Below are 50,768 nucleotides of genomic sequence, written 5' to 3'. Positions count from 1 at the left end.
GTTTAGGGCATAGAAAAAATATATTAATGAAAAATATTTTATTATTTTTAAAGGAAAACAATTTTTTTTAAAAAAATACTTTTTGAATTTTAATAATTTTATTAAAATATAAAAATATATACACATACTCACAAACACATAATATTAACTTAATAAATAATCAAACAAAAATATTTGCATAAAAAATATTTTTAAATTATTTTCTATAAAATAAATGAAATAATAAAAATTATTAACTCTAAAAAGGTGAAAAAGTTAATTTAATATTTTTTAAACATTTAAATAATATTAATAAAAATTAAAAATAATTAAAATATTTTTATTTAAACTAAGCTTACATAAATTTAAAATATAAAATATATAATAAAATTTTAAATTTAATAAATAAATTTTACATATTTATACGTTAAATGCGGTCTAAGTAAGAGAAGAATTCCCCAAATTAGTTAACCAAAGTAACAAACAAACCCCCTAAAAAATTCACCTCTCCAACACTTTCTCTGTAGCGCGTGCAAACACGTTAATTTGTCTCTAAATTTCCCAACCTCGCAGAATTAACCCCTTACCTCCCCTCTCGTATTCCTGCTCCTCTATATAACATTCCCTTCTCATTTGCCGCCCTTTGTATCCCTCTATATCTGATTTTTGAGATCTAACGCGGAGAGACACAGATCTGTGTTCTTAACCCAGAGAGCTTCAGCTTCCATGCCGTGTTTTTCTTCATTCTAATTAGCTTATACTTTGAGTTTATCTCTCCTTTTTTGGCTTCCCCAATCAATCAGATTCTAAAAGGTACTTTATTTTTTTTTTCGCGGTTTTGAATTTTATTTTTATTTTTTTTTTGGGTTTTGGGGAGTGTAGGAAGAGCTTAGGATGTTTGGTTAGTGGTGGGATTATGAATTAGATCTTGTTGGAGTAATGGGTTGTTCTGGGATTTTTGAGAATTGAATAATGGATATTGAATTAGGAGACTTAGATCTGAATTTAATGTTAGCTCTTTGAGATGGGATTGAAGACTTTAGCTTATTGTTTTGTTTAGGACTATGTTTATATGAATGTCGTGTCTGCCTGCGTGTTTGTTTTACTTTTTAATAGCTAAATGCTTTGAATTCTGTAAGAAGGGCGTTATTGAAATTAATGGGATGGTGATAACTTTGAATGAAACTGTATCGCCTTATGTGCTTATTTTGTTTACTCAACTGAAGAATTATACTAAAACTAGCTCAATGGGGTTGGCTTTACGGAAGTAAGTGCGTAAGTGTGTGTGTGCGGAAGTGAGTGTGTGCAAGTGCAAGTATCTATGGATCACGCGCATAAGATCCTACAAAAGTTTTGTGTCTCTGCCCATCTGCATATTCTCATTTCTCTTGTTTTAGTTGATCTAGTCAAGAATGACACTTGGTTCATAAGACGAATGGAGTTTGATTGATCTGAATTAAGATTTAAGCATAAATATGGAATTAGATTCTCTCGTACTTAATTTGCCTTATTGCCTTTTTTCCTTCACATGCTGTGAATATCAATTTTATTCCCTTCCAATGTATATGCAGTGCTTTTCTTGTCTTCTTTATACCAACTATGTGGAGGTTCAAACCCTTTGCACAAAAAGAATCAGCAGGGCTTGAAGGCCGTTATATTGATGTTGGCAATATTAAGATTCAGGTCCGTAATGCTATTGCTGAGGGAGGTTTTTCCTGTGTTTACTTAGCTCGGGATGCAGTGCATGCATCAAAGCAATATGCTTTAAAGCATATGATATGCAATGATGAGGAATCACTGGATTTGGCATTGAAGGAGGTCAATGTGATGAAATCACTCAAAGGGCATCCCAATATTGTCACGCTATATTCACATGCCATCTTGGATATGGGAAGGACCAAGGAAGCACTCCTTGTGATGGAATTTTGTGAGAAGTCTCTGGTTAGTGTGTTGGAGAGCCGAGGATCAGGATATTTTGAGGAGAAACATGTCCTTTCCATATTCAGAGATGCATGCAATGCAGTTTTTGCAATGCATTCTCAGTCTCCACCTATCGCTCACAGGTAAGAGATGCTACATGCTTGACTTTAATCTTTGTTAGTGTGAATTCACTAATTCCTTAAATATTTTTCCCTCTCTTATTAATTCACTCTCAAGGAAACTCCAGTTTCATTGTAAAATGTCTTGTGGCTTATTGTTGTCTTCTGTCTCTTTGTGGTTTGATTTTATCTGTGTCGTTGGTGCTTTCTACATGTGGTTGTACCTCAAATGTGAGGGTGACATAGCTGTGGTTTATCATAATTTGTTACTTATCTTATTTGCATAATTTCCTATTGTCTTCCATTGATACTCCTCTATGGTTAGAATAGATATTTCAATTGTATCCCTTTGTAAGTTGTAACAGTTGCTTATTTCTGACAGTAAAATGGGGGTACAATCAACTTGCAATCGCTTTTATAGAATTCTACAAAAATCAACAAGTGTTGTTCCAACATGTTTGGATGAATCTTTTTTTTTTCTTTTTCACACTGGCTTATTTGATAAAGGAGGTTTAATATTTCTTCATGGATATCTTTTTGTGATCAATTTCTATCTTCTTCTTTGCAATCTCCAGGGACCTGAAAGCCGAAAATCTTCTATTGGGACCTGATGGACTCTGGAAGCTGTGTGATTTTGGGAGTACCTCTACCAATCACAAGCGTTTTGAGAAGCCTGAAGAAATGGGAATTGAAGAAGATAACATCCGAAAGTATACAACACCTGCCTATAGAGCCCCTGAGGTTGAATGAAAAAAATATGCTTTTGAAAATAATCTTTCTAAACTCATTGTGGTATTAATGTTTGATTGCAGTCTTTCCTCTTTTTCTTGATTTAGATGTGGGATCTGTTGCGAAGAGATCTTATAAGCGAGAAGGTAGACATATGGGTAAGTCAATTGATGTACGTCTAAATTTGCAATTTAGGAACATTTGAATATTTTTACCTTGTTGAAAACTGAAGTTGATCTATCACTTTTCAGGCCCTTGGCTGTTTGCTCTTTCGTATATGCTACTTCAAAAATGCATTTGATGGGGAGTCAAAGTTACAAATATTGAATGGAAATTATCGCATTCCAGACTTACCCAAGTACAGCACACCAGTAAAAGATTTAATCAGGGACATGCTTCAAGCTTCACCAGATGACAGACCAGACATCACGCAGGCAAGCGCTTTGCTTGATTGGCAATTCATCTCCATGAACTTAGGTTAGTTTTAGATCATCCATATCCATGGGAAAATAAGGTGCAGAAATTCTAACATTCTGTTTACTGATTCTGGGATTTTTCCCATGGCGCAGGCGTGGTTTCGTGTTAACGAGCAGTTACCAGTTAATCTGCAGAAGTCATTGCCTGATGGATCACCTGAAATGCAGCCTACTGGTGTACATGAAGGTGACAGCATTTCCTTGAATAAAAAGCTTGGTTTATCTGGAGAATTATTTCTCTTTTTCAGAATGAGTTGTTTGAATTTATTTTGGGGGTCATGCATGGTTCTATGGCCAAATTATTAGGGTCCTTTTTTTTTTCCTTTATTTTTTCCCTATCCTTTGTGGGATAGACAAAAATCACATGTTACAATTACAATGTGAAGTCTTTTGCAATTTAAACCTTGTATATTACAGAACTGACCATTCTTTTTAAATTATTTTGAACATTAACAGGTTCAAAACTTGCAAATAGGTCACATCCAATGCCTCGTAGAAGTCCACCACCTCCACCTTCATCTGGGGGAGGGGGAGGTGGGGGACAACTTGGTGCCTTCTGGTCCTCTCAACATGCAAAGGACTCATTCTCTGTTGAAGACAATAGCAGACCTAAATTTGATGAAGAACCTAGCCATAACACATCTAGACAGGATACGTGTGGAATGGAGAATCAGACCTTATCCAAAAATTCCAGCCCTGCAAAAGATGAAAATGCACAAACTTATGCCACTCGGAGGAGTGTGCATGGTAAGTCGCAGATTTCCGAGGATGGCACTTCCAAGGACTTTGAAATAAAATTCTTCCAGAAAGAATTAGACCATGGCATGGAGAGGCTGAAAGCATCAAAGAATGATAGCACGTCTTTATTTCAAGATGAGGCTTTTAATAATTTTGTTGCTGAATTTGATAGCAATAAGCTGAACTCCAAAGACAGTAATAGCAAATCAGTAAAAGAAGAAGAATTAGAGGCTGAAATAGAGAGGCTTAGAGAGCAACTGAAGCAAGCAAATTTCGAGAAGGTGGAAATGACTTCAAAGTATGAAAAGCTATCTTCCATTTGCCGATCTCAGAGGCAAGAGATACAGGAGCTCAAGCAAGCAATGGCTACTAGAACTCCATCACCAAATAAGCATCATGCTTCCCCTAAAGTTCAATCATCAACAACTCCCAAGGTACAGAAAGTAGAATCTGATTTTTTAACATTTTATTTTTGCTTACATCCAGTTGTGCATGTTACTGATAGGGTTTATTCCTGGTGCAGCGAGGAGAATCTGACTGGAGTACCCCAAATTCAGAGCCCAAGCCATGGCAAGCATTTGCAAAGGATCCCAAGTCACATCAGCAGCCTCTTTCAAAGGCCAACAGTCCTCAATCTGTTAGGACACGAAATGCAAACCAGAAAATTCAGGTTTCTCAGGCATCTTCTGAATTTGAGTCATGGGGTTTTGGAGCGGATAGTTTTACAGCTTCTGTTGCTGCCAGCACTCAGATTTCAGGACCCAGTAATGAAGGAAATAGTTCTCAGCACTTTGGTGGGGAGAAGACCGTGGGGAGTCGGCCAGCTACTCAACCCGCTGGATGGGCTGGTTTCTAGCTCATGCTATCTGAGAAGTTACAGTGGAACGCTTTTGTCAGAACCATGGTATCTTTACTTTGCAGTCATGCTTCAAAGAGATAAGGTATACAGAGAAATAAACAATATATGGCTTCAGGGCTTGTCTTGATGTATTGAGTGCTTTTGATTTATAGATTTACTTTTGCAAATAGGACATGTGCCCATTATTCTATAGACTAAACAGCAGAGTACTTGTGTATACTTTCCTGCATGCCTCAATTATTAAGTATTCAATTTGTCTTTTAATATTTTCGTTTTCTGGAGCTCTACTGTTGGCTGTAGAGACAAGTAGAGCGGGTCCATTTTGGTGCCCTAAGTGTAATTACTACTTTGAGGAGACTGAAACGTGCATTTTTCTGGAAACAAAGGCAAGTGTGTGGTGTTGAATTTGGTATATAGTTTGGGAGCATGAATCATTTTATCCAGTACATGAAGTTGTATGGTGCACTAGCTAATGGGCAGCACTGGCCAATGGTAACATGAATCATTTTAATTTTGGGCATTGATTTGTGAGTCAATTGTTAGGCTTCCAAGCGCTGATTTGAGGGTTTTAGTAAACGTTTAACTCTTGTATTAGATTTTAAAGTTTACATCGGATCGTTGATGGCTAAAAATGGATCATCACTAAATAACTGCAATCGACGAACCAAACATGCCTCTAGGTGCAGTCATTGCCCACATTGATGCCTTTTCTACCCGTCTTTGATTCATCTGTGTTCTCACCATGTACATTGAGATTGAGATCTTTTCACTTCTGGGATCATAGCAAGTCAATTTTACGTTTAAATGCCGGTTGGAGTTGAACACTCCAAATTTTTCAATAAACATTCTCGTGAATACATTGATTTTTTTTTTTTTTTTTTATAAGCTGGTGTGTACATTGATTAAACTCATGCACAAATGTGGTTTCTCGTATTAACTTATCTCCAATAAAAGGGAGAAAAACAAAAGAAAAATCCGAAATTTCATGCGGAATGCAGGTTTTCCGAATCCATCTATTAAGTTAATTAAGCTTGACTTTTCTAGGCATTTCCTGGTTCAACTGTGGAGGTCACAAAGTAGAGAATTTGTTGAACTCTGATGGTTGATTATGGTGAAATTTACTATGATTGTTGGTCAATGGTTGTATTCTGATATCTACCTTTTTTTTTCTTATATGAAAGGCTAAACAATTAGGCATTGACATGTTCTCAAGCAAGTCAAGGCATTGTTATTACGTTAGAAGGTTTTTGTTTTGTCTTGCTTTTATCTCATTCAAAATATTCCAGCAGTCTTCAGAATAATCTATTTAGAAAAAGAATTGGGGGTTTACCATCCAAATGTAGACTAGGATGATCAGAAGAGAAAATGTTTAGGCTGTTTCGATAATTTTATAATAACCAACTGAATTTAAACAGCACTAGCACATTGTCTTGACTAGAAAATGAGGGGGAAAAATGCAGAAAGGCTTGGAATTCTGGCCTATATAGTCTGAACCTTGAACTTCCCTCTTGCAAGACGTGTAATTCGAAATTTTCTGTGCCAGTGGCATATCCAACTTTTTATAATCCCTGCCTCTTGCTTCCTTTTCTTTTACCATTTCTTGTAGCTGCTCAAACTACCAAGAACATTACTTTGGGATCATCTTTGCTTGCTTCTTATGATGACTCTTCTTCATGGAAATCACCTTCTGGTGATTTTGCCTTTGGGTTTCGACGCCTTGAAAATCAATCATCCTTCCTGCTTGCAATATGGTATGACAAAATTCCTGAGAAAACTGTAGTTTGGACTGCAAATGGCCAAAATCCAGTGCTGAAAGGATCAATAGTTGAGCTCACGAAAGATGGCCAATTCAAACTTAATAATCCACAGGGCCATGTAATTTGGAAAGCTGACATGAACTCAACTGAAGTTGCTTATGCTGGGATGCTTGATACAGGTAATTTGGTGCTTGGAAATAGAAATTGCCTAGGAGAGCTTCGGAAATTCCACAGACATCATCCTACCAACTCAAGTACTAGGAATTGGAGCAGTTCTATATTCTCGTCAAATGCCAAGTAACTATTCGAAAGGGAGATTGCAACTTCGCTTCTTACCAGAAGGCAATGTTGTGCTTAATACCTTAGCCCTGCCTACAGAATTTGCATATGATGCTTACTATCATAGTGACACTTCTGACAGTGTTAATAGCACAAATCCTGGTCATCTTTTGGTCTTTAACGAGACTTGTTACCTCTATATTGTTTGAATAAATGGAAAATTTGCCGACTTGACCTTGGGAATTATGGTTCCAAGCAGCAATTTTTATCACAGGGTGACTTTGGATTATGATGGAGTTCTTGTACAATATGCTCACCCCAAGGCTTCAGTTAATGGAACCTGGGATCAGTCATGGTTTCCTGTCTGTGCTGTTCCAGACAACATCTGCACGGACATTTTAGGGAGATTAGGCAGCGGAGCTTGTGGGTTTAACGGCATCTGCATTCTTGGCCTGAATCGCAGGCCAACATGTGAATGTCCACCTGGATATAGCATCTTTGATGCAGATAATAAATTTGGTGGCTGCAAGTTAGACAGAGTTCCAAAATGTGAGGAAATAGGTCCTAACCCATAAGCTATATATGATATGCATATGTTATCTAGCACTTTTTGGCCTACTTCTGATTACGAATGACAGCTTCCATATAATGAAGGTGAATGTAGAGACTCCTGCTGACCGGATTGTCAATGTGTAGTTGCTGTTCTTAGAGATGGAAGTTGCTGGAAGAAGAAATTACCACTCTCAAGTGGCAGAATGGATCCAAGTACTCCTGGTACGGCCTTTATCAAGGTGATGAAACCTGACATTGTTGGGGGTGATGTTATTAGCAGCACAAAGGAAGATCAAGAATCTCTTGTTCTTGTGGGATCAGTTCTTTTAGGTAGCTCTGTGTTCCTCAACCTCCTATTTGCAGTGGCAATTATAGTTCTTGTATATTTTGTATCCCATAATCGACATGCCCTTCCTAGGGTACCAGGTATGCTGGAAAGAAGTGTTCGATCTTATACTTATGAAGAGCTACCGGAAGCCACAGATGAGTTCAGAGAAGAACTTGGAAGAGTTTCTTTTGGCATTGTATATAAAGGAGTCTTACCAACAAATACAAGGAATTTTTTGCAGTGAAAAAGTTAGACAAGCTGGTTCAACATGGGGAGGAGGAATTCAAGACTGAAGTGAATGTGATAGGCCAAACCCAGCACAAGAATTTGGTTAGATTGCTTGGATTCTGCGATGAAGGCCTGCACAAGCTTCTGGTTTATGGGTTCATGGGCAATGGTTCATTGGCTAGCTTGCTCTTTGGATTTTCAAGGCCTGATTGGAAAACAAGAATGCAAATGGCAATTGGGATGGCGAGGGGGCTTGTGTACCTGCATGAAGAGTGTAATAGGCAAATTATCCACTGCGATATTAATCCCCAAGACATATTTCTTGATGATTCATTAACAGCAAAAATTTCTGATTTTGGATTGGCAAAGATATTGATGAGCGACCAAACTAGAATTCACACAGCCATTAGGGGGACTAGAGGGTATGTAGCACCTGAATGGTTCAGGAATTCACCAATTTCAGTCAAAGTGGATGTTTATAGTTATGGGGTGATGCTTTTAGAGATCATTTGCTGCAGGAAGAGCATTAAATGGAAACTGAGAATGAAAGAGGAAGTGATACTGGTTCATTGGGCCTATGATTGCTATAGAAAAGGCAGATTAGATAAGCTGGCGGAGGATGATGAGGAGGCAATGCAAGACATGAAGAGGTTGGAAAGTTACTTATGGTATCATTTTGGTGCATTCAGGAGGATCCATCTTTAAGGCCTGCCATGAAAAAAGTTATTCAGATGCTTGAAGGTGTTGCTGAAGTTTCTATGCCCCTATGTCCTTTTCCTTCAAACTCAATCTATTGAATATTACCAAGAAAAATTGGAAAAGTTCTATTTCACATTTCCATTTTCTTCAGTATTACCAAGAATTGAATTTTATTTGTATAATTTGATTATGTGGGTGTAAAAGTTGCTGAGAGAATGCAATCCTTTTCTAATCCTTGATACCAGAAAACAAATATATACATATATATATATATATATAGAGAGAGAGAGAGAGAGAGAGAGAGAGAACTTTTTCTTGCACAAAGGAATTAGAATGGCGTAATTCCTGACAAATTGATTAGCAAAACAAATAAGAGAACTTTTTACCTCAACCAAATAAGAGTGTTGAAGATGATGTACGTCCTCAAGTCAAAAGTCTTTTCAGGACTCTCTTGTTAAGATATTTCAAATACTAGAAGATATAGAAATTGCTCTTGCAAAACATGTTTAATAAGCACGTAATGAAGGTCTTGTCAACTCAAAAAGTAAAATGAAACTTAAACATTGACCATTTTGCTTCTGAAAAATCTAAAAGCACTTTCATGATAAGGTTGAAACTTAACTATTAGAAATTGGAGAATATGGTTAACGAAGCAAGGATTGTTTTGCTTTCCAGGTGTCCCTGAGAAATTTTGTAAGCTTCCCTAGTGACCTCAACATGATATCAATGCTAAACCTATCATCCAACCATTTTTGAACAAGTATTGTTCAAGTTTATCACGGCCCAAAAGTAAATTGAACTATGCTTTCTTAAGCCAGTAAACCTCTTAAAAAAAAGTCAAGCTTGGGTGCTGTTTTTTAAATTAATTTTGATTAATTTAAGTTTGATTTTAATCAATTTATATTTAATTTGTTTTAATTTCAAATTGAATCAATTAATTCTGATTTCAAACTAACCATAGCCACCACTACTTTGAAGTAAAACCAATATAAGCAAAATACGTGTCAAAAATAGCAAAGAACTTTTGACATTTTAAACCACATTTACTGGAGCTGAAAAGAAACTTAATTTCTTTAGAGTTGCTAAATATTTTAAGCACTAGCTCTGCAACCACTTTTGTGCATGCTAATCTAAATTAGCTATGGGTTTTCTGATTCTTCACCACCTTGTCCTGTGCAGTATTCTCTCTTTACTATTTCTTTTAGAAGCACAAAATGCAAACATTAGTTTAGGATCATCTCTTGTTGCTTCTGAGGATGCTTCTTGGAAATCACCTTCTGGGGATTTCGCCTTTGGGTTTAGCCGTATCAACAATCAAGATCTCTTCTTGCTGGCCATCTGGTATGACAAAATACCAGAGAGGACATTAGTTTGGTATGCAAATGGAGACGATCCAGCACCAAAAGGATCAAAGCTTCAGCTTAGTAATAATGGCAACTTCACACTCACAGGTCCGCAAGGTCAAGAAATCTGGAATCCCAAGTCTAGCACTGATGGAGTTGCATACGCTGCCATGCTAGATGATGGTAATTTTGTTCTTGCAGGAAGAGATTCTAATTATCTATGGGAGAGTTTCAAGAACCCCACAGACACAATCTTGCCAACTCAAGTACTGGAACTTGGAGGGAAGCTATCTTCTCGGCAAACAGAAACAAACTACTCGAAGGGAAGGTTCCAGTTGTTCATGAAAACAGATGGCAATCTGGTGCTCCGTCCTATTGGCTTGCCCACTGATTTTCCTTATCCAGCTTATTACAAGAGCAATACAGATGGTGCTGATGAAATGAATTCTGGCTACAGAATGGTCTTTAATGAGTCAGGTGATCTCAATGTTTTCGTTAGGAATGGAAGTGTTGTCAACCTCACAAAAAGCAGAACAAAATCCACAGGAGATTATTTTTACAGGGCAACGCTTGAAGCTGATGGAATTTTTGCACTATATGCTCATCCAAGAACTCAAGCAGATGGAATTTTTGCACTATATGCTCATCCAAGAACTCAAACTAATGGAAGCTGGGGGCAGACTTGGTATGCCATCTGGTCAGTCCCAAATGACATTTGCTCTGATATGGACACTGGTATCGCCACTGATTTGGGTGGTGGCCCCTGTGGATATAACAGCTACTGCAAACTTGATGAAAAACGAAGGCCATTTTGTGAATGCCTTCCAGGGTTTTCCCTCTCCGATCCAAACAATAAATTGAATGGCTGCAAGCAAAATAGAATTCCAAATTGTCAGCAAGACAATACAAAACCTGAGGATTTGTATGTAATGCAGGAGCTACCAAATGCATATTGGCCAGTTTCTGCAAACTATGAACAATTACAAGGGCTAAATGAAGATGATTGCAGGAGATTATGCCTTTCTGATTGCAACTGCATGGTTGCTGTCATCAAGGAGGGGACCTGTTGGAACAAAAAACTGCCACTTTCAAAAGGAAGGCTGGATTATAACACCTATGGCAAGGCTCTGATCAAGGTAAGTAAATCTGATGCTTCTTCTGATGAACCTTCTGTTGGGAATTCAAACGTAGAGAAGAAAGATAGAACAACTTTGATTCTGGTGGGAGCGGTATTCTTGGGTAGCTCAGTATTCCTTAATTTCCTACTTGTAGCAGCAATAACTCTGTTCGTTTTCTACTCGTACAAAAACAGACTGAATAGAACTAAAACATCCAACATTTTAGAAACAAATCAACGCACTTTCACATATAGAGACCTAGAAGAAGCCACAGATGGATTCAAGGAAGAGCTCGGAAGAGGTGCTTTTGGCACTGTATACAAAGGAGTGTTAATATCCTCAAGTTCAAAAACCTATGTTGCAGTCAAGAAGCTAGACAGGATGGTGCAAGAAGGCGAGAAGGAATTCAAAACAGAAGTAAGCGCAATAGCCAAAACCCATCACAAGAATTTGGTTAGGTTGGTTGGATTTTGCGATGAGGGCTCAAACAAGCTTTTGGTGTATGAATTCATGAGCAATGGTACCTTGGCTAGCTTCCTTTTTGGAATATCAAGACCTGACTGGAACAAACGATTGCAAATGGCATTTGGGATTGCAAGAGGACTCACATACTTGCATGAAGAGTGCAGCACACAGATAATCCACTGTGACATTAAACCCCAAAACATTCTTCTAGATGATTCATTTACTGCAAGGATCTCAGACTTTGGATTGGCTAAGCTTCTGATGAGTGATCAAACTCGTACACATACGGCCATTAGAGGGACTAGAGGATATGTTGCCCCAGAATGGTTCAGGAACATGCCAATCACAGCAAAAGTAGATGTTTATAGTTATGGAGTGATGCTATTAGAGATCATATGTTGTAGAAGGGGCCTTGAAATGGAAAGCGAGAATGAAGAAGAGGTCATACTAGCTGATTGGGCCTATGACTGCTACAAAGTAAAAAGATTGGATAAACTAGTGGAAAATGATGAGGAGGCAAGAAATGACATAAAAAGGGTAGAAAAGCTAGTGATGGTGGCAATATGGTGCATCCAAGAGGATCCATCTCTAAGACCGTCCGTGAGGACCGTGACACAGATGCTTGAAGGTGTTGTTCAAGTTTCTGTGCCACCATGTCCTTCCCCATTTAGTTCAATCTGCTGAAACTATCCTTTTGTCATTTCTTTAGTTGTATAACTCCTAGCATCATTAGATATTGAATTCAATATTGTCGATTATTCCTGTATCCATTCACAGGGTCCATGCCTCCAAGTCTCCGACAAATGAGGCTTATCAATGTTGGCAATGCCTCACAATTAGAGAATAGTCCCTTAGCTAAGGAATCTTTGAGGATTTGAGTTAGCTTGCTATTTCTGCAACCAAATATGCGAAATTTGGAATCCATCAAAAGAAAGTATGAGATGAGAAATTCTGAAACTCTTATATTGCTGCAAGTAAAACTTAAAACTTTTGTAAATAGGGATCTATACCCAGCTACCCTCCAAAAAGAAAGAGATCATTAAAGATGAAGAGTAATGTCTATGTGCTTGCACAAAGAAGATATATATATATATTTAACGCAAATTTAAGGAACAGACATAATTGCACAATATTCAACCGTAAGATTTACGTCTACTGCCAAGGCAAGAAAAAAAGTTTTAATATAATTAAAAGAGTAAAATATAATCAGTCAAAATTTTTAAATCCTAATGTGTATTTCCTAATAAGTAGAATATTACCATCACATATCTTACTTTTTACACAATTTTCAGGTTGAGTCACATATAGCTACATAAAAATAGCATACATATAATTTAACAGAAAAATGGGAATGAGATCGTATGTTTGGCAAAAAACACCAAAACATTCAGACTTGTGCTTGGGCTTTTAGGTGTGGGCTGAAACTGGGGCTTGAACTTGACCGTAAAACAGAGAATAATAATAATAATAATAATAATAAAAGTTAATTTGCTTATATATTAGTCAAGAATAGAATTCGATTACAAAAAGGCTAAAAAAAACCTACTTTACAGAGCAAGTGATTGTAGTGTTTCGAGGTCGAAAGAAACTGTGAAAGCGAAAAGAAAGATGGATGGAAGAGAGTGAAAGCTGGGAAGAAGAGTGGAGAGGGACAACCTAGAGAGGTGAGCATGTTGTCTTCACTGGGCAGGAGAGTTCATGCTGAAAATCAAAGAAAAAGCAAACATATCAATCAAGGAAATCTTGAGCTTACTCACTTGCTCAATCATCAGTTTGAATCCATCTCCTAAAATAGATGTAGAAGTTTTTAGCTGGTTGCTGTCATCGCAAAGATTCTAAATTATTGTGAAATTTACAGAGTAGCGGTTCACTTGATCAAGTCATAGTTCAATAGTAGCATTAGCAAATGGAAGGATCAAGGAAAACTACACTATAATGATGAATAAAGAAAGAAATGGCAATCCATTTTGCTAGTTGCCCTTGCATTTATATGTCTGCAACAAAGTTCACCTTTTTCGTGAAGCATGTGCCATTAGGGGGACTAGAGGGTATGTAGCACCCGAATGGTTCAGGAATTCACCAATTTCAGCTAAAGTGGATGTTTATAGTTATGGGGTGATGCTTTTAGAGATCACTTGCAGGAGGTAGAGCATTAAAATGGAAACTGAGAATGAAGAGGCAGTGATACTGGTTCATTGGGCCTATAATTGCTATAGACAAGGCAGATTAGATAAGCTGGAAGAGAATGATGAGGCAATGCAAGACATGAAGAGGTTGGAAAGGTTACTAATGGTATCATTTTGGTGCATTCAGGAGGATCCATCTTTAAGGCCTGCCATGAAAAAGGTTATTCAGATGCCTAAAGGTGTTGCTGATGTTTCTATATCCCCATGTCCTTTTCCTTCAAACTCAATCTATTGAATATTACCAAGAAAAGTTTCAGATTTCCATTTTCTTCGATTTACCAAGAATTGAATTTCATGTGTATAATTTGATTATGTGGGTGTAGAAGTTGTAGGGAATACTATTATTTTTGTTGCTTGAATTTTGGATAAATTTTTCATGGACTGGACTCGAATTGGGATCCGACTTAAAATTTTACACTGCAACCCGATTGGAATAAAAAATGAGACGTGTGGTAGTAGCGGAGGGTAGGGGCAGATAAATACTGTAATATTCTACACTTTGTGGTTGTCACGACCCAACCTATGGGCCGGACCGGCACTAGGACCTGGGCCAGCCTAAAGCCCCCGAGGCCCGTAGTAAGCCTAACTGTTCATTTACCCAATTCTAAGGCCCATTTGGGCCCAATTTCAAGAAAACAAACGGACAGAGTCCGGCCATAAAATGGACTTTCCAACGGGAGTTTTGACTCAAAACACAATATATAGTCATTTGGGAGCTCACCCTCCACATACTCATCAAAATAAAATAAATGGGAGCTAAGATCCCTCATCCAATCCATCAAACATGCATTGCATATTAAGTTTTGTCCCAAAATAATAATTTAGTTTACAGACCCAAATCAAATAAACATTTCTAACACATGCGAAAATTCTAAGATTTAACAAGATTATACAAACATTAATAATCGACCTGCGAGGAAGAAAGCAGGTTAACCTCAAAATATCCTCCTGTGGCCTGGAAAAATATTGAACAGGAGTGAGCGTTCGACTCAGAGAGTAAAATATCAATTTTAACCATAATCTCTATAGCTATCTAAAACTAATGCAACCTGTGGAATGAAGTGCAACATCAGCAATAAATTCACATCATAGCATCAAAAAGGTAATTTGGAGCACTCACACACCCTGTAGTATCAATCATAACATATGGGAGCTGATCCCCTATACAGCTCTCTTAAATCCAACCCGTGCCGAATTACTCAAGCTCGGACTTCCACTTAATAACCAAATCGAGGGTCCCAGCGAATTACTCAAGCCGTGACTACCCCTCGAAGGATCGGGTCCCAGCGAATTACTCAAGCCGTGACTACCCCGTCCTATCCATAGTCCACACCACATCACACGCACGCCAACGCACGCACACTGCTCCAAATTACCACAACAACATCCATGGCACATCAATAGTTATGAATGCAACATAAATCGTGCCTAGAGTTTAACTACATAAATATATGCATATAAGTGATGCATGGGCATGCTTGAACATATAATAATATCGAAATTACAATTAAAATTAATATTCTACTCACAGACTTGACAATGGTCACTGAGGCGGCTGGGCGGAGGAAGAAGGTTGTCCCGGCTCACCTGACAATTTTATTACAATCATTTAATAAATTTGACTCAATACAAACAAAGAAAAAGACCAATACGCCCTAAGTCGTGCGAAAATCCAGTCTCCCTATACCTAGGACCTAACCAACCTACAAAAGGGCTCAAAATACACTTCTATACTCACAATCCATATATCCACAACTCAATCACATCACACAGCCCCTCTTGGGCCCATCAAATCAATCATCCATCACAATATGTAAAATTTCAATTTAGTCCCTATAATTGACCATTTTGCAAAAAGCGCCCAAATCACTCTAAAAATTCTAAAACTTTGCCCATGGTCCTTAGCAATATTACTAAGCTATTGCAAAAGAATCATAATTTTCTAATCTAACACGAATTTTTTAGGTATTTTTATTCCTATTTAAGGACTAGTTAATTAAGTAAAAACATGGTTCGTGTTTACCTTTGCCGATTCAGACTTCGTGAACGCGCCGACGCGTCGACAATGGGGCTAGCCAAAACCTCGGTCCAATTCGGAGACTTTCCGAATTTCGGCCAATCGTCGAATTTCCGCGAATCGAGGATACCTACACGAAACCCATAACACGGGGGTTAGTACATAAATTTTTTAGAATTTTCTAGGCTCATTTAATGCTCGAAAAAACACTGCGAAGTTCCGTGGGACCCATCGAAAAATGGTGTCGGAAAAATTCGAAATTTATGTCGTTGCGAAGCTCTCGACGAGTGGAGCGTCGTAGCCTCGGTTTTCTCGTGATTCACGAAATCTAGCCCAAAAGTCGAAATGGGCTAAAAATTTCCGAGCAAAATTGGACAAACCGCTCGATGGATTTCTGCGTTCTTGGTGTCTATGGAAAGCTCTCCGAGTAGATGATTTTAGACACAAGACCCGGTCCAATTGGTGGCCGATCGGCCGAATTTTGGCCGAGAGTTTAAGGAGGGGCGTTCGCGCTGGTTTTCGGCCGCTTGGGCGGCGGCCGGCCACCGGGATACCGGAGGCGCGTGGGGATGCAGGGAGGCGGTCAGGGGAGGGAGGAGAGAGAAAAGAGAGAAAAGGGAGAGGGAACGCCGCGGAGGAAGAAAGGGAAGAAGACCGTCCGATTCGGTCCGCTCCGGTCCGATTCGGCCGTTCGATTCAAAATACAAAATTTTGAATTTTACTGCCTGACCAAACGAGGTCCAAAATTCAAAAATTCCAGAAACTCGAAAAATACGTAGACTCCAAATATATTTTTAGTTTTGCCACGTGGTCTTTAAATTAATTTTTAAAAATCATCAAAGTTTATATTTTGAAAAATCGAACCCGATTTTTAAAATCCGAAAAATCTTAAAAAAATTCCAAAAATTTAAATAAAATTAAAATACCAAAATGCTCATAAAATTTAAAATTTTGGGGTGTTACATTCTTCCTTACGTAAAAATTCGTCCTCGAATTTTACACAAGGCGTAATAAAGCACATGATTATACATTGAGCAGATAAGGGTACTTGCTATGCATGTCCTGCTCGACTCCAGTGCACTCTTCCACCGATTGACTCCTCCACAAAACCTTAACCATAGGGATCTGTTTGGATCTTAGCTGCCTTACTTGGTAGTCCACTATGGCTACAGGTTGCTCCTCAAATGTCAAGTTCTCTTTTAGCTCTATCACATCCTACGCAAGACATGAGAAGGATCAGGAATGTATTTCCTGAGCATAGAGATGTGAAACACAGGATGAACGTGAGAAAGGTTGGGTGGTAGCTCTAACCGGTAGGCAACTGCTCCAACTCTATCAGTAACCTCAAAAGGTCCAATATACCGAGGTGCCAACTTGCCCTTCTTTCCAAATCTCATGACTCCCTTCATTGGAGAAACCTTTAGGAATACATAGTCGCCCACTGCAAACTCCACATTCCTCCGTCTGGGATCTGCATAACTCTTCCGCTTCATCCTCGATTAAAGGAACTATCTCTGAAGTGTACTGCACTAGGTCTACATCATGCACCTTCGCTTCCCCCATTTCTGTCCAACACAGAGGAGACCTGCACTTTCTTCCATATAATGCCTCATAGGGTGCCATCCCTATGCTGGAGTGATAACTGTTGTTGTAGGCAAACTCCACCAAAGCTAGCTGCTCATCCCATTGACCTCCAAAATCCAAGACATTCATGCGAAGCATGTCTTCCAGTGTTTGGATTGTCCTTTCGAGGTGGAAAGTCAGATCAAGTTCAATCAGGTGCCAAGTGCCTCCTGCAACTTTCTCCAAAACCGAGAAGTGAATCAGCCCTCGCCGATATTATGGAAGCCGGAACTCCATGCAATCGACTATTTCTCGAATGTAGAGCCGCATACAGTATGTAGTCATTACAGTTAAGAAGTGAGCTGATTTTTTCAAGCTATAAACAATTACCCATATCGACACATATCCTCGCGTGGTACGAGGCAACCTACCACAAAATCCATAGTGATCATTTCCCACTTCCATTCGGGATAGGGAGCTCTTGCGCCTTCCCCGACGGTCTCTCGTGTTCAAACTTCACCTTCCGACAAGTCAAGTACTTGGACACAAAGTCCGCTATGTCTCTCTTCATGCCATTCCACCAATAGCTATCCTTCACATCATGGTACATCTTGGTGGAACTCGTGGACATCAGATGTGTAGTGTGCCTCTCGCATGATTTCATTCCTGAGGTTGTCTACATCGGGCACACATATCCTAGAACCTTGTACTAGGGCACTATCATTGGCAAATCCAAACTCACCACCTTCACCTTGCTGTACTCTTTCTATGATCTTCATCAATTGTTGGTCTCTGTGCTGGGAAACTCTAACTCTGTCCCTCAAGTCTGGCCTCACTAAAAAGTGAGCCAACAATACCCCCTCATCTGAAAGATCTAGGATTAAACCTTGATCCATCAACTCATGTACCTCCTGAATCAATGGTCTCTTCTCTACTGAAATGTGTGCCAAACTACCAGAAGATTTTCTTCCTCAAGGCATCTGCTACAACATTGGCCTTCCCAGGGTGGTACTGGATGGTGCAATCATAGTCTTTCAGAAGCTCCATCCATCTCCTCTGTCTCAAGTTTAAATCCCTCTACTGGAAGATGTACTTCAAACTTTTGTGGTCGGTGTATATCTCGCACACTTCACCATACAGGTAGTGTCTCCAGATTTTAAGTGCAAAGATTACAGCCGCTATTTCCAAATCATGGGTGGGGTAGTTCTGCTTATGCCTCTTTAGCTGCCTTGAAGCATAAGCCACTACCTTTCCATTCTGCATCAAAACACACCCTAGGCCAACTCGAGGCGTCACAATACACTGTATCCTTCACCACTCACGTAGTGTTAACACAGGCGTGGTTAGACACTCCTTAAGCTTCGAAACTCACCTTATCATCTGTCCAAATGAATGGAACATTCTTCCGGTCAACTTAGTTAGGGAGCCGCTATCCCGGAGAAATCTTGTACAAAACGCCTATAGTAGCCACTAAACCAAAACTTCGCACCTCGGATCGTTGTAGGCCTAAGCCAATCGCCATTCAATTTTATTGGGATACACATGAAATCCGTCACTAGAAACAACGGGTCCCAAGAATGAGATGCTTTCTAGCCAAAATTCACATTTTGAAAATTTAGCATATACCGTGCTCCTCAACGTCTGCAACACCATCCTCAAGTGCCACACGTGTTCTTCCTCGGTCCGAGAGTATACTGAATGTCATCTATGAATACGATGACAAACGGTCCAAAATGGCTTGAACACCTGCTCATCAAGTCCATGAAGGTCGCTGGTACATTAGTGAGTCCAAAAGACATCACCAAGAACTCATAATGACCATATCTTGTCCTGAAGCCGCTTTGGACACGTCCTCATTCCCGATTCTCAATCGATGGTAGCCTGATCGCAAGTCTATCTTGGAAAAGAATCTAGCTCCTTGAGCCGATCAAACAGATCATCGATCCGAGGAAGTGGATACTTGTTCTTCACACCTTGTTCACCGGTCGATACACAACCTCAATGACCCATCCTTTCTTTCTCACAAATAGAACAGGAGCGACCCAAGGTGAAGTGCTCGGACGTATAAAACCCTTGTCCAAAAGCTCCTGTAGTTGCTCCTTTAGCTCTTTCAATTCTGCTGGTGCCATCCTGTAAGGTGGCATGGATATGGGATTTGTACTCGGCAAAACATCAATACAAAACTCTATTTCCCTTCCTGGTGGCAACCCTGGAAGCTCCTCTGGGAAGACATCCATAAATTCTCTGATAACAGGAACATTTTCCATGCTGACACCTTCTACAGATGTATCTCTCACCAATGCCAAATACCCTTGGCATCCACGCCTCAACATTTTTCTAGCACTAATTGTCGACACCAAATTATATGGAGCCACGCTCACACCATCAAAGCTAAACTCTTCCACACCTGTATGTGGAAATACACCTTTTGTTCTGAAAGTGGCATGATGAGTTGACAACCAATCCATCCCCAGGATTACATCAAAATCCATCACTAGTAGAGGAACCAAGTCAGCTGGGAGGATCTTTCCATCCACTACCACTGGGCTACCCGGAAAAACCATATCTACATCTATGTTGTCACTAAGTGGGGTAGCTACTGACAAAGGGCACTCTAAAGTTGTAGGGTTTCTACCCAACCTCATGGCAAACACAGGGAGACAAATGAGTGCGTAGCACCGGATCTATCAAAACACGAGCCTCATAAGAAAAGAATACCAAGCTTGAGCATCCTGGTGGGTCAGGGTGAAAACTCGAGCTTGACCCCTACCCTGAGTGGCAGAACCTTGATACTAACTTCTACCTCCTGATCTGCCTCCAAATCCACGTCCCCCTTGTCCTCGGCCTGGCCACCGAATCGATCCCGCCATGTTGGAAGCACCGGATACAATCGCCGAGGAACATTTGCAATGTAACCTCGTGACCCCATCTGTGGCTCATCAACACGGCATTCTCTAGCAAAGTGACCGTTGGCTACACTGAAGCATACTCCATCCCATCAAACAAGGTCCAATGTCCTCTTCCACACTGCACAAGGTGCCAAGGAGGATCTGAACTGCACCAATCGTGACTACTACCGGATCTGCACTATCCTCGTGGTCTGTGTCTAAAACCACTTCTCTTGCTCCTACCCTTTCCTCTGTAATTACTCTGGCAACCACTATCCGAGTACCCATTTGGGGAACACCTGAAGAACCCTCTGCTCTGTGTTTCTTTGCTCTTCCAGTCATCCACAAAGATAGCTAATCTCAATCTGTCTGCTCGATCAACCACCACATCAAAAGACCGACTGCATCATGGCCAGTTTGCATACCTCTGTCAAGCCCCTTTAGGAACCTCTTCACCTTCATAGTTTCGTAGCTACTGTAGGGGCATATCTGCTCAATTCGCAAATTTCAGAGCATATTCATCTACTGCACCTACCATTCGCCTTAGGCCTCAAAGGCCCACTGTTTCTAATCTCTGAAACTTTCTGGCACAAACCGATTGATGAACAGTTCCACAAACTGAGCCCATGATAAACCCTCCATCCGAGGTAACACGTAGTCATTCATCCATTGTCTAGGCATAGGCCCCATGACATGTCAGATACACTCTATCGCCTCCTATCACCAATCAGACTGCTGCTTGCGAATCCAAAACCGATATGCATCGTCGACACATCATAAGTTCCGCACCAACTTCTTGAAATTAATTATCTGCTTATAAGGTTCCCCTCTTGGTGCGGTGGATCAAGGGTGTACCATATATTGCGCCATCATATCGATGGTTCTCTGCAGACCAGCTAGAGTAGCTGCCTTGGGGTCCATGGGACCCTGTGCCATAAAAGATCGATCTCAGATGGTGGTAGCTGCTCTTCTACTTGAGCAGCTCTAGGCTTCCTACCCCGCCTCCTCGGGGCAGGCGCCTCATCCTGTGCCGACACCTCGTCAGGCACATCTGGTTCTGGTGCAGTGGCAGCTCTCCTGCTTCTACGCATTTTCCTGAAATTCAGCAGCATTAGGCCACAAAATTTAAAACTGCTCATTACAGAGCTCTATAGACTCATATTTATACACAATATATGAAGCAGAAACTAGAAGCAAAGACGACAATGCAAGACGAATGTGGACCCTATTTTTCCGCATGTGACTCCTAGTAGACTCTTCCCGATATTTTAGACAAACATTCCCTAAGAATCTGGAGCCTAAGCTCTGATACCACATCTGTCACGACCCAACCAATGGGCCGGACTAAGACTAGGACTGCCACCCTAAAGCCCCGAGGCGTAGTAAGCCTAACTGCTCATTTACCCAATTCTAAGGCCCATTTGGGCCCAATTTCAAGAAAACAAACGAGTCCGCCATAAAATGGACTTTCCAACGGGGAGTTTTTGACTCACCCGACCTGTAAACACAATATATAGTCATTTTGGGAGCTCAGCTCACCCTCCACATACTCATCAACATAATAATAAATGGGAGCTCAGCTCCCTCATCCAATCCATCAAACATGCATAGCATATTAAGTTTACAGGTCCCAAAATAATAATTTAGTTTACAGACCCAAATCAAATAAACATTTCTAACACATGCGAAAATTCTAAGATTTAACAAGATTATACAAACATTAATAATCGACCTGCGAGGAAGAAAGCAGGTTAACCTCAAAATATCCTCATGTGGCATGTAAAAATATTGAACAGGAGTGAGCGTTCGACTCAGAGAGTAAAATATCAATTTTAACCATAATCTCTATAGCTATCTAAAACTAATGCAACCTGTGGAATGAAGTGCAACATCAGCAATAAATTCACATCATAGCATCAAAAAGGTAATTTGGAGCACTCACACACCCTGTAGTATCAATCATAACATATGGGAGTTGATCCCCTATACAGCTCTCTTAAATCCAACCCGTGCCAATTACTCAAGCTCGGACTTCCACTTAATAACCAAATCGAGGGTCCCAACGTATTACTCAAGCCGTGACTACCCTCGAAGGATCGGTCCCCAATTACTCAAGCCGTGACTACCCCGTCCTATCCATAGTCCACACCACATCACACGCACGCCAACGCACGCACACTGCTCCAAATTACCACAACAACATCCATGGCACATCAACAGTTATGAATGCAACATAAATCGTGCCTAGAGTTTAACTACATAAATATATGCATATAAGTGATGCATGGGCATGCTTGAACATATAATAATATCGAAATTACAATTAAAATTAATATTCTACTCACAGACTTAACAATGGTCACTGAGGCGGCTGGGCGGAGGAAGAAGGTTGTCCCGGCTCACCTAACAATTTTATTACAATCATTTAATAAATTTGACTCAATACAAACAAAGAAAAAGACCAATACGTCCTAAGTCGTGCCGAAAATCCGGCAGAGTCTCCCCTATACCTAAGACCTACCCAACCTGCAAAAGGGCTCAAAATACACTTCTATACTCACAATCCTTATATCCACAACTCAATCACATCACACAGCCCCTCCTGGGCCCATCAAATCAATCATCCATCACAATATGTAAAATTTCAATTTAGTCCCTATAATTGACCATTTTTGCAAAAACTGCCCAAATCAGCTCTAAAAATTCTAAAACTTTGCCCCGCGGTCCTTAGCAATATTACTAAGCTATTGCAAAAAGAATCATAATTTTCTAAGCTACCACGAATATTTTACGGATTTTTAATTCTATTTAAGCACTAGAAAATTACGTAAAAACAAGGTTCGGGTTTACCTTTGCCGATTCCGACTTCGGGAACGCGCCGACGTCGACAATGGGGGCTAGCCAAAACCTCGGTCCAATTCGAGACTTTTCCATTTCGCAAACCCGCCAATCGTCGAATTTCCGCGAATCGAGGATACCTACATGAAACCCATAACACGGGGGTTAGTACATAAATTTTTCAGAATTTTCTAAGCTCATTTAATGCTCGGAAAAACACTGCGAAGTTCCGTGGGACCCACCGAAAAACGGTTTTGGAAAAATTCGAAATTTATGTCGTTGCGAAGCTCTCGACGAGTGGAGCGTGCTGGTAGCCTCGGTTTTCTCGTGGGATTCACGGTTTTCGAGAAATCTAGCCCAAAAGTCGAAATGGGCTAAAAACTTCCCGAGCAAAAATTGGACAAACCACTCGATGGATTTCGGCGTTCTTGGTGTCTATGGAAAGCTCTCGCCGAGTAGATGATTTTTAACACAAGACCCGGTCCAATTGGTGGCCGGATCGACCGGATTTTGGCCGGAGAAGCGGAGGGGCGTCATGAAGCGTTCCGGCCGTTAGCGAGGCGGGGGATACCGGGAGGCGAGCGAGGTGGGGACGCAGAGGCGGGGAGGGGAGGAGAGAGAAAAGAGAGAGAAAAGGGAGAGGGAACGTCGCGCGCGGGAGGAAGAAAAAGAGAAGAACATCGGTCCGATTCGACCGGTCCGATCCGGTCCGGTTCGATTCGAAATACAAAATTTTGAATTTTTTACTCTGCCTCGGGACCGAAAACGAGGTCCAAAAATTCTGAAAAAATTCCAGAAAACTCAGAAAAATACATAGACTCCAAATATATTTTTAGTTTTGCCACGTAGTCTTTAAATTAATTTTTAAAAATCATCAAAGTTTATATTTTCGGAAAATCGAACCCGATTTTTAAAATCCAAAAAATCTCAAAAAAATTCCTAAAATTTAAATAAAATTAAAATACCAAAAATGCTCATAAAATTTAAAATTTTGGGGTGTTACAGTGGTAGAGTTATGGTTTGAGAGTTTAAAGTGATTGTATCTTGCTCTTTTTTATCATAGTGAAACTTTTTATATTGTCTTATACGTGTACGTAGACCTTACGGTTGAATCACCTTAAATTTTGTGTTATTTTTTTCTATATTGTGTGATTATGTAATTTATGTGTGTGTCTTAGATTTATATGCTTGTTATAATAAATACAATCCTTTTCTTATCCTTGGTGTCAGAAATAAATAAATATATATATATAGAGAGAGAGAAGTCTCAAAAATTATGAAAAACAAATAAAGAATTTAAATAGAAGAGAAGATGCGCAAAACAATTAAGTTTTACTGAAACAAATAGAAAAGTTGAAATGGAAAATCAACAAAAGAGTAAATATAAGTCCAAAATGCTCAATTTTCTTATAAGTATACTTTCAAGAAATTATTATATATTACTAAAAGAGGTGTACCTTTTATTATTCTTAAGAACAGTAAAATGTCCCTCTTACCCTTCTTTCTATTTATTTTCTTTTATTTTATATTTTAAATTATTATTATTATTATTATTATTATTATTATTATTATTATTATTATAGGGGCGTTCTGTTTCAGTTCAGTCTGGAATTTGTCTAGGAATCGAAATCGAAACCGAACCGGGATTTTAAAATTTCGGTATGATTTTGATTCGATTTTTCATTGTTTCGGTTTCAGTTCGATACAGTTTTCGGTTCTTCGGTTTCGGTTCAGTTTGATACGATTCTAATTTGATTCTCGGTTTTTAAAATAATTTTAGGTAATTATTTTCTTAAAAAGACATACTTGAATTAGCATTTAAGTTTTGAATTAAATTATTAATACATAATATATCATATAATATATCTTTTAACTATACATAAATTATATAATCTTTAATTATAAGGTGTATATATAACTTATGATTAAATATATTATATAATATAATAGTATATCATATAATATACATTTTAACTATTTATTAATCATATAATATTTAATTATAAGACAAAAATATAATTAAGAATATATATATGTATATATATTAATATAAGATAATAGTATATTTATAATTAAGAATAATAAGATAATTTAATATATTTATAGTTAAAATTATTAAAAAAATATAAAAAAATAAAATGTAATATTAAGTTATATTTAGTTTATAATTATATATATTTATATTAAAAGTATATAATATATTTAAAAAAAATATAAAAATATATATATATAAATTCTGTTCTCAATTTAATTCTTAATAAAAAATTAAAATTAAATTAAAATATCAAAATAAATTTAATTTGATATGATTTTTCGATTTAATTTGATTTTCAATAAACATGCACAGGCCAAATATATAATTGCAAAACAGAGGCATTTGATACGCAAAGACAGGCACGTGGCATCAATCATTTTCTTTGCAATTTTTTTAATCAATTTTCTTTGCAAATACCTTTTGAAAATGTTACGTAGTTTGAAGATATTATTCTTTAATTATTTATTTAATTTATATTAAGTATTATTTTTTAAATTAATTTTAAAATTACTTTATTTTATGATAAAATATTTTAATTCATGCATTAATATTATATTAATAGATTATCAAACTTCCATTTCATTACAACAAAAATTTAATAAAAATAAATTATTATTTTGATTAACATTATTATTTTTATATTATTATTATTATTATTATTATCTAAAAATGTTAAAAAATTATTTATAGACTTTTTATAATATCGATTTAGAATTTTTTTTAAGTAATATTCACTTAGAATTATTAATATATTAAATGTGTAAATTTGATTTATAAGTAATAAATATATTAAATGTGTAAATTTAATTTATAAGTAATAAATAATTAAATTTCTTTGCTTTTAATTTTTGATGAAATTTATAATATATTTAATTTATTTTTTTATTGGTTTTAAAATGTTTTAAAATAATGTGCATAACATTATTTTTATATAATAAGAATAATGTTAAGCCATCTTTAGATAGATTAATCATTTATTTTTCTTAACCGATATTACTATTATCTTCTTTTATAATTAAATTTAAAATTAAAATTTTTTATTATTAAAATTATATTTTATTTAATATATTATAATAATAATTAATTAATAAGTATTTTATTATTAACATTAATTTATCTTAAAGTTAGGTAATATAGTGAATGAATATAATTTTATTTTAATTTAATTGATTAAATATTTTAATAACTATTGATAAATAGTAATTTTATTTATAATATAAAAGTATAATATTTATATTATTTTAAATTAAAATTAAATATATTTTTTATTAAATATATTTTTTATATAAATATTTTTGATTAAATATATTAATAAAATAAATATAAAAAAAATTTTGCAGCATTGTGCGGGACTTTAAGCTTGTATACTCTAATTATAAGCATACTTTTCAAGAAATATACTCTAAGGGAATTTATTTTTGAGGAATTATAATATAAATATGAATGATATAAAAATTAATTTTTTCAAAAAGTAATTTTGCTCCTAAGTTACAAAAGATAATAATATTTATAACATGATTTAAAGTGTAATAAATTTAAATTATAAATTAATAAATTATATTACACTTAACTAGAGAAATATAAGTTATAAGTTTCTCTTAGGCAAATTAATTTCTTTGCATTAAGAAAAAAAAATGACATATTTCTTGATAAGTTAAATTAATAATGTAAATCAAACAAAAGAGTTTTACTTTTTTCAAAAAGTTAATAGCTTTTTATTCTATTTACCATAGTGAAATAAGACTTAGTGAACGTCCCTTTTAGAGAGTAAAATAAACTTGACCATTTTTCTGAAAAAAAAAAAAAACTCTCATGATAAGAAGGAAATTTAAATACTACTACAAAAAAAAAAAAAAATAAACAACTATGATAATAAGGAAAAAAAAAAAAAATTTTGTAAGCTTCCCTACTGACGTCAACATTATATGATTGATAAACTTATCATCCAACCATTTCCAAACAATTATTGTCCAAGTTTATCACACCCCAAAAGTAGTGGCCAGTGACCAACTTGAATAAACCTCTCGAAAAAGTCAAGCTTTGGTGCTGTTTTTTCAAGCCATTAACGACTAAGACTTTGAAGCAGGAATGGCCAAGGGCTGATCATTTCTTCTTTAAGCCATTAAGCCGGTAATGATTGACACTTAAGCACTAGCTTTGCAACCTCTACTGTGCCTGCTAAATTACCCATGGGTTTTTTTCACTACCTTGTCCTCTTCGTTCTTCTTTCTTTACCAGTTCTTTTAGGAGCACAAAAAGCAAACATTAGTTTAGGATCATACCTTACTGCTTCTGATGACGCTTCCTGGAGATCACCTTCTGGGGATTTCGCCTTTGGATTTAGCCGAATCAACAATCAAGATCTCTTCTTGCTAGCCATCTGGTATGAAAAAATACCAGGCAGGACATTAGTTTGGTATGCAAATGGAGACAATCTAGCACCAAAAGGATCAAAGCTTCAGCTTAATAATAATGGCAACTTCACACTCACAGGTCCGCAAGGTCAAGAAATCTGGAATCCCAAGTCTAGCACTGATGGAGTTGCATACGCTGCCATGCTAGATGATGGTAATTTTGTTCTTGCAGGAAGAGATTCTAATTATTTATGGGAGAGTTTCAAGAACCCCACAGACACAATCTTGCCAACTCAAGTACTGGAACTTGGAGGGAAGCTATCTTCTCGGCAAACAGAAACAAACTACTCGAAGGGAAGGTTCCAGTTGTTCATGAAAACGGATGGCAATCTGGTGCTCCGTCCTATTGGCTTGCCCACTGATTTTCCTTATCCAGCTTATTACGAGAGCAATACTGATAGTGCTGATGAAATGAATTCTGGCTACCGAATGGTCTTTAATGAGTCAGGTGATCTCAATGTTTTCCTCAGGAATGGAAGTGTTGTCAACCTCACAAAGAACAGAACAAAATCCATGGGAGATTACTATTACAGGGCAACGCTTGATGCTGATGGAATTTTCGCACTACATGCTCATCCAAGAACTCAAACAAATGGAAGCTTGGGGAAGACCTGGTTTGCCATCTGGTCAGTCCCAGATGACATTTGCTCCGATATGGACGCTGGTACCCCTACTGATTTGGGTGGTGGCCCTTGTGGATACAATAGCTACTGCAGACTTGATGAAAAACGAAGGCCACTTTGTGAATGCCTTCCAGGGTTTTCCCTCTCCGATCCAAACAATAAATTGAATGGCTGCAAGCAAAACAGAATTCCAAATTGTCATCAAGACAATGCAAAGCCTGAGGATTTGTATGAAATGCAGGAGCTACCAAATACATTTTGGCCAGTTTCTGCAAACTTTGAACAATTACCGGGGGTAGATGAGGATGATTGCAAGAGATTGTGCCTTCATGATTGCAACTGCATGGTTACTACCATCAGGGAGGGGACCTGTTGGAGGAAAAAGCTCCCACTTTCAAAAGGAAGGATGGATTATAACGTCTATGGGAAGGCTATGATCAAGGTAAGCAAATCTGATGCTCCTTCTGATGAACCCTCTGCTGGGAATTCAGAAATAGAGAAGAAAGATAGAGCAACTTTGATTCTGGTGGGAGCAGTGTTCTTGGGTAGCTCAGTATTCCTTAATTTCCTATTTGTAGCAGCAATATCTCTGTTTGTTTTCTACTCATACAAAACCAAACTGAAACCAACACACACATCCAATATTTTAGAACCAAATCAACGCACTTTTACATATAGAGACCTAGAAGAAGCCACAGATGGATTCAAAGAAGAGATCGGAAGAGGTGCTTTTGGCACTGTATATAAAGGAGTGTTATTATCATCAAATTCAAGAACCTATGTTGCAGTCAAGAAGCTAGACAGGATGGTGCAAGAAGGCGAGAAGGAGTTCAAAACAGAAGTAAGCGCAATAGCCAAAACCCATCACAAGAATTTGGTCAGATTGATTGGATTTTGCGATGAAGGCTCCAACAAGCTTTTGGTGTATGAATTCATGAGCAATGGCACCTTGGCTAGCTTACTTTTTGGAATGTCAAGATCTGACTGGAACAAACGATTGCAAATGGCGTTTGGGATTGCAAGGGGACTCACATACTTGCATGAGGAATGCAGCACACAGATAATCCATTGCGACATTAAACCCCAAAACATTCTCCTGGATGATTCATTTACTGCAAGGATCTCGGACTTTGGATTGGCTAAGCTTCTGATGAGTGATCAAACTCGTACACATACAGGCATTAGAGGGACCAGAGGATATGTTGCACCAGAATGGTTCAGGAACATGCCAATTACAGCAAAAGTAGATGTTTATAGTTATGGAGTGATGTTATTAGAGATCATTTGTTGCAGAAGGGGCCTTGAAATGGAAAACGAGAATGAAGAGGAGGTCATACTAGCTGACTGGGCATATGACTGCTACAAAGAAAAAATATTAGATAAACTAGTGGAGGATGATGAGGAGGCAAGAAATGACATAAAAAGGGTAGAAAAGCTAGTGATGGTGGCAATATGGTGCATCCAAGAGGATCCATCTCTAAGACCCTCCATGAGGACTGTGACACAGATGCTTGAAGGAGTTGTTCAAGTTTCTGAGCCACCATGTCCTTCCCCATTTAATTAGTTCAATCTGCTGAAACTATATCCTTGTCATATGTCTAGTTGTATTACTCTCTCTCTCTCTCTCTCTCTCTCTCTCTCTCTCTCTCTCCCGTGTGTGTGTGTATATATGTGTGTGTGTGTGGCTGCCCGTGTGTATTTGGATATAGATTAGTTTATTTTAAATGTAAATATTTAGATATTCTTGTTTATTATTACAGCAGCATATGATACAGCAATAAGCAACTTCATTATTTATTGTTATTAATTAAGCAGGAGTCTTTGCTAATATTAATCATTAGATTTTGAGAGTGTTAATGAAGGGAATTCCTGATCCAGGTTTTGAGCTAAAAAAGCATTCAAAATATTCCTTCATTGTCCCACTCCTGTATAATTTGCTGGACCAATTCTCCAAGATAAGTTTAGATAGCAGAGAGCAACTGTTGTAATCCTATACTATCACCACATTCGTGCACGAGAGTGATCCCATGGACATCAACATGTGGCTTTAATGATCCCTATAACTTTCTCATGTTCTGGACAAGCTGGATAAAAAAATTCACCCTCATATCTATTTCTCTTCTTTATTATAAACCTCGTAAAATTCTTCATCCTTAATCTCAAGCCCCCCATCGTCATAAACCTTATTATTGATACTGTAACCTCTCGCATCTTTTCACCATAACTCACGAATATACCCCTGCATGATTAGTAAAGAATTCTGATGATATAGTAAATATATTAATCATTAATTAATACCCACATAATTAATATTTATAGAATTAAGTTATACCTAAATTTGTAAGGGTTTCCTGGCCAAGATTCCAGTATTTTGCTTTGAATGGGAAGAAATTTTTGAGGGAGAGCGAATCATGCCACTCAAGCTTTTGCTCTTCTCAGTTTACAAACAGATTGCCACAGCGTTCATCACTTCTCGGCTTTTGTGCCAAGTGCTTCGTCTCTTGTAAGGGAAGATCGAAGAATTCTTGAAATTGCTTCCTCACGTTCGTTAGAGATGCTATGAAACTCCATGATTTATTAACTGCAAAATTCCAATCCTTTCATATAAATTTTTCTCTTTTCTTCATCAGTACTAACTTAATCTAATGATTAAGTGTGAATTTTAAATTATTGAAAATTTATAATTTTTAACATCTATAAATATAGAGCATGAAGTTGCCTGAAATATAACCCAGTCTTTGCATGCAGAGCGAAGCTTGTGAAGCTCCACAGCTTGGGTCTCTGGGTTGACCAGTTTGGTCATATCAATTGACGGCACTCGAAGTAGTGATCACTGGAAGGAACGGTGATGATGTAGTTGATGTCATCTCTGACGTACCTTGGTGGCACTCTCTGGAACGCTTTTTTTTTTTTTTTTTTCAAAGCTCTCTGGCGCTTGCAGGCTCTTGTACACTTGGAACTGACCAATGAATATAAAAATATAATTTTTATTAAATAATTCACTTTAAAATAAATTTTATTTATTTAATTAATTATCAAATTGATAGAATCATATTTAAATTCACAATTTTTACTAGAAAAAATAGATAAATGGACTACCTTTTGATATTGAAGCCCAAGTTTCAGTCTAATGATACTCCAAAATTATTGGTGCACTTAAAATATTAAAAAATAATATTTTTTTATATAAAAATAATTTTTTTATAATATAATAAATAATATAATTATAAAAAATAATATATATATTTTAAATACACCTAATAATTTTTCATAAACTATAATAATACGGCAAAGAAACGGATCTCAAACCTAAATATAAATTAAAAAAAAACCATGTCATAAATCAGTTTCAAGTCCGGTCTTTTTTTTTCCCCAATTTTTCTTTTAATTTTTTTAAAGAGTTTATCAAATCACTCCCCAGTTCTCAACTCAACAAGTCCTTCTTCGAGCTGATAAGAGATAGAAATTCCTCAGGGTTTTTTCTTTCCCCTCTCTCCAAACATTTCAACGATTATGCGAGGAACTGAGCAGGAACGATAGCGTATTTTGGTTGAGCTGATTATGTAGCCCTTTTTTTCAACAATATTTGGGTCACAAATTTAAGATTGGCTTCGAAATTTTAGGGTTTTGACTGGTTCTTTTCCTGAGCTAAAGGAGTATCATTTTGGGTATCAAGCTGGCTATGGATTACGAGCCTTATGATAGCAGTGGTGAGTTTTGGCTCTTTAAGATCAATTTTTTTTTTAATTTTTTTTTATATTATGTGGCGTATTGGTTTTCGAGCGGCTTTTCTTGGTGGATTAGGGTTAAGGTTTGCATGAATTTTTATTGGCATTGGTATGCTTTTGCGGGGTCTTCAAAGTAAAGCTATAAATTGAGGATCTTTTGGGGTTTTGGAGCTAATGATTGGGGTTTTTGTGTTGTACATTGACTGTACTGTTGTCGAATTTGATTTTATAACTTGTGTTTTTGAATTTGTAGTTTTCATGAGATAATGGTGATGTGAAATTGTAATTTTGATTGCTTTGATTGGTTCTTGATTGCTGAAAATGAGAAAAATTTAAGCTTTAATTTATGTGGGAGTCGAGCATGAAAGCTCACTACCGAAGGTGTAGTTTTGCTGATGTAAACGTAAATTTGTAGAATTTTGCTAGTGGGTGATATTGATTTTATCCTTTTTAAAATGTTAAAATTTGTAATCTTTTAGCGAAAATTGTAATCTTGAGATCTTGAAGTAAGTTTGTCTTCTTGTTTTCTGCATCTTTCTCATTTCATATATGAGCTAGCGATTTTGCTTTTTGTGCTGATGGTGGCTAGTAGCAGTTTGATTCCTTTTAGCTTATTGAACATTGCTGGATAGTAAATTGCCTTAGGATTTGAACTTGGAATTTATTTTGATTCTAATTATTTATTATGCATGCTCTTGGCACATAAGATTTATAGTGTTTTAACCATCTGATTATTTATTTGTTCCTTTCTAAACCTAGTTCTAATGGTGCATTAAAGAAGAAAGTATGCATAAAGACTAACTTTTGCACATCATAATTCATCGACCTTCAAAGCAGTGTCTAGGAGTTTGTATTGAACAAATTGATGATGAATTATTAGAGAAAACCAAAATAGAATTTAGTAGTAATAAAGTGGTAGATATAAATTGAAGCTTTTGTCATCTTTAAAAATCAGTTGTTATGGAAATGATTATATGCTATCTATATTTGAGGTGTAGTTTTGACTATTGAACTTACTATCTTTGTCATGGTTTTAAATAATGGCCATTACGTTATGTAACGGCTGTTATTTGAAGGTTTTTTAGCCTTCCGTCACCGTTACACCTGTTATTTAAAGGCAACAGAGAAAATGCATCTGTAATGGCCTTTCATAACGGTACCATTAAGTAATGGTAACGGTCCGTTACCTCACTGTTTTTTCGGTCCAAATGGGGCAATAACTCTTCCTCACGCTTTGTTTCTGGTTTGGGGAGTTTTAAGGTGCTATGTCTCACAGTCTCCCTTAACTTTCCATTCTACAAATCTTTCACTTCTTGTCTCTTGAGCTAAGATCATCAACTAGTTAGCCAAGATCCTAAACTATATTTCTAGTTCAACACATCCATATCTTGCAATAGATGAGTTATTTATTTATTTTGTTGGTTTTTTTTGCTTATTTGTTGAAGAAAATTATGTTTGATGCTAGGTTTTTTTTTTTATTAAATTTATAGCATGAAGCATTAGTTTGCCTGCTATATAGTTTTTTTTTTTCTAATTTTGAACTATTTTCAAAATTAATTTTAGTGAAATACATAAGTAATTAGAAAATAACATCAAAGAAACTTTTTCATTGATGTTTGTCAAGTATAACTTTTGTTCTTTACTATCTACATGTAGTTATTTTAGTTTTAAATTGATTAATGCTAATAATATCTAAGAATAATACTTATAGTTTTAAATATCTATTCATTTCGTGAACTTTGTAAATTTTTCAAAAAAAATTGTTACTGTTATATTACGGCTGTTGCAAACCTGCTTCTGCTATCCGCGACTGTGACCGCAAACGCGGTCGCGATTTAAATTCATGATCTTTGTCACTTTGCAATTTAGAAAAGTATAGGATTTACCTTTTTTTAGTATGTTAACGATTGAACTATTGAAAGTAGAAATTAATAACAAAAGATTGGGGAAGTTATGAAAGCCATTTGTAGATTAGCAACATTTAGTACAGAGAGAGAGAGAGAGAGAGAGAGAGAGAGAGAGAGAGAGAGAGGGGGAGGGAGCGGGAGGGAGAGGGAGAGAGAGGGCAAGGGAGAGGGAGAGGCTGAGAGAAGGGGGGGGGGGGGGGGAGAGAGAGAGAGAGTGAGAGAGAGAGAGAGAGAGGGAGGGAGGGAGGGAGGGAGGGAGGGAGATTTTTGGTTATTTCCTGCACCTCTATGTCGCGTCTTTTTTGTTTCTGTATGGAACCTGTCTTTTTCTTAGAGAGAGAGAGAGAGAGAGAGAGAAGGGGGAGGGGGCATTTTTGGTTATTTTCTAGACCTCTATGTCACCTCTTTTTTGTTTCTGTATGGAACTTGTCTTTTTCTTTTAGAGAGAGAGAGAGAGAGAGAGAGAGAGCATTTTTGTTTATTTTCTAGACCTCTATGTCACCTCTTTTTTGTTTCTGTATGGAACCTGTCTTTTTCTTATTCTTTTTTTCTTTCTTTTTTTAATTATATTCAAGTTGCAATGCTAATGACATGGAGTTTAAAGATGTGGTTTGTTACTTTGATTATTTTCAGGAACTGATGATGATCTTCCCCCATCACATCAAAGCCGAATCCCTAGAGGGGGACGTGTGGCTGGGAATGGAAGACCAGTTGCACCTTCTATTCCTTACCCTAGGATGTATGGTGAAACTGATATGGAGACCCAGATTCATCAACTAGAGCAAGAAGCTTACAGTTCAGTTCTAAGAGCCTTTAAAGCTCAAGCTGATGCCATTACTTGGGTACTTTTTTTCATTTTGTTTTCATGAATCTAATAATTTTTATTTTGTCTTATAAGGTCTATTGACTGCTACATGAAATGTATTTTCTTCAGGAGAAAGAAAGTTTGATAACAGAGCTTAGAAAGGAGTTGAGATTATCTAATGAGGAGCATAGAGAGCTTCTTGGCCAGGTTAATGCAGATGATATGATAAGGAGAATAAGGTCTGTTAAAATGCAAATCTATTTATCTTGCTAGAGAAGCTGGAACTGTTTTTCTGATTTTCCCAATATTTGGTTCTGATTGTCTTTTAATGGGTATTATATTTGAAATAATATCATTAGGGAGTGGAGACAGACTGGTGGGCTTCAATCCGGCATGCTTGGTACCGGTCAAGCTGTTCATGACCCAATACCCAGCCCTACTGTCTCTGTATCTCGCAAGAAGCAGAAGATTACTTCATCAGTACCTTCTCAATCCTTTGGTGGACCATCTCCTTCGTTTCACCCACAAGCTGTTTCTGCTTCACACCAGCCATCTTCATCAACTGCTAAACGAGGACCTGTCTCAGGATCAAAGAGCAAGAAGCAAAAACCTGTAGGTTAAGAATTTTGGTTGATATGCAAAAGTTTGTGAATTAATGCTCATTTTTATTGTCTAGTTGCTTAATTTTTGTTTAATATTTTGCAGGTTTTACCAGGTGCTTCATCAATTAAGTCCATTCCATACCCATCCTCAGGTCCATCGGGAAGGGGTCAAGTAGCAAATAGGGTTTCTTCTGGTGCTGCTCCTGAAGGGGCTACACGAGAATCATTAATTGGGAAGAGAGTCAAGACTAGGTGGCCTGATGATAATAACTTTTATGAAGCTGTTATAACTGACTACAATCCAGTTGAGGTATGCAAGACTCTTCTCCATGTAAAACTCATGGTTTTAATTGCGGTCATGGCTGTGTTCGTGGTAACAGTCGCGAGTAACGAAAATGAGCCTGTAACGGCTGTAACATAACAGTAACGGCCTGTCACTGTGCAAATTTTTTTGAAAAATTTGCAAAGATCATGAAATGAATAAATATTCAAAGATACAATTATAAACTAAGATATACAACTAAATAATAAGCACAAATATATCAAATAAAGACCGTATATATCATTAGTATTAATCAATTTAAAACCAAAATAACTAGGAAGATTGTAAATAACTAACCTTATTACCACCAAAATGAGTGTCTAGGAGGTTATTGATTATCTTGACTTTGATCCTAGGGCTAGGATTGAGAGCTTTGATTGTTATCTTAGGTTGTAAACTTACTTACCATGCAATTAGGTTGTAAACTTTTTTACTATTTAATCTATGAAAATTAATTGCAAGAGTTAATTTAATGATTATTTATTTTTCTTAAATTTTATCTTTCCAAATTCCAAAGCCTAAATTTATACTTAGCAAATATTATTAAAGCCTAAAACTTTCTTTGATATTATTTTCTAATTATTTATGTATTTACCTAAAGATGATTAAAAAATAGCTAAAAATTAGAAAAAAAAAACAATAACGCACCCTTTATTCTCCTTTACTTCAAAACTATCTTGTCTATTTGATGATTTATGCTCTTGAGCTCAAAGATTTGTAGAGAAATGAAGGATTTCACTTGAGTTAGTTGTGGAGAAAATTAAGAGAAAGGTGAGAGAAAATGGCTTAGTTGTCTAGAGAGAATGAAAAAGTGCTAAAATGAATGAGAAGATAGTTTTTTGCCCAAAAAAAATTCCCTCTACTTTCATTTCACATGAAAGAGGTAAAAAAAAGCCAATAATTCTTAGATGAAAAAGTAACAGCTGGTATGACTGTTACTTAACGGCCGTAACGGCCTTTTGGGTTACAAATTTAAAATTCCGTTAAATAACGGTGGTAACGGTAAGGGTAATGGTAACGGTAAGCCAAAAAACCTTTAAATAATGGCCAGCCGTTATTTAAAACCATGGTCAAACTTTACTTTCAAGTGCTTATGTAGCTGAATTTCACAACTGTTGTTAGGGACGGCATGCTTTGGTGTATGATATTGGATCGGCAAATGAGACATGGGAATGGGTTAATCTTTCAGAGGTATATCTGTTGTTTTGTCCCTTTTGCTTTTGACCTTGTGAACCATGTTGCCCTTTTTTTTGTTTGGAGAGATGATAAGGAAGCATATAATATTTTCATGGAAACATTTCATAATTTCACTACCTAAAAACCAGTTCTTTATCCTCCTTGCTTTCTTAATGCTTATTCTAAAGCTTTGTGCATGAGTAATGAATCTCCAAATGATTTTGCACTTCTAAGACAATCTTTTTTTATCCCTATGGCATGATTATGCACTTGATTACAATCTAGGTGCTTAATGGTGTATCATGAAATCCATGCATGGTCAATAAAACCAAGTTGGAAGATTGCAAAAATTATGTGCTGGTTTATAGTGAATACTTAAATGACAGCTTCCAATGTCTTTTTACTACTAGTAGTAGTAGAAGTAGTTACTAGTTAAAATTAATGGTCATTGGTATGGTGCTCAGAGATCCATATTTATGAAATGAAAGATGAGTCTTTTACTGAGCAAGAATGTTTTCTCTCAAGTCTCAGCATAAGAAAATTGATAGAGGGAATCTGACACAAGGAATGCCAGACTTGTAAAAAACTGTTACAAGCCTTCTCAGGAAAAAAGAATTATAGAAAACTTTCTAAGTCTCAAATACCGTTTTCATTCTGATAATTAAGTTCATTTTTTGTTTTTTACCTTCCACTGATTCATATCCTCTCTTGCAGATCTCTCCTGAGGATATACAATGGGAAGGCGAGGGCCCTGGTGTCTCTCATCGAGGGGGTTATAGTGGATCAGGCCTTGCAATGAATAGATCGGTAGGTCGGGATAGTGTTCCAGGTGTAGGAAGAGGTAGAGGTATCACAAAGGGTCAATCCAGAAAAGATTTGTTGCCATCACAGAATGGAATTGGAAAGAAGTTGCCAGATGATATACAAATTCTTCACACTGATACTCTAATCAAGGAAGTAAGTGAGTTGGTTGATTCGCAAGAGGAACTATAAATGTATACTTTTTCTTGTAGATCATTTATTCATTGGTGAATTTGGATTAGGTGGAGAGATTATTTGGTGCAAATCATCCTGATCCTCTTGAGATTGAAAAGGCAAAGAAAGTGTTGAAGGTTAGACAATAAATCATGCAGGCACCTTGCTGTCTGTCCTCGATTTCTTGATTTATTTTAGTGGTTTCATCAATTTTGGAAAATTAGTTAATTTGTTTACAATGCAGGACCAAGAACAATCACTTATTGATGCAATTGCAAGGCTTGGAGATATTTCGGATGGTGAAAGTGGTACTTATCATTCTATCTTGCATCATTCTTCTGAACTTGCCTGGATCCATGGCAACTAATTTTAAGATTTCCTAATTATTAGGATCCTATTCAAGCAACTTTGGATATCACAACTCCCCTTAGTTGGCAAATGAATAATCATTTGGTTGTGGTCTCTAAGCCCCTTGTTCGTATCTCAAGTTTAAGTTGAACTTCTTGTTTGGACAGTCTGGATCTCTCTCAGACTGGGCTTTAGGCTTCTAGGTTTTCGTCCAGAATATGTTATTGGCAAAACCAAAATCAACAGTAGTGTTGTCCTCTTTGCCACCAACACAATGTTAGGGCTGTACTCTTTGCTATCTGCAGATCCTAGTCCAGTATTTGTACAACATGGAAACTCATAATTGTCCATCTTTTTTTTTTTTTTGGAATGGCCAACTCAATTTTCACCAAACAAGTACTTCATAGAAAATAGTGGGTGAAATGTACTTGCGTAGACTTCAATGGAGATGAAAGATTAACAGGCGATCATGGATTTGAGACTTGTAGTCTTTTGAGTTGATTATCGAAGTTTATTTCCTTTCTTGATGCCCAATATTGGTCTTCTGCTTGAAACAGATGAGGGAGGCCACCACTATGGGCAGGCAATGGAGAGAGAATGACGGGAACAGTTTTTTGATGGAATGCTGCATATCATATACTTTCAGTTGCAAAATGGCTGGAGAAAGGGAAGACTCAGAGATGACAAAAGATGGGATAGAAGAGACTGACGGAATCTTTAGAGAGATGCATCTGACTTGAAGGTCATTTTCTTGTATAATACTTTGCTATAATTATATGTTTCTCCTCAAATATGGGATGACTTTGGGTTTGGGTTATTTAGGATAGGTATTGTAGGCAAGCAAATTGTTGTAGCCAGGTGATAAATTTTTAGTTAGCAGTAAAATCTTGTTTAGTAATTAGTTTGCTCGTGATGTATAAATTTTGTGTTATGGCTACATCTTTTTTACACTGGGAGTTGCAAATAACTTTATCGCACTCCATGTAACTTGGATGAAAAGAATCATCTTTCTGATTTTTCTTGTTAATGATAAAAATAGCATTTTGTGAGTTGTTTTAATGAGACCTTCTGTTCCTGGCAAGTGACTTGCTATTCCTGTCAACTTTTGGCTTCTCTCCATCTCTACATTGTCATCAGAATGTCTGAAAACAAGCCAGCTTTCTCTTGCCCCTCAGCTTTTCTGTAGCAGGGTGTGTGAATTTGGAATCTATGATTCTCCGGTCATTTCTGGGCTATTGTACATATCTAATGTCCTGTGAGGCTACTCAAGAAGGTAAGACGATAGTTGTTTTCAACAGGACAGCAATAAGAAACGGTGCGCAAAGAAAGGACCAATTTAGGGACAATGCATTGAATCTACTCACTCGCATGCCATTTTCCATAATTACATCCAATATTTTGATCTCCACTTGCACCATGTGCTCGTCTTTTCTGAAATCAAGAACACCTTGTTGGGTTTCCTTTCCATTTTCTCTCCTCCTTTTTTCCATTCAACATTAGCAGTAGTTTCTTATTTCTATGTCAAAACGGGCTCATCTTTGTTAACACTATTGCCAGGGCAATTTTCAATTACCTAGTCACCTGCTGCTTTTATATATATGGCCACCGATTTGGTTCGGGTTCAAATCGGCTGTCTTGGTTCATCGGTTTAAAGGGGTCAGATTAAGATCTTTGTGATTTTGATTGCAATTACGGTTTGGTTTCAATTTGTAAAGATTAATTTTTTTTAAAGGAAATAAATCTGAATTTAATTTGAAATTAAATCAATTTTTCACTTTTAATAATTTAATTTAAAGTTGATTCCTATCAAGTCAATTCATATATTTGATTTGACTTCTAAATTTGAATGATCTTATTCCATTTGAATTCTAAATCAGGATCGGATCGGACGGTGGTCATGCCTTCCTTTGTCCCTCCTCTTTGCAGAGCTACTCTTTCTCTTGTGGGCCACCAAAGGCCAACAATGTTAAAAAGGAAAGATGCCCGCCACTTGGCCTTAGTCAATGTGGCTAGATCATTGTATGTTGTCTACATTTCATGGTAAATGCCTCGTTTTACAATTACTCTCTGATAGGAAGCCCCTCCCAAAGGCTTTAATGAAAGGGTCATCGCCACGTGTACCCAATTTGGTAAAAATAATTGTTTTCTATGGGTTTAATTGAAGTATTTTAAGATTTTTTTTTCCCTTTTTTTATGGGTTTCCAAATCCAGTTGCACGTGCTTTTCCCATCTGGGTTTTCTTGGCGGAAATAAAAAATCACCTTTCTTGGTTCTCTTTCTATTCAATTTTTGTATATTCACATGCCTTTAGTACTAGGTATAGAATGAGACCTATAATTGCTAGCCTGTCTTATGCACCTGATACTATGGTAACCCCTTGTAATAAGCAAAACTGCTAGTCTACTCGTTAGTGACCAACTTTCCTCTCTTCTTGATCAATAGACAATGGCTACGCTTCATTCCCTTAGTTCTTTCCACTGCCAATATAAGAACTGCGATGGGATTCTTGATTTTAGATCCAAAAAGTTTCTTATCAGAAGATATGTAGTGAGATGCGAAGGAAGTTATCATGATCAAGATTCTTGTAAAGAAAGAGATGGAAAGAAGAGGCTTAGAATCTTGATAGCTGGTGGGGGTATAGGGGGTTTGGTTTTAGCTTTGGCAGCAAAACACAGAGGATTTGATGTGAAGGTGTTTGAGAAAGATTTGAGTGCAGTGAGAGGGGAAGGTAGGCACAGGGGTCCAATTCAATTGTTGAGTAGTGCTTTGGCAGTTTTGCAAGCTATTGACGAGAATGTTGCCAGGCAAATCATGGAAGCTGGTTGTGTTACTGGTGACAGGATCAATGGACTAGCTGATGGGGTCTCAGGTGATTGGTATGTTGCTTGTTTCGCTTATGACTTGGAATCATGGTAATTTTCTGTCATATTTTTTTTCTTTCTTTGCAAAATTGCAGGTAAATGCTATGATTCTTGATAAGTTGCAGAATAAATGAGTGTTTTTCTTGGAGGATGCTTGATTTTTCATTTTAGCTCTTTACTTGTCTTGAGCAGTTACCTGGTTTAATAGCCCATTAATTGGAATTGGATAAACCATTTTTAAAGCTATGGTTTAAATTGTTTGATGAGGCAAGAAATTGGATTTGTATAAGCTTTGAATTTATTTTTGCATTCTGCTCTATCTAGATTTTCTTGTGGACTTGAAATTGGAAGTTAGTATTTTTCAATTGATTGTTTCTTGTTCTTTTTTCAGGTTTACTAAGTTTGATCTTTCAACTCCTGCTTTGAAAAAAGGGCTTCCTGTCACTAGAGTAATATGTAGAATGGCACTACAAGACATATTACTTAAAGCGGTGGGTTTAGACATAGTAAGAAATAAATCTAAAGTTGTTGATTTCATGGAAGATTCTACCAAGGTAAGAGCATGTCCTAAAACCTAGATCTCTGTCACAACATGCCGATTTAGTGATCAGAGACACTTTTGCCATGTGGGATATCAGGTCACAGTGATCCTTGAGGATGGTAGGCAATATGATGGTGATGTTTTAGTTGGGGCAGATGGAATATGGTCAAAAGTAGGATTCTTCCCTTCAAACTCTTTTTATTTTTTCTATCTCAACCTTCTCTTATTATGTTCCTTGAATACCTTAGGTACGATCTAAGTTATTTGGGAAAGAAGACGCGAAATATTCAGATTACACATGCTATAGTGGGCTGACAAGCTTTGTTCCACCATATATTGATACAATTGGGTATGTGAAACTGTGTCATTTTGCCATAGCTTTCTGATTAATGACACATCAATAGATAAAGTTAGACGGTATGTATGAATATCGGGATTGTTTTCGTTGATGTATGGTATGAAGGTATCGCGTGTTCTTAGGATTGAACCAGTACTTTGTTGCTTCAGATGTTGGACATGGGAAGATGCAATGGTATGCTTTCCATAAGCAGCCCCCTAGTTATCCTGATCCACCAAAAGGTAATTTTGTCTTCTGCAGATCCCATGATTTCAACTGGAAATTTAATGTCTTCAAATGCTTCAGGTAAGAAGACACAGCTGCTAGAATTGTTTAGAGACTGGTGCAATGAAGTGACTGAACTAATATCAGAAACACCGGAAGATGTGATTTTACGGAGGGATATCTATGATAGAAATATGATCCACACCTGGGGGATAGGTCGTGTGACTCTGCTGGGTGATGCTGCTCATCCAATGCAGCCGAATCTTGGACAAGGCGGTTGCATGGCAATTGAGGTATATACGATCATTCATGACTAAGCTTCTTCCCTTGATAAGTCTATATCATAAGAAAGTATTTGCAATTTTTCGAGCAAGTGTGTGCATCGTCATAAAAAATGCCGGATTTGGAAATTCTAGGAAGAAAAATGAACCTTTTCATGAATGGTAATTTGTTTGTTGATAATTCAGATACTGCAACCATTTTTTCCACTTTGGAGATATTTATTGGCCAAACAGTGTCTCAAAATGCAATATTATGAGTTCTTATAGGCGAATACTTATGCTGGAAACTACATTACAAGTGCAGGATTGTTACCAACTTGTACTTGAGCTTGAAAATTTTGTCAACAGTGGGTTAGACCTTCAACAGTCTGATGAGATCTTCTCAGCACTTAGAAGGTAAATGGTAAAACAGAACTTCCCCATAGTTAATGAAAATAATGCTAACTTCCTGATAAGATCATCAAATACGTACTTGGCTCAGCTTGTGTAGTTGAAATTGAACTTACCTCCACCAATTGATGATCCTCTCATTTAAAGTTTAAACCATTTTCCTTTCTTTTCTTTCACTGTTGCCCCCATACTCTTATGAGATTGATCAAAATCATTTATAGCAGCCATTATTGATTTATTTATCCAGTAAAAAATGTGAAATGCATTCTGGTATGGCTTTATTATGAACAGATATGAGAAGAAAAGAATGTTTCGTGTTAGTACAGTGCATGCAGCCAGCAGAATGGCATCAAAAGTGCTTACTGCTTACCAACCTTACATAGAGTTTGGATTTGGATCTGCTCCTCTATCTGTAAGTTTTTAACCTCCCTAATTTCCTTTCTTTGATTTTATCAGTGCATGAATTTTCTTAGGCTTCATCGGATAGATGTAAATCTTCAATCATTTCAAATGCATACCTATGGAAATGGAGCCTAATATATAACTTATAAATGGCATTGCAGAGTTTATCAACCATAAGGATAACAAAACCATCGGTTCACTTGGCACGTCTGCTTTTGCAACTTTTCTTGCCACAGTTCATGACCTGGATGATTGCTGGTGATGGGTAAGATGGAATTCTTTGAAATGCTACTCAAGTAATATAAAACATCTATTCTAGTTGTATATAAAAGGATAAGATATTAAGTAGGACTAATTTTTCAAAGTTCATGAAGCCAGAATTAAGCTTGATGAGTACATAAAAAGTCATTGGAGTCTCTTGATTTACTTTTTCCATTATTTTAAAATAATTTTCTACTTGATTTTAGTTTTTAATCCCTTTTTTTTTTTTTTTGAGAGTACATAAAATCAAACATTTTCATGTTGCTATTCTTGCAGGTTAGGGTGAGAGGGGAAGAGAAGCAATTGAAAAGTTAATACAATCTCTAGAGTTTCACATGTGGTCATGTATATTAGTTAAAACTAGATTACTATATAATATAACATGCTTTGATGGAATCTGATTGCAGTTAGGTTTCTAATTTGAAAATAAGGAACTATTCACTTTCCAAGTTCCAACTAAATTCCAGTTACAGGGACACAGGAGAAGCTACTATGCTGCAGCAGCAGCAGCCACATGAAAATTGTGAATTTTCTAAACTAGGAACCCGATGTTCTATTGTTGTCAAATGAGATCTCAATCTGAGATGTAAACCTTCAACTTTTCACTTGCTAATTAGCTTAATTTGGTAAAATCCCAGGGTTCAAAATCTGTTGATAATGACACACTTTAAGCTTTTTGACTATGCTGAAACTGTTCACATTACACAAACACAGGGAAAAGGTGGGATAAAATAAAAGAAAAGAAATGATGGATACACGGCTACCACAGTTTTCATTTGATCTAAACACTACGTGTAAAATAAAGAATTAAAGTGTTGCCCAATGTTACATAGGGTGAAAGATCACAATAATACATGCTAATCCAGTTATATTGAACCCAACGCCCCCTAATATACAGAATTCACTACCATCAATGAGTTTTAATTTTAATGATACTACATTCATCTTTAATACTGAGGTTTTGAGTTCTGAGTCCTTGTCAAAGCTAAATGAGCCCCAAAAAAATAGCTATATTACATATAAAGCCAATATCTACCTCCTAGACCGCTTTGTTGGCCGCTTCGCTGCCTCCTTTCCACTGCCTTCCCTCCCCCGCTTTCCTGAAACCTTGCTTGTCTCCGCTCCCTTCTTTGATGGCCTCCCAACGTTTCTTTTGGATGGACTACTCTCCTCTTGTTTCTCATCGTTGTTTCTCCTCAAGACCCTTTCTTTCCCTTTTTCTACCTTCCCAGTACCATCAGTTTTTTTATCTCCACTACCATTGACACCTCCCCTAGTATTCTTTGATGTTTCTACTGGAGAATTTTTCTTTATTCTCTTCAAGAAATCCACCGCACTTCGTTTCTTATCCAATGCCAATGCTTCAGTTTTCTTCTTATCAGTTTTCGGAGTTTCAGGCTTGTCAGCATCAGCTTTTGTTGTAGGACTTGCATTTTGCTTCTTGCTTGGAGCACTAGTAACTTTGGTGAGATTTTTGTTGGTTCTTCTCGAGCTTCTTGTGCCAGTTGCAGGCTTCTCCTTCGACTCTATCTTCATAGTACTCTGTTCAACTATTGTTGGCTTTGGATCACTAGGCTGTTCAGTGTCATTGCTTTGCTGCGGCTGTTGTTGCTGCTCAATCTTTTGTCCATAGCCAGAAGAGGAAGGCTTCGCAGACAATGAACTCCGTTTGCGACACACTACAATGGGAGCTGAACCCTTGAGCAATGAGTTTGATCTTTCAAGCTCACTTTTGGGCTGAGATGCAGTATTTTGAGATGCTACCGTAAACTCAGATTTCTGGGTCTCTTTTTTCATTTCATTTGAGAGAAGCAATCGGAGTTCATAAGCTGCAAGTGATTCGGTTGAGGATTTGGGGAAGAAAACAATAGCATTGTTGACAAGAAGCAAGAGATCTCGATAGAATGAGAGATTTGAAGAAGAATAGGATCCTTGTTCCAGCTTTGTCTCTATTGTTTCCAAATCCAGATGCTGCCTGACCATGTTTTTATACGCATCCGTTTCCTGAAATAACAAAAGCAGTATATAAATTATCTTCCTCATCAAGCATGCATACAAATATGTATATCCAACACCCAAAAGGACTAATTGATGGAACTAACTATTGCAATATCAGAAAAGTGGTGTCAGTTCTGACAAATGATCGAGTATTCAATGAAGTCCATTTGTGTCATGCACAGTTCAATGGGAACAAACTCAAAAGGCGGTAGTTGGTTTATCTCAAATGTGAAACTCACTAGCGTTTTCTTTTCTACCAAATTCCTAGAGTTGGCAAAATTTAAGTATGGGTGCACATCTATCAATTAGATTCGACCTGAAAAATCCCAAAATTAAATAAATCTAATTTAATAGGAGTTTAAATCAAACCATATCAAATAAGGGGATAAAATCAAACCTAAATTACACAATGCAATATTTTGATTTTTTTTTTCTTAATTTTTCTTTAAAAAACCAAACCGAAAACAATAAATTTAACTTTCAAATCGAACTAAATTATTAAACAAATCAAACTATATTTTTGAATTAAGGAGTTCTCACTCTATAAAAAAGAACAAGGGTTGGGAAAAAAATTAAAAAGGGAGAAAAAAGTAACTATATAAAAGTAATACAATGTTTGCTACGTGTTTCTCGTTAGGTGTGAGAAAACATTATTGTTCCTTTTACCAAAAGTTTGGCCATTAACATTACTATAAGAAAACTTCAAAAAAAAAAAAAGTAATAAAAGAAATCTTTTTTAAGTTCATATTATTGCCAAAACATCTGCTGCCCTTAAGCAAAAGAAAATCTCAAACCTAATTTCCTAATTTGATGGCTTGCGAACCTAAAATTCATGCAAAGAAAAGAGATTAGTATTTGGAATTATTTTTTCCCAATATGAAAGGAGCAAATATTGGATACCCTTTATAAGGTAGGAATGATCTCTGTTGCCATCAATTATGGGAGAAAAAGGAGAGTTTTGGATTCCAGATGTGCTACAAATATAATTAGCACCAGTAATATTTTCATAAATAAAATTAAATTAGGAAAATGACAAAGTGGTCCCTAAACTATTTTTTGGACTCTAATGAATAATTAATCCCACCAGACCTTATTGTTGACCAATAAAAACAAAAGCTCAACTATATCGGGTAAGGATTTATTCTCACTTAACATGCAAAGGCTATTGTCAAAATGAATTTATATAAATAAATTATTTATTCATATTTATAAATATTGTTAAAATCTTTTTTTTTTTAAATATAAACTCTTTTTTACATTCAACTATATTTAAAATTAATTTTATAATGTTAAATATATATATATATATATAAGCAATAAAAAATAAATATTAAAAAAAATTTTTTAAACGGAAAAGCCCACCTGAGTTTCGAGCCGGCCCTCAAACAACGAACCGTGTCTATGGGCCCGAATCATTTCGATCAACCCAATCAACGGCTCAGATTTCACGGTCGCCCCTTTGATCCCATCGCCTCCAATTTCTTCCCCCCTCTTCCTCTCTTTCCTCTTCCTTTTTCTCCCTAAACTCGCTGAACTCTGCACCTCACTACTCAACTGAGTCACTGAGTCACCCAACTCGTGCGATTCCTCTCCTCCTCCACCCACCGGTTTCGAATTAGAAACGCTCAAAACCGGCGCTGCCTCACAAGGACCTTCCTGAACCGGCTCAGCTTCCATCTTAACCCCATCCTTCTCTGCCGTCTTCTGTTCCGATCCGGTGGAGTTCGACTCGTTCACCGACCGGTTTTCCCGGTCAGATTCTTCGCCGCCGGAAACGGAATCCTTCTTCTCTGGTTCGTCTTTTTTGTCGTTTTGTGAAGCCTCTTGTTCCAGATCTGGTATTCCTCCATCATCGTTTTGGTTACCTTGCACGCTTTTCTCTCGCTCCTCCTCCAATCTCTTGACCTTTAGCTGCAGAGAACTGTGAAAGAGTTTTTCAGATCTAAATTATGAAAAAGAAAATTTCAAAAAATTTCTAAAAAAAGAAAGAGACTCTACAGGATGGAGACATCGTATCGCTGAACCTCTTGTTTGAGCTCAGCTACACGAAGCTTTCTCAGCTCTTCAAGCCAAGGAATGTTAGCGACCTTATCACCACTGTTATTATCATTATTATTATTATTGTTATTATTTTCTTGTATATCATGTTCGTTACATGTGGTGGCGGTGGTGGTGAAGCGACGGTGGAGGTCATGGTATTTTTGCTGGCAGTTCTCGGCGGTGGTGAGAAGGTGGGGGAGGGAGCTTTTGGTTTGGACTTCCATGGCGACAGAATCCCAGTTCTTGAAACCGTGGCGTTTGACGGCGCATGCTAAGAGGAGCTCCTCCCAGGTACCCCATGTTGGGCTGTGGGTATGGGTTAGGTGGTGGCTCTGGTTCTGTGTTTGGTTGTGCTGCTCCATATGATTGGGGAAACGGGTCTATTAACTATATTCTATTTCTTCTCCCTCCATTACTTCTCAAATAAAGAAAAAAAAAAGCTAGGGTTTTTTAGATCTTTATTTAATCAAATTTAAAAATAATGATGTTAATATTTTGGGTATGATATGATTTTGTAATACAAATAAAGAGAATGAAGGTGGTGGTTTATAAAAGAATGAAGCATGGGAATTTTTTGGAAGAAATTGTAGCCTTGGCCTCTACTGTTTTATGGGTTTCCAAAAGCTCTTATATTGGGTTTAGTGTACCAAAATGCCCTTGTGTTTTATTTGATTGGTGGGTTCAAACAAATAGTCAATTTTATTTTAAATTAAAATTTATAAAAATTCAAATCATTTAATAGTAATTATTAATCAAATAAATTTTATTTTATAAAAACTAATCAAATTAAATTATTTTAGTTCTATTCGTTCAATTAATTTTTTTTTATTAAAGTAAGCTTAAAAAATTACTATAATTTTTATGAATAAATTATTATTAAATTTTTATCTTTCATCAAAACTAATTATTTAATTTATATTTTTTAAAATTCAATTAAAATATATTTATATTTTATAAAATCAAACTTTTTAGTCTTTTTTAAAGAAAGTTAGTCAATTTATTTTAATCTTAATTATTTATATTTTTTAGTTTATGTAATTTTAGTTACTTTTATTAAAATTAGAATAAGTTAATTAATATTTCGTGCAAAAATTTAATAAAAGGATAAAAATTTTGATTTTATAAAATATAAAAATATTTTAATTTATTTCTTTTTTAAATTAAGAAATAAATATTTAATTTTTACAAATTATGGGGAAATGATAGTAATTTATCAATTTTTTATTTCCTTAAGTTACTTGGATTGAAAAATAAGGCCAAATGTTATAAAAAAATATATATAAAATTTTACGCATATTTATAGTTATAGTTAATTTTTTTTGTTAATTTTTGTCTAATTTAAAAATTAAGTATTTATTATGATTCGATCAAAATTAAAAATTTAGAACGCTTTGATGTTATATAAATATTTTTTTTTGATATATTATTGCTGATGTAACCAGTGACGTTTATGTTCTTATATATTATTGCTATCGTGACAGGTAACATTTATGTTTTTGCAAATATAGTAGCTAATATTACAATAATATTATTACTTTATATGTTATTGACGTGACGTGACGTAACTTTAATAATTAAAAAAATTTAAAATTTTTTGATTTATGCAATTATAGTCAATGATATAAATTTGTTTCATTTATAACTAGCTAACTAATTTTGATTTAATTATGTCAAAAATAAATATTTTATTACTTATATATCTCTCTCTCTCTCTCTCTGTCACGACCCAACCTATAGGCCGAACCGGCACTAGGACCTGGACCAGCCTAAAGCCCCCGAGGCCCGTAGTAAGCCTAACTATTCACTAACCCAACTCTAAGGCCCATTTTGGGCCCAATATTAAGAAATTAACCGGACGGAGTCCGGCCATAAAGTGAACCTTTCAACGGAGAGTTTTTGACTCACCCGACTTGTAAACAAAATATATCATCAATTGGGGAGCTCAGCTCACTCTCCACATACTCATATCAACATAAAGATAAATGGGAGCTCGGCTCCCTCATCCAGTCCATCAAACATGCATATAGTAATTTTACAGGTCCACATAACAATTTATATTACAGATCCGAATCAATTAATATTTCTAACACATACGGAAATACTAGGAGTAAATAAAATTACATAAATATTGATAAACAACCTGCGAAGGAGAAAAGCAGGTTAACCACAATAAAATCCTCCTGTAGTCTGAAAAAAATATTGAACAGGAGTGAGCGTTCGACTAAGAGAGTAAAATATTAATTTTAACCATAATCTCTATAACTATCTAAAACTAATGCACCCTGTAGAGTGAAATGCAACACCAGCAATAATTTCAGATCATAACATCAAAAAGGTAATTTGGAGTACTCACGCACCCGGTAATATCAATCATAATATATATGGGAGCTGATCCCCTATACAGCTCTCTTAATTCCAACTGTGCCAGCGAAGAACTCAGCTCGGACTTCCAATATTTTTCTAGCACTAATTGCTGACACCAAGTTATATGGAGCCATGCTCCTGTCACCATCGAAGCTAAACTCTTCCACACTGGGTATGTGGAAATACACCTTTTTATTCCTGCAGTCTAAAGTGGCATAATGAGTTGCCAACCAATCCATCCCCAAGATTACATCGAAATCCATTACTGGTAGAGGAATCAAGTCTGCTGGGAGAATCTTTCCATCCACTACTACTGGGCTACCCGGAAAAACCATATCTACATCTATGTTGTCACTAAGTCGGGTAGCTACCGACAAAGGGCATTCTAAAGTTGTAGGGTTTCTACCCAATCTCATGGCAAACACAGGGGAGACAAATGAGTACGTAGCACTCGAATCTATCAAAACACGAGCCTCATAGGAACAGACTAGTAGAATACCTGCCACAACTGCATTGGAAGCCTGAGCATCCTGGTGGGTCAGGGTGAAAACCCGAGCTTGACCCCTACCCTGAGTGGCAGAACCTTGATATTGACTTCTACCTCCTGATCTGTCTCCAAATCCACGTCCCCCTTGTCCTCGGTCCTGTTGGCCACTCAACTGACTGCCTGCCATGCTGGAAGCACCCGGATACAACTGACGAGGAACATTTGCAACAGAACCCTGTGACCCCATCTGTGGCTCGCTGAACATGGGGCATTCCCTAGCAAAGTGACCTAGTTGGCCACACCTGAAGCATACTCCTGAACCCATCATACAAGGTCCTGAATGTCCTCTTCCACACTGTGCACAAGGTGCCAAGGAGGATCCCAACTGCACCAATCGATGTACTCGAATCGTGACCACCGCCGATCCGTACCCTAGTCTGAACCCTCGGGATTTGTGTCTAAAACCATTCCTCTTATTCCTGCTTCTTCCTCTGTAGGTAGTTTGGCCACCACTATCCGTAGTACCCATGTGGGGAACACCTGAAGAACCCTCTGCTCTGTTTTT

The 50,768-nt window shown here is 36.8% G+C and overlaps 6 protein-coding genes and 2 pseudogenes across 10 annotated transcripts; 6 read left to right on the top strand and 2 right to left on the bottom strand.

Annotated features, from left to right (window-relative positions):
* The first annotated feature begins 541 nt into the window (after nucleotides 1-541).
* On the top strand, nucleotides 542-5,234 carry LOC110669322 (uncharacterized). 2 transcript variants are annotated; one of them, XM_021830936.2, is made up of 8 exons: nucleotides 542-792; nucleotides 1,551-2,042; nucleotides 2,594-2,759; nucleotides 2,855-2,905; nucleotides 2,999-3,181; nucleotides 3,317-3,410; nucleotides 3,680-4,395; nucleotides 4,467-5,234. In XM_021830936.2, exons 2-8 carry the CDS (start codon nucleotides 1,579-1,581, stop codon nucleotides 4,815-4,817), a joined length of 2,025 nt encoding a protein of 674 aa, XP_021686628.2. In that variant the 5' UTR covers nucleotides 542-792; nucleotides 1,551-1,578; the 3' UTR covers nucleotides 4,818-5,234. The 2 variants fall into 2 exon arrangements, with proteins under 2 accessions (XP_021686628.2, XP_021686629.2); XM_021830937.2 differs by having other exon boundaries at nucleotides 546-792; nucleotides 4,485-5,234.
* A 1,867-nt stretch (nucleotides 5,235-7,101) lies between these two features.
* Nucleotides 7,102-9,004, top strand: LOC110669356 (G-type lectin S-receptor-like serine/threonine-protein kinase LECRK2; annotated as a pseudogene).
* Nucleotides 9,005-9,702: 698 nt separating this feature from the next.
* On the top strand, nucleotides 9,703-12,355 carry LOC110669325 (G-type lectin S-receptor-like serine/threonine-protein kinase LECRK3). Its single transcript, XM_021830945.2, has one exon. The coding sequence runs from the start codon at nucleotides 9,805-9,807 to the stop codon at nucleotides 12,271-12,273; it is 2,469 nt and encodes an 822-aa protein (XP_021686637.2). The 5' UTR covers nucleotides 9,703-9,804; the 3' UTR covers nucleotides 12,274-12,355.
* A 14,787-nt stretch (nucleotides 12,356-27,142) lies between these two features.
* Nucleotides 27,143-29,954, top strand: LOC110669305 (G-type lectin S-receptor-like serine/threonine-protein kinase LECRK3). The gene has a single exon (XM_058135646.1). The coding sequence runs from the start codon at nucleotides 27,306-27,308 to the stop codon at nucleotides 29,715-29,717; it is 2,412 nt and encodes an 803-aa protein (XP_057991629.1). The 5' UTR covers nucleotides 27,143-27,305; the 3' UTR covers nucleotides 29,718-29,954.
* A 36-nt stretch (nucleotides 29,955-29,990) lies between these two features.
* LOC131172479 (protein SRG1-like) lies at nucleotides 29,991-31,493 on the bottom strand (annotated as a pseudogene).
* Nucleotides 31,494-31,505: 12 nt separating this feature from the next.
* LOC110669306 (protein EMSY-LIKE 3) lies at nucleotides 31,506-39,075 on the top strand. 3 transcript variants are annotated; one of them, XR_009143660.1, is made up of 11 exons: nucleotides 31,510-31,863; nucleotides 34,422-34,630; nucleotides 34,723-34,832; nucleotides 34,953-35,205; nucleotides 35,299-35,505; nucleotides 36,640-36,708; nucleotides 37,408-37,650; nucleotides 37,737-37,805; nucleotides 37,913-37,976; nucleotides 38,574-38,718; nucleotides 38,759-39,075. XR_009143660.1 is itself a non-coding variant. In XM_058135649.1 (10 exons), the coding sequence occupies exons 1-10, from the start codon at nucleotides 31,836-31,838 to the stop codon at nucleotides 38,615-38,617; spliced, it is 1,296 nt and encodes a 431-aa protein (XP_057991632.1). In that variant the 5' UTR covers nucleotides 31,510-31,835; the 3' UTR covers nucleotides 38,618-39,075. The 3 variants fall into 3 exon arrangements, 2 of the variants coding, with proteins under 2 accessions (XP_057991633.1, XP_057991632.1); XM_058135649.1 differs by having other exon boundaries at nucleotides 38,574-39,075; XM_058135650.1 differs by lacking the exon at nucleotides 36,640-36,708 and having other exon boundaries at nucleotides 31,506-31,863; nucleotides 38,574-39,075.
* Nucleotides 39,076-39,997: 922 nt separating this feature from the next.
* LOC110669315 (zeaxanthin epoxidase, chloroplastic) lies at nucleotides 39,998-43,744 on the top strand. Of its 2 annotated transcripts, none has more exons than XM_058135647.1 (10): nucleotides 39,998-40,928; nucleotides 41,269-41,431; nucleotides 41,516-41,590; nucleotides 41,667-41,767; nucleotides 41,882-41,997; nucleotides 42,062-42,273; nucleotides 42,566-42,657; nucleotides 42,943-43,063; nucleotides 43,215-43,318; nucleotides 43,591-43,744. In XM_058135647.1, exons 1-10 carry the CDS (start codon nucleotides 40,462-40,464, stop codon nucleotides 43,598-43,600), a joined length of 1,461 nt encoding a protein of 486 aa, XP_057991630.1. In that variant the 5' UTR covers nucleotides 39,998-40,461; the 3' UTR covers nucleotides 43,601-43,744. The 2 variants fall into 2 exon arrangements, with proteins under 2 accessions (XP_057991630.1, XP_057991631.1); XM_058135648.1 differs by having other exon boundaries at nucleotides 40,058-40,892.
* A 365-nt stretch (nucleotides 43,745-44,109) lies between these two features.
* LOC110669313 (uncharacterized) lies at nucleotides 44,110-47,954 on the bottom strand. Its single transcript, XM_021830916.2, has 3 exons — nucleotides 47,311-47,954; nucleotides 46,675-47,233; nucleotides 44,110-45,318 (listed from the first exon to the last, which is right to left on the bottom strand). The coding sequence occupies exons 1-3, from the start codon at nucleotides 47,712-47,714 to the stop codon at nucleotides 44,347-44,349; spliced, it is 1,935 nt and encodes a 644-aa protein (XP_021686608.2). The 5' UTR covers nucleotides 47,715-47,954; the 3' UTR covers nucleotides 44,110-44,346.
* Between the last annotated feature and the right edge of the window lie 2,814 nt (nucleotides 47,955-50,768).

The sequence above is a fragment of the Hevea brasiliensis genome, chromosome 14 (genome assembly GCF_030052815.1).
Source record: "Hevea brasiliensis isolate MT/VB/25A 57/8 chromosome 14, ASM3005281v1, whole genome shotgun sequence".
In the NCBI taxonomy this organism is placed as follows: domain Eukaryota; kingdom Viridiplantae; phylum Streptophyta; class Magnoliopsida; order Malpighiales; family Euphorbiaceae; genus Hevea; species Hevea brasiliensis.
The sequence above is the reverse complement of the archived record's forward strand: the minus strand, read 5'-3'. Positions and strand labels throughout refer to the sequence as shown.

Coding starts and splice junctions, on each gene's coding strand:
- LOC110669322 (XM_021830936.2), top strand. CDS start 1,579: ATGTGGAGGTTCAAACCCTTTGCACAAAAAGAATCAGCAGGGCTTGAA. Junction 2,906..2,998: donor GCGAGAAGGTAGACATATGG/GTAAGTCAATTG, acceptor ATCACTTTTCAG/GCCCTTGGCTGTTTGCTCTT. Junction 3,182..3,316: donor ACAGACCAGACATCACGCAG/GCAAGCGCTTTG, acceptor CCCATGGCGCAG/GCGTGGTTTCGTGTTAACGA.
- LOC110669325 (XM_021830945.2), top strand. CDS start 9,805: ATGGGTTTTCTGATTCTTCACCACCTTGTCCTGTGCAGTATTCTCTCT.
- LOC110669305 (XM_058135646.1), top strand. CDS start 27,306: ATGGGTTTTTTTCACTACCTTGTCCTCTTCGTTCTTCTTTCTTTACCA.
- LOC110669306 (XM_058135649.1), top strand. CDS start 31,836: ATGGATTACGAGCCTTATGATAGCAGTG. Junction 35,506..36,639: donor CTGACTACAATCCAGTTGAG/GTATGCAAGACT, acceptor AACTGTTGTTAG/GGACGGCATGCTTTGGTGTA. Junction 37,651..37,736: donor CTGATACTCTAATCAAGGAA/GTAAGTGAGTTG, acceptor AATTTGGATTAG/GTGGAGAGATTATTTGGTGC.
- LOC110669315 (XM_058135647.1), top strand. CDS start 40,462: ATGGCTACGCTTCATTCCCTTAGTTCTTTCCACTGCCAATATAAGAAC. Junction 41,998..42,061: donor TTATCCTGATCCACCAAAAG/GTAATTTTGTCT, acceptor CAAATGCTTCAG/GTAAGAAGACACAGCTGCTA. Junction 42,274..42,565: donor GCGGTTGCATGGCAATTGAG/GTATATACGATC, acceptor TTACAAGTGCAG/GATTGTTACCAACTTGTACT.
- LOC110669313 (XM_021830916.2), bottom strand. CDS start 47,714: ATGGAGCAGCACAACCAAACACAGAACCAGAGCCACCACCTAACCCAT. Junction 47,234..47,310: donor CGATACGATGTCTCCATCCT/GTAGAGTCTCTT, acceptor ACTCTTTCACAG/TTCTCTGCAGCTAAAGGTCA. Junction 45,319..46,674: donor AGGGCCGGCTCGAAACTCAG/GTGGGCTTTTCC, acceptor TTGTTATTTCAG/GAAACGGATGCGTATAAAAA.